A 71,359-nucleotide genomic window follows, 5' to 3' on the forward strand; every position below is an offset into this window, starting at 1 on the left:
TGTTCATTTTTAATTTGTCTAGAAATGTTGTCAGCATATACAGACATATATATTCCATATCCTATTTTTAAACACGGAAATCAGATGGTATACAATTTTGTACCTTTTCATCAAACAATATTTCACAAAGATCATTTAATAGAAGTCCATCCATGAATACTGTTTCATGCTTTCTTACTGGCTGCATAGTATAGCATTGCACAGCTAGATCCTATAGAAAAATAAGTATTCAGGGCCGCCTGGGTGGCTCAGTCAATTGAGTGTCTGAATTTGGCTCAGGTCATGATCTCACAGTTCATGAGTTTTGAGCCCCACATCGGGCTGTCTGTCAGCACAGAGCCCGCTTCAGATCCTCTGTTCCCCCTCTGCCTCTCCCCTGCTGGTGCATGCTCTCTCTCTCTCTCTCTCTCTCTCTCGAAAACAAATAAACATTTACAAAAAGAAAGAAAAATAGGTGTTTAGATTATCTCCAGGTTTGGGCTAATATAAACATGTCACAACAAACGCTTTCATAGATAGGTCTTTGGTATTTCCATCAGATAAAATCCTAGAAGTGAAATTTCTAGCTCAAAAGACAGATACATTTTTTTTTTTTTTAGATTTTTTTTTTTTTCTGTTTAGAATAATATTGACAAGTTGTTTTTTGGAGCAGTTGAACCAATTCACTCCCCAGTCACACCCCCTAGCTGACCCTGATAGCACCCTCTTCACAATGTCAACACAAGGCGTTGTCCAAATGATTCTTCACCAATTTCATGACACCTGACAATTTGTATGCATTAAGTGTAAGCCCACCTTCACTGGCGTAATGGATGTTTTCACTTGCATTCTGTCAATCAGAGAGCTCAGTTCACTGGCCTCAGGACAAAGCCAGTGTTCCTGTACTGCTTTGAACCACAGAGAGGCCAGAGACCGTAGCCAGGAATAGTATAGGCAGAGCCAGCAGCGAGGAAGCAGGGGCCAGGTAAAGCTGTTGTTGCCTCCACAGACACTCAGGCTCTGGCAATCAAGATCGGGGAAGGAAACACACAAGTCAGAAGCCAAGAGACCAGTCAATGGTCAGGTCTATAAACCCACGGCTTCTTCTGCACTCCTGCCTGGGCCAGCCTGAGGCCCGGATGTGGGTGTCACTGAGCCATATTAGGGCCATGGGAAGTAGGTCACTTGCTGGAGGACTAGGGAATTTAGGGGCAGAGATAAGAGTGGATGTTGACATGTGGGACTAAAGTGCCAAGTTTCCTTTGTTCCCACTATGAACAGATTGGTGGCTGTAAAGCAGGAAAATGCAGGCTCCATTAAAATTGAGAGAGAGAGAGAGAAAGAGAGAGAGAGAGAGAGAGTGTGCTCTTTGTCAATAAACCGCAGTAGCCAAATGAACCTAAGTTTAGCATCTCTCAGCCTGTTTAGGAGCCTCTTGACTGCCAACTCTTCTAATGGGCTCCACTTCCGTGAACTCCAAGGTAATGGAATCAGCTTCAGCAAAAACAATGCGCTAAATAAAGAAATGCAATCAGAGCTGCTGACCTTCAACAGAAAACTCTTTTGGCAGGTCTTGGACTTGAAGTGAGGAATGGATGCTTGGAGAAGGCATGTGTGTGTACACGCTCACACGTGTGTGTGAAGATTAAGCATTTCAGGTGTGGCTGAAAACGAGGAGAAAGTTCTACCATATTCTTAACACTTGCCTATGGAAAAAAAAAGTTTTTAAGAAAAAAGAGTAAGGAGGGCAAGGAAAACTGACTGCTGTGAAATGGACATTAGGGCCCATCTGGATGTAGGGGGTATTTATTATTCATAGATAGACTCCCCAAGGGGGTGGGTTTTCAAAGTCCTCTCCCAGGCTCACGGCACATGCCTGCACAGGCATATGAAATGCTCCCTCCGGAATGCTCTAAGGTGCTTATGCCAGGCATGAGTTTCCCCAGAGCAGGCCCATACTGGAAGTTTGTGTCTAGAAAGAGCTTGAGCACTGAAGGTCAGAATCAGACAATCATGAAGGCCTCTGAGGAGGTCCCAGGGCCCGGAGAAGCCCAGAGTGCAATCTGTGCTCAGCACCGACCATCTGAGATACCGGGGTTGCCAGTTTTTCACCTTTCTGGATGAAGATGGTCTCTACGTCTCTAACCTTCTGATAGTCCGTCTTTCAGGTCACCTACCCATCCACTCCACTGTCTCAGGCAACAAGCAAATGAACCATTTTTGATCCTACAAATCTGAAACCCTTGTAGGTACCGTGGGGGATACAGAAGTAGGGCACCAAGGTGGTGGGGTGTTGGCAGTGGGGCCTCTTACACAGGTGTTGGGGAGGAAAAGTAGGTACAGTTACTTTAGAAAATAATTTGGAACTACCTTGTATGGTTGAACTTGCACACGCCAATAACCCAGCGATGAATTCCTCTCCTAGGTACATACCCTGAGAACTCTCGCACCTGTGTGAAAGACATGTGCAAAGATGTTCAAAGAGGCATTGTTTAGGGGCGCCTGGGTGGCTCAGACGGTTAAGGGTCCGACCGTGGCTCAGGTCATGAACTCACAGTTTGTGGGTTCGAGCCCCATGTTGGGCTCCGTGTTGACAGCTCAGAGCCTGGAGCCTGCTTCGGATTCTGTGTCTCCCTCTCTCTCTCTGCCCCTCCCTGACTTGTGCTTTGTCTCTCTCTGTCTCTCAAAAATAAATAAACGTTAAAAAAATTAAAAAAAAAAAGAGGCATTGTTTTAATAGTAAACTTATGAAAAAGCCAGATATCCATTTCCAGGAGAAGGAAAACATTTGTGAATTATGGTCCACTCCCACAATGTACTATTACACAGCAGTGAAAAGAAATGAGCTATAGTTACGTGCAAGAAGATGGATGAATCTTAGAAAGAAATGGTGTGTAAAAAAAGCGAGTTGCAGAAGACTACGTACACTAAACCATTTCTTCTAAAGTAGAAAATTAATCAAAGCTAAATAACTTTCCTAAGGAGATCATACAAATGTGTCTTAAAATTGTTTTTAGAGCAAGAGAATACTAAGCATAAAATTTAGGATAGTTGTTACCCCTGGGGGCAGACAGGTTACAGATGGGGAGCAGCCCACAGCCAGGGTCACATCTCAGTCATGTTCTAGTTCTTAGACCACATAGCAGGTTGCGAGTGCTCATTTTATTATCATGCTTTATTTGTTACATATGTTCTTTAAAAAAAAAATTTTTTTTTTTATTTGAAAGAGAGATTGTGCATGTGATGGGAAGAGAGGGGCAGAGGGAGAGAGAAAGAGAATCTTAAGCAGACTCCACACTCAGCACAGAGCCCTACCTGGGGTTCCGTCCCACAACCCAGGGGTCATGACCTGAGCCGAAACCAAGAGTTGGACTCTCGACCAACTGCACCATCCAGGCACCCCGCATAGTCCTTTTTTATCAAAAATATACAATAAACATGTTTAAAGAAAGAAATAACACCTGCTCTGAAGGAGATTACCATCTACATGAGAAGACAGAAGCATAGACCCCAAAAAAGGCATTTTGTATGTGATAGTATCAGGCCTTATGAATGACTGTACTTGTTTGGACTTTTGGTTGCAAGTGCCAGAAACCAAATTCAACCTAGTTCAAGCAAAAGTAAGTAGTAAGTAAATAATAAGCAAATAAGTAAATCCAGCTCATTAAATGAGGTGGGGCCAGTTCCAGGAACTCTAAAAATAATGAGCAACTCATATCTTCACTCTCTCTGCTTCTCTCTGTGTGTTGGCCTCGTTTTCTCCCACTACAGACAGGTAGCTTCCATCTTGTAAGGGGAGAAGGGATGCACGTAGATAATACCAGCGTGGCTTGCATCATGCCAGTTTAGCAAACCCAAAGGAAAGAGAGACGTTTTTCTCCCCATGTTCCTTGTACAAAAATCCCAGGCAAGGATTCTGATTGGCCTGGTTTGGGTCACATGCCCATCCCTGGGCCAATCTCCATGGCCAGGAGAAAGGCCATTATGTGTGTAGAGGCCTACACATCTAATCTCAGGGAGTGGTGGAGGGGTGGCTCCCTAGAGAAGAGGGAGTGCTGTCATCAGAGGAAGGAGCAGAAAAGATGACAGACAGACAAACACCACAGATGTCCAGTCCCAGGGCTCGGACGGCAAGGAGAATAGGAGCTCAGGAAGTGGAGACAGCAGTGAGGCTCTTTGGAAGAGAAGGTCCTAATGGTGGAGGCTGAAGAAGGAGGAGAACTGGAGACCTTGGGTCGGGAGGCAAGGAAGCTCCTGCCAGACCCAGGAGACAGATTGTGTAATGAAGGAATGGCTCCAGGTCACCCTGGGGGAGCCATTTTAATTGTTCTGTGACTGGTCAGCCCCAGGGTGTAAAAACAAACCCTAATGGGAGGGATTCCCTGGAAATGGAAAATAGGTACGCAGAAAGCAGAACACAGGATGTTGCAGAAGCCCAGCGGACGCCCCCACACAGGCCTCAGGCTGACTCAAGCGGACGTCTGGGGCCATGGAGGGGGCAGGCTGGGAAGAGAACACAGCTCTGGGCCAGGAACTCTTCCTTCTAGAAGGAGTTGCCTAGAAGGATCGTTTCCAGCCAGCTGATCTGGCTTACCACCGCCAGACCATAGCCCTCAGCTAGTTATGTGCCAGAGGGGCAGCTCTCAATATGGGGACCAGTGCCCAGAAGGCTCTGGGGACCATTTTAATGGCCTAAGGAGAGGTAGGGACCACTAGACCTAAGAGTTCCTGCTTTAGAGAGGGGGTGGAGTGAGGTACCAAATTACATCAAATCAAAAACGCCGCACGTCCATTATGAGTCCGGGGCTATAGAGTTTGTCCGGGATTCGAATCCCCATTCTTCCACTTGACAAGGAAGTGACCTGAACAACTTGCTTTGGAGTCTGAGTCTCAAATAGGTAAAATGCCCAAAATACAGTAGTTGTTTATACCTCCCTGAGGAGATTGTGAGGCTCAGATGAGAAACCCCTGGCATGAGGGGTTTATGCCTGGCATGAGGGTCTCCATCAGTGTTTGCCATAGGTACGGCCATGACTTAATAACTTAAGAGATGAGAGTTGTGAGCCCTTGGACAGTACACACAGCCATTCAGAGGCCAAATGACCCCTTGCTGAGGACACTGTAGAGGACACTGTGTGTTACATTTGAAGTACTTTCCCAGCTCAGGGCCTTTGCATTTGCTGTCTCCTACACTTGAATATGCTTCCCTTGGACTCTGCATGGCTGGCTCCCCATCACCTGGGCTTAGGATATATGTCACCTCTTCAGAGAAGCCTTCTCTGATCGCCCTATCTAAAAAAGCCCTCTGTGCTATTACTCTCTTTTATGGTCTTCCTACCATTATTACCCTCTGATTTTAATTTATATATTTTACTTGCTTATTATCTAATTCCCCTCCAGAATATAACTTCACCAAGGACAGACACTTATTTCACTCCATGTCTCTAGCCTAGCATGGCAGATGACAGGGGCGTAAATATTTACAAAATGAATAAATGAAGAATCCCCTGGTAACGCTCAGACCCTGCATTTCAACCGAGGCTCAGAGAGGTTCACGCACATCTCCATGGACTTATTTGCATCTGGCTTCCCAAGGTTCCCGGCTGTGAGGTCCTGGTTCAAGTCAAGCAATGGAGACACCAGAGCTGGGCTCCTACCTCCTGGACCCCCATACCAACCTGGCCCTCCCTGGAGTTCATATGGTGCATCCAGAACCTCTGTGTGGGGTTTAGGCTAGCCAGCTGGGGCTTAGCTGGAAAATCCATTCATGCACATTTTGCAAAGTGCCTCAGTATCTGCCCTTGGGGAGTGTCCTAGGCTGATCTGGGGAGACAGGGCCTGTTGGATATCCTCCTTGGCCACTGTCCTGAAGCCGTCTGCATAGCACCTACTGGGTGGTATTATGTCTAAATGTCTAACTCTGAATGACAATTTACGGTTTGACACTGATAAATGTCACTGTGGTGCAGACCTGACACTCCAGTTTGCTAATCGGCTTGACCTTATTTCCCTGAAAGCCACTGTTGTTGTTGTCGTTTAAGTTTATTTATTTATTTTGAGAGAGAAAGAGAAAGAGAGCATGAACACGGGAGGGGCAGAAAGAGAGGGAGAGAGAGAGTCCCAAGAAGGCTCTGTGCTGGCAGCGGGGCTTGATCTCATGACACGGAGATCATGACCTGAGCCAAAATCAAGAGTCAGACACTCAACCTACCAGGCACCCCAAAGCCACTGCTCTTTAAGGCATAGTCCATGGGCCATCTACAATAAATCCTGAGATGTTTGTAGAAAACAAAACAAAACAAAACAAAACAAAACATACAGATTCTTGACCAGTCTGGACCTGCTAGATCAGAATCTCTGCAGTGGGTTTTAAAAGCTGCATTTTTCTCAAGATTAAATAACTGGGCAAGATCACGCAACTGGCGAGTGGTAGAGGAGGATTCACGCTCAAACAGTTGGGTTCTAGAGCCCGTGCTCCTAACTTATGCCCAGTGGTGGTTCTCCACTCCCTGCAGCCACCTGCCCCACCAGGGACTCCGTAACAAGTGTGTCCCTAACTTTCACCCTTACCCTTCCCCTTCCCCTTCCAAAAAGCAGGTCTAGTCCCCTTGCTCATGGCGACCTTCCCTCTCTGGTTGCATGCAGTGAAACCTATTGGGAGTCTATGGGTCTGTCTGTTTCCCCTGTAGACTCAGAGGGCACTATGGGTCACTTCTGCATCCCTGGAAGCCAGGACAGGGCCTGGTCCGGACCAACTCCGGGGTCTGTGGGTGGCTAGAAGGATATAGTCAGCCAACCAGTATTCTTCTGTCTACCATGTGCCAGGTCCTTTTTAGGCGCTTAGGATTCAGCAGTATAAAACCAAATACAAATCTCTTTCCCTCAAGGAGCTTACATGCTATGGGTGAAATGTACCTGGGAAATGACACTGGCTTCCGCAAAGCCTGCTGAGAAGTAAACGAAATGAACTGTAGGGGCGCCTGGGTGGCTTAGTAAATTAAGTGTCCAACTTCAGCTCAGGTCATGATCTCATGGTCAGTGAGTTTGAGCCTCACGTTGGGCTCTGTGCTGACAGCTCAGAGCCTGGAGCCCACGTTGGATTCTGTGTCTCCCTCTCTCTCTGCCCCTCCTCCACTCAAGCTCTGTGTCTCTCCCTCTCTCTCTCTCAAAAATGAATAAACATTAAAAAAAATTTTTTAATGAACTGTAAGTGTGGAGAGAAAGGTAGAGCTCTGTGGGCTGAAGAAATCCAGGAGGACTTCTTGCAAGAGGCTTCACTGGCACCACTTTCCTTGCTGTTGAAATCACCTAAGACAAGCTCTCTTGAAGACTTCGGTTTTCTCCCTAGACCCTCACTCCCAGAGGCCAATGCTAAGGCCCAGGTATATCAGGCACTGTTCCTATAGTTCACAGCACCTTGCCAGGGTCTTCAGGAAAGGTGTAGCATACACGGGTAGAGGGGCAGAGGGACAGTTGTCAGTGATAATGTTACTTCAAGTTAAATCATTTTTGGAATCCAAACCTGACCTGCTCCTCTTGGGTTGTTTTAGGATTAAATGCCTAACTCAGGCAAAGGAGGAGAGTCAATTAATGGAAAGCATATTGTTGCTGTCTTGGGTAGAAAATAGTCTCTAATAGTCTCAGGTCATCTCTTACCTTAGTGGTCAAGAGAGAGAGGTAGGAGATAATCTGGGAGCCTCCCGGATTATGCGGGACCTTGCAAACCGCATAGTGAGAAGACTGGATTTAATTGTGAGATGGAAAGCATTGGAGGGTTTTAAGCAGGGTGACGGTGAAAGATCACTAGCTGCTGTGAGAATGGACTATAGGGAGGATAGAGCAGAAGCAGAGATCAGTTAGAAGGTCAGGTCCAGATGGGGTACGGTGGTAGCTTGGACCAACAGCAGGAGAGGAAGCTGAGAGAAGCGGACAGACACGACTTTTGGATGCACTGGATATGTCAGGGGTGGGACACAAGGGAAGGAGGAATCAAGGATGTCCCTCGGGTTTGGGTAGATAAAGGCAGGTGCCATGTTCTGAGATAGGGAAGGTGGAGGAAGAGCGGGTTTAGGGGGCAAAATCAAGAGTCCCGTTGTGCTCACGTGGGTGGTGGTAAGCTGAATAATGCCCCTTTAAAGATGGAGCCTGGAAACATGGAATTAATGGCAAAAGGAATTTTGCAGATATGATTAAGTCAAGAATTTTGAGATGAGGAGATTATCCTAAATCCAATGCCAACACAAGGAGCCTTATAAGTGAAAGAGGGAGGCCAGAGTCAGAGCTATTCAGTGTAAGAAGGACTCAGCCCCCCATTGCTGGCTTTGAAGATGGAGGAAGGAAGCCATGAATCAAGGAAGGCAGACAGACTCTAGGAGCTGGAGAAGGTGAGGAAATGGCTTCTCTCCTAGAGCTTCCAGAGGGAACACAGTCCTGCTGACAATTTACTTTTAGCCCAGTAAGACAAAACCCATTTTGAACTTCCAGACAAGTTCTGTTCTGCCTCCCTCTCTTGCCCACGGATCTCCAGCCATAGCAGCAACAGTGAATACTCACTCAAACAGGCCGCATCGGTCCTGGCCTTGGGACCTGGAGTGTTCACGCCCTGATTCATGCATGGCCGGCTCATTTGATCATTCCATCATCAGCTCAAATGATGGCTCCTCAGAAAGGCCCGTTTGGCTTCTGCTTTGATTGCTCTCCCTTCTCCATAACCCCTGCCACAGAGGCTGGCTCTGCTGAGTTTGTGTATCGTCTGTATTCCCTACTACAGGAAGGTCCATGACAGCAGGGAACTCATTTATCTTGTTTACTAATGAATTCCTAGTACCTGAGCCAGTGCCTAGAATATGGTAGGTGCTCAATAAATTAAGCAAAAACAAATGTGATTTAGTGGTGCCTGGGTGGCTCAGTCAGTTAAGAATCTGACTCTTGATTTCAGCTCAGGTCATGATCTCACAGTTCGTGAGATCGAGCCCTGCATTGGGCTCTGCGGTGACCGTGTGGAGCCCTCTCTCTCTCTACCTCTCCCCTCCCTCTCTCTCTCAAAATAAATAGATAAACTTTAAAAAAAAAAAAGTGATTTAAAGAAGAAGGGGCACCTGGCTGGTTCAGTAGGTAGAACATGTAACTCTTAACCTTGGGATTGTGAGTTTGAGTCCCGCGTTGGGTGTAGAGATTACGTATAAATAAAATCTTTAAAAAAAATAAAAATGAAGAAGGAGGAGGTAGAGGAGAAGACGGAGAGGGGGGAGGAAGGGGAGAAGGGGGAGGGGGAGAAGAGGAGGAGGAGTAGGAAAGACAGTCCTTGGTTTATGTCTCCAGAAATCTAGAATCTGAATGCTTTCAATCAGCTCCCCTTGAATTCCCTGAGCCTACTCTGTGCTGCTGTTTCTGGGAAAGATGGGCAGAAGCCGGCCTCGCTACTTCCAGGAGCTCACAGCCCAGGAGGAACACATCACAAGGAAAGGAAGACTGAGAACTCAGATCCAAGACCCTTCTGGCAAGTGCTGCAGAGCAGAGGAGCTCAGGCCCTGGGAGCCCAGAGAGGGCTGACTCCGCCTGGGAAGAGAAAGGAGGAGATGCTATTTGAGGAGGCTTGAGGCCCGTGGGCTGGGAGGAAGGTCCAGAGAAAGCTCTCTTAGCTCCTTCCGAAATCCTTGGTAATTTAAGAAAATTCTGAGGAATACAAGCAGCCTAAGATCCAACTTTTGCCCTGAGTAGTTTGCAACCTAGCTGTGGAGCCAGGGCAACAGAAGCTTCCCAGCAGAGCATAGGGAGGGAGGAGGTGCAGGGGACTTGAGAGCTCGGGTTTGGGCTCGGGCGTGTCTACGCGACATCCTCTCCCACTTCGTCTCTGACTGCTGTGCCTCTGTTTCTTATGAGAATTTTACCTCCTCCACTGGGTTCTTGTAAGACTTGGAGGAAGATAATAAATGTAAAGTGCCCAGCACAGAGCCCTGTGCTTCGAAAGTACTCAATAAAAGGCAATCACTGTTATTAAAAGTACATGGGACACTGTGTGGGACTCTCTTCATGTTTTTGAGATTCAGGGGTAAGAGAGGAGGGCTACGGCGGCCGAGAGATGAATGTCTGGGTTTCAGATACTGTGCTGGCCTTCGTATCTCGAGGTGGGGACCACTCTAAGAGACTGAGGCAAAGGGTCTGTGACAGGATCCAGAAATCTGCAGTTTCACAAGCTCCCCCGTACCCCCCCACCCATCAGTGACGCTTAGGCTGCTTGAGGCTGGGGACCCTTGCCCTCAATGTGGCCGCGCTCAGCAGGCCAGACGCTTCTGGTTTTGCCCTTCAAAGCAGCAGCAATTGGATGCCTTTCTCTTGGAGGTCGGATACCTTAACTCTGCCTTTCAAAGTGCAGTCGTGGGAGAAACACCTGATTCACAGCTCCCTGGGCGCTGTGTAAAACGCACGCTGTGGGACCTGAGCCTCAGGAGACCCGAATAAGAATCTTCAAGGATGAGCCCCAGAAATCTGCACAGAACGGGGTTCCTGAAAACACTGGCTCACCCTGCCCTCTGCTTGGGGCGCCTGTCCCCCATAATTCCTCCTCCTGGGCTCCTTGGTCTTCCAAGGCCTAAACGCCACCTGTCCTGTGCCACTCACACACACCCAGGGTTGAGCCCAGTCCTCCGGCCAGTGCCCACGCTCACCTGTGACTGTTGCAGGGTGCGGGTACATCATCCCCTGGCCCAAACTCCCTCCCCCCCCCCCACAGGCTCCTTCACCCCCCTCATTTCTGCTCCCTGCAAGCGGTGAGCACTCAGCAGGGCCTTCATGAATCTTCCAGGTGTCAACCCGGGGGCGGGGGCGGGGGGGGGGTGTTAATCTTTCTCCCTTCCCCCCATACCTCAGCACATGAAAGATTTTAGAAGGTAGGTTTACATCCCAACAGCGGCCTTGCACACTAGCCGCAGGAAGGCTCACTTCCTTCTCAGGGTTCCTAGCAACTAAGGCTGGGCTATTCTCTTATAATCAAGATTAACAACTTCCTAGCAAAACCAGGTTTTTACATGCTGATCAAGTCTCCCTTAATGACAGGAGATTACCTGTCTTCCGCTTTCTAGCCCCTGAGGTGTGGCCACACGGAGGAAGCCAAAGGGAACAAGCACCTGGAACGAAGATCAACGACCACTGGCTACATGTTGTCATTATGTTTAAGCTACAACCAATGGCTTCCCATCTGGCTCAGTCAAGTCTTTATATGCCTGTAGGGCTCTAGGTGATCTCGTCCCCACCACCATCCTCTGATCCTTTGCTTCTTATTTCTCGGACAGGATCTCCTGCAACTTGTCTAGACCAGCATTTCTCATAGTTGGCACTAGCGATGTTGGGGTTGGATAATTCTTGGGGGGGGGGGGCGGCAGGGGAGGCTGTCGCCTGCACTGTAGGATGCCAGACAGCATCCGGGGACACTAGTAGTGCCCAAACACAAGCTGTGACAATAAATAACATCTTCAGAACTGCCAACTGTCCCCTGGGGGCAACTTGGGGGGGGGGCAAAAATCCCCCACCCCCTGAGGCCCGCTGGTCTCAACTATTGCATTCCAGCCCCATAACCCTCCTTGCTGTTCTCCTGGGTCCCAGCTCAAGGTCTTTGAATTTGCTCTTCTCTGCCTGGATAGTTTCAGGGCTCTCTCTTGCACTTCCCGATCTTGACTCAAAATTTATCTGCTCATCTGAGATCTTCTCTATCTAAAATTGCAACCATCCCAATAAACCCTAAAGCCCTTCTTGGCTAAATTTTTTCCATGGCATTTATCACTATCCCACATACCACAGGTCTTACTTATTTTGCTTAGTTATCTACCACCTACCTCCAGGAGAATGCAGCCCTCAGATTATGAGATTTCCTTTGTCTGTTTGCTGTTGTGTTTGGGTCTTCTCTGGCCACTGTTGTATCCTTGGTGTTAGGGCTGTGACTGTCACATAGCAAGCCCCCACTAAATAGCCATTGCATGAATGAATGAATTGGACAGCTCCGATTCCTTCCTGTCCCAGAAGCTCCTAGGTCAAGAGACAGGACAAATCCAGGTCACTTGTCCAGCTCTCTCACCATCTAACCCCCGGGCCAATGTTAGGATGGGGGTGGGCTCTGCGCTGGGCCTGTTAACATTTTACCTTCTCCCACATCAGCGTTTCCTTTAACTGCCCTACTTTTGAAGATACAGAAGATCACATGGGACAAGGGCTTTCAGAGCTGGCTGTTAACAAGCAGACATTCCCTTTTCTTTTCTCACTTCCGTTTTTATGGCTGTATATGTCACAGGAATGCATGTGCAGCCTCACAGTACCCCTGCCCTTGGGCCCAAGCCATACCATATATAGATAAATATTTACGGTATATACATAGGATACCCATACACACACGTTATCCAAGTAATAATAACAGCCAACCTTTTCTGAGTGCTTCCTGAATGCCAGGCATCATGCCAGACATATGCATCTCCTTGTTTAACCCTCTGAACATCTCTGTGAGTCGGTTTTGTGATTCTTGCCATCCTGCTTTCACAGATGAACCGAACTGAGTATGAAGCCAAACAAGACGGTCTGACTCCAGTGTCCCCTCATTTCTAACCGCTACAACAACTGCCTCTCTCAAAAGATGCACTCATTGTCAGAAAGGCAAACAGTAAGCAGGGAGAGCCCGCTGTGTTCCCCAGAAGGAACTGCTCTTAGCTGATAACTTCTGTTAGCTGATAATCTTTTGTACCAGCACAATGTACAGAAGTATATAAAAAGGTCTATAGTATATAAACACACACACCAGGGGCGCTTGGGTGGCTCAGTCGGTTAAGCGTCCGACTTCAGCTCAGGTCACGATCTCACAGTCCGTGAGTTCGAGCCCCGCGTCAGGCTCTGGGCTGATGGCTCAGAGCCTGGAGCCTGTTTCCAATTCTGTGTCTCCCTCTCTCTCTGCCCCTCCCCCATTCATGCTCTGTCTCTCTCTGTCTCAAAAATAAATAAACTTAAAAAAAAAAAAATTAAACACACACACCAGTCTCGGTAAGTGGGTTTTTCCTTTTCCTACAGTATTAGTGCCAGACTTTTTGTTCCACTTAGTTTTTTTACTCTCTAATAAAACATTTCAGACCAGACTTTTTTTTTTTTTTTCAGTTATTTATTTATGAGGGGGAGAGAGAGAGAGGGAGACCACAGCGGGGGGAGGGCAGAGAGAGAAGGAGACACAGAATCTGAAGCAGGCTCCAGGCCCTGAGCTGTCACACAGAGCCCGACACAGGGCTCCAACTCACGGACCGTGAGATCGTGACCTGAGCCGAAGTCGGATGCTTAATCGACCGAGCCACCCAGGCACCTGGGACCAGATCTTTAAACCTCTCCTCTCATGAGCTTTAGGTTGATGTGCTAGCTGCTAGGCTAAGGATGAAGTGATGTAGTGAAGCCAACTCAAAGACGAAGGAAGAGGTGGTATATTAATAACTGCTCGCCGGACAGCATCTATAGGGGTTTGGACTCTTAACTAGTCTCAGAGATGCCTTTAGAAACGGTTTGGTTGTTATTGCTCTTGCTCTCAGCTTAAGTGGCTCAGGGTACCACCACATTCGCCGAGGAATGACGAGGCTTCCCTGCCCGGACCAGAGGTTCTCAAAGACCAGCTCTCCTAAGCAGCCCCAGGTAACCCCCTGGGGTTGGGGCTAAAGGGTGCCAAGGGTTTCTTCCATCCTTCGGATCCTTAAGGATTAGAAGCATGACTCACTGCTCAGCTGCCAGGCGTAGCTACTGTGCTTGCTAGGTGCCAAACACATGGCAGTTAGTTCATTTAATCTGCACGATCCTATTGGGTAGGTCTCGCCACCGCCATCTTAAAGATGAGAAACTAACGCTCAGGGAAGCTAATAATTCACCCAGGAACACACAGCTAGTAGGATGCAGTACTGTGTCTGTACTGCAGACACAGGCCTCAAAGAATCACAGCAGAACGCTGGAGTTGTTTGAAATCTCCGAACTCCAGCCCCCCCCCCCCCCCCTTCCTTAATGCAGGAATGAAGCACACAGCCCGGGGCCCTGACAAAGCCGGCTGCAGGCTCCACAGCCAGTAAAAGGAATTGGCTAAGGTTTCCGTTTTTCAAACTACATTTGCTGTAAAAACCCTCCAGGGAAGTTGGTGGAATTGAATGAAAGAATCAGTTCTGCATCCTGGTGGCCCACAGGCACTGGAATAACTGACTTCCTAAAGAGGATTTGCCCAAAGCTAAACAGAATTCCCTTCCTGTCAATATGAATCAAGGGTGGGGGTGGGGGTGGGGATCCTAATCTGTAACTTCCCCCAAAGAGAAAAGCCCTGCACCTGCCAAGGAGGGTCAGCTGATAGAGCTGTCCCTGCGGGAGCGTGGGGTGTAGGGATATTATTTCCGGAAACTTAAGACTCCAGAGAAACTGATCCTTCAAATATACCCACTCACTCCAGCAGGCCACTTACCAACAAGGACAGTCCTTGAATCTGGATCAGGAACGCCAATCTGCCAAAACCACACATGTAGCCACTTGGACATACTTCTTTTTTTCAACCCATTCTTCTCTGTTACAAACACACGCAACCCTCTGTACAAAGGGCTGCAGGGAAAGATGTCCTTCAATAGGAGACCCAGGTAAATAAACCATGCTAAATCTGTACCGTGAAATCATCTGAGCCCACCCCTTGCCCCCGCCAAAGAATAAAGGACAAAATGACAAGATCATGACTTGTAAAATGGGGGAAATGACTGGCAAATGGGGGGAAAAATGAGTTGCAGAATCATGAGCAGAATAAATATCTGAAAATTAGGAAGAGATACAAAAAGAGTATCACAACGTCGCAAGGAAAAATTTGGAAAACACAAAAGTAGGGGCGATCACCCCTCCCCTGCCTCTCACCCTGAAAAAGAACAGTTGTAACGTTTGATAAATTTCGCCCCAGTCTCCTTGCCAGATGTGGTTGCATCATATAAGGTGGTGGTCAGCAGGCACTGGAGTGGGACCAGGGCTCGGATCCCAGAGCTTCCACCCCCTACCTGGGTGAGCCTCAGTCTCCAAATCTATTCCAAGGGAGTAACCTCACCCACTCAGGGTTGTTTTACTGATTAAATGAGGCTGAATAGGAAAGCACCTAGGAACTAGCTTTAGGAAATAGCACTCAATAAAGGCAGCTATTGTTATTATGTGTCACCTGCCATTTCCCTTAACATTTAAACATAATTGATTCTGAATGTTATTCAGAGGCTTTGAAAACATCACATTTAATGGCTGCTGGATATACCAATTTCTTCGCCATTCTCATGAGAGATGTTTTGGCTGCTTCCATTTTTACCTTCTTATAAATAGCTCCGCGATGAACACTGTTGTGAATATAGCTTTACCTCCCACGGATTTTGGAGATTTTCCTTAAGATCATTTCCCAGAAGTGGCGTTACTAGGTCAAAGGGTAATAAACATTTCAGACTCTATATACATAATGCCCGATTGCTTGAAGCAGGTGTGATTTCCTAGACCTGACCTCCCCCACCTTCTCTCGGGTCCCACCCAGAACCTCCCTGCCCCCCACGGGGGTGATCTCTCTGGAGATCTCTGCCTCCTTATCCCACTCCTGTGCTGCCTCCCATTCTGTCTCCCTCAGCCACAGAGCCTTTCTCCCCTCTGCCTGAGTAAATCCTCCCCTGTTTTCCCTTCTTACACCTTTCCTTGGCCTGCTCTGACTGCTTGGGCCCTCGACCATCTCCCCTCCCTCTGATTTCACCTGCCCCTTGAATCTATAACCAAGCCCAGCCTCACTTGTGGACTGTCTTTCTCTTTCATGGGTCAGGTCCATAACGACTGACGTCAGTAAGCTCCTAACTTCAGGAATGAAGTCTTGAGCTTCTCCTACCTTCCCCACTCAGCAGTAGGGTGCTAGGACCACACCTCATTTCACGTATTCATTGGGCAAAGTGTCCTGCTAGGGTTGGCTAAGGAACAGGCTAGGGACTATGGCTGCAAGGGCCTTAGGGGCTGACTCCTTCTTGGTCAGAGCGAGAGAGAGACCTAAATAATCAAGTGTAACCATGAAGGACAGGGGCTCTGATGCAAGTTTGTAACAGAGGAAAGAGAAGGGAGGGGTCAGCTCAACCTGATGGGCTTTGCTCAGGGGATGATACTTGAATGCCTTGCTGGGTGACCTTAAACAAGTTATTTACCCTCTCTGAACCAGGGTGCTCCTATCTGTATTCTCCTTCACTAGGATGTAATGCACAGGTTAAATAAGTTATTCAGGTGAACTTGCCTAGCCAGAGGCATGCAGCAGATGCTCAATAGATGTTTTCTCAGAGCGAGGTCTCAGCACAGATTGTGGGCTGTCTGGGGCAGCACTGGCAAGGTGCTTGAGGCCATGGATTCATGCATGTTGGCTGGCCTGTTCTCACTAGGGGACTAGGTTGCTGGGTGCCCATTTCTTCCACCAAGAAGCAAGTTTCTTGCAGGGTCTAGCTGCCTGGGTCTCAAGTCCAGAGTCTGGAGGGACATTTGTAAGGGCTGGCATCTGCCAGGTGTGATATATGTTTACAAGGAGTTTGGCCGTGAATCATCTTTGCCTCTAGTGCGGTGAAGCAGTGGGATAAAATGTCAAAAATGCCTCCTTTTACATCCTTTTTCTGGGCACACAGCAAACTCGTTCCCACTTAGGCTGCAAATCATTCCTGCCTAATAGAACTTCAGACGAGCCAGCTGAGGAATGGAGGTTTCCGGGGGGTGATGTCACCCAAGGCTCGAGGAACGCCAAGGGCACCAGGCTTAGCTCTTTAGTTGTTCATCTTCCTTGTAATCAAGGCAAGCTCAGAGCAGGCCCATCCCTGCCACACAGGCAGCTCAAGGTTATGGCCAAAGTCAGGCCTGTTAGCAGTGTCTTTTGGTGGTGGGGTAGAGAAGGGATTACTGGTCTCACATTTTGATTGAAAGCTAAGAGAATCCTTAGACACCATCTAATTCAACTCCCCTTCCCTTTTGTGGAGGGGAAAACCAAGGCTCAGAAAGGTCAAGAGATTTGCCAAAACTCACACAGCTATGGCAGGAGTTATAAGCTAGGACTCGAACCTGGGTCTCCTGACTCCTGGTACCTTGCTCTTTCCAAACCCCACAGATGCAAGAAGACTCATCATTCTCTGCTCTATCTGGGGTTGCCTCTCAACCCACCCCACCCCCCATATACACTAATCACTATAATATTGACAATAGCTATTGGAGAAGTTCTATCTATTGGAGAAGTTCCTGAAGTAAGCACCAGGCTAAATGGTTAGGATGTATTGTCTAATTTAAGCCGTTCAACACCTCTAAGGGGTAAGAAGTATAGCACTTTACTACTCAAAGTGTGGTCTGTGGACCAGTAGCACCAGCATCCCCTGGGAGCTGGTTGGAAATGCAGAATCTCAGGCCCTACAATGATAATTTGCATTTCAACAGACTCTTGTGGTTTTATGCACTTTAGGTTTGAGAAGAGCTGCCAAAACTAATCCCGCTTTGGAGGCCAGGAAACAGATGCACAGAGAGGGAAAGTGGCTCTCTCGGTGTCCCACAGTAGGTCAGGTGGCAGAGCTCAGGTAGAACCTTGGATAAAGGCCTCGCTCTGAATGCTTAAGGTGTGGGAATGTTTTCCACTAGTTCTGGGCCAGGGGAGATAGGATTCCTGACCCCACTTCTCCCAAGAGCAAGGAAATTACTGATGAAAAGGAACATCCGAAGCCCTTTACAAGGCACTTTCATGTCTATTATTTTGTTTCTACTTTGCGACTTATTAATTATCCCAACTTGACTCAAGAAGATACTGTAGCTCAGAATTTCCCACCATGTGTTCAAGGCTCCATGGTGGCCATTTCCAGAGCCTAGGCCTGATGCTGGTTGAGAACCCAATCACTGTTTCCCCAAGCACCGGGCAAGAGAGGTGCATGACTGCAGGCAGCACACAGATGAGAACCTCCCATTTGAATTGTCATATATTTGGGGGCGCCTGGGTGGCTCAGTCGGTTAAGTGTCTGACTTTGGCTCAGGTCATGATCTCACAGTCCTTGGGTTCGAGACCTGCGTCAGGTTCTGTGCTGACAGCTCAGAGCCTGGAGCCTGCTTCAGATTCTCTCTCTCTCTCTCTCTCTCTCTCTCTGCCCCTCCCCCCACTCATGCTCTGTCTCTGTCTCTCAAAAATGAATAAACGTTAAAAAAGTTTTGAATTGTTATATATTTTTATTTCTACTACAAAAATAGAATTAGATTATTAAACTCCAGATCCTCTTAAGACAGAATAAGGTGGTTTTTGTTTCGTTTTGTTTGGGTTCGGTTTTTAATGAGTCTCTGTAAAGTCAATTTCAGGAACGACAGAGGAGGTAGTATTCAGATATTACAAAATCCATGAAGGTGGAAAAAGACTGGAGTCTGGGAAACGTCTTTAAACACCTCACCACACAAACACAGGGAGGGGGGAAAGGGAGAGGGAGGGAGAGAGAGGAGGGGGAACCAGGAGCCAAGCAGAACTCTACACAGAAGCCGTTAACATTTCAAGTAAGGGTGGTTTCTCCCATCCTGCTTGCCCCCAGGGTCTTACTGTGGAGGTAAAATAAGCCTCACTCTTGGGCACACACTCTCCACTAGGAAAAAAAAAATTCCAAAACCAAAAACCAGTTTGCAGCAGCCATTTATCTTTCTGTCTAGAATCTCTAGAGTGAAGCTGGGGAGACCATAAACTTGCTCCTTCTAACCTCTTCCCACCCCATCCCACTTCCTATAGCATTCAAAAATGCCCCCACATTATCAAGACCAGACATGAACAGCAGAATAGGAAGTGGGGTAAGGCTGGACCTGGGGGATAAAATCCCTCTCCCACCCCTCAGGCATAGCCTATGTCTCCTCAGTGGAGGGGGAACAACTTCTTCTCTTTGCTTTTAGGTGTTTGCTCTCACCTCTTCCCTTCTCTAATTATGTCCAGGGATTTTTTTTTTTTTTTTTTTTTTTTTTAGAACCCAGGAACTTTGAGTAAATGGATGTTCTCTGCTGAATCCTGGTGTCATTCAGGGATCACAAGTAAAGAGTTTTGGCAAATAAACAAAAAGTCTTCTAGGAGTCTGGAAAACAGTTATTGTGAGGAATGAGGACTGTTGTCTTAGAAAAGAGATGGTGGGGAAAGGACAAGATGATTTTCTTCAAATATTTCAAACTTATACCGTGTACTTCTCCAGAAGCAAAGGACGGAAGATACAGGGAAGTCGGCTTCAGCCATGCGACCTGGGTCAACTGTAAAATGGAGGCAATGGAGCTTACATCATAGGGTGGTTGTAAGAATAAGTGAAGTGCTCAGGACATCCCTGGCATCTCATAAGATCCCAGAATATGCTTATTTCCTTTTTTAGCCTCATTCAAAAATATCTCCTGAGGCAGTAAGCTCCCTTTCTGGAAAATTTCAAGGTAGAATAATTCCTTACTGCCAAGATTCTGTGCCTCCGTGCTGCTCCTCATTTTTCATAAAGAAAAATAATGGCTCACATGGAGCCCTCACCATGCTCCAGGCAGGCCGAGATGGGCTTTTTGTAGATACTTTATTTAATCTTCTCATCAGCCCTATGAGGTAGGTACTATTATTACCCCCCCAACACGCCGCTTTTATTTTTTTTCCTGAATAAGAGAATTGTGGCCTAGAGGGTGAAGTAACTTGCCCAAAGTCACACAACTAGTAAGAGGCAGACTGGGACTTGAACTTCAGGGTGTCACTCCAAAGTCCTTGCTCTTAGAATTGGAGGGGTTATTTTATCATATCTAAACTCTCCTAGGCTCACCTGCTCTAATACTCCAGGCTTTAGTGACCTCTTTCTGTAAAATGTCTTCATCTCTCAGCATCAAAACCACCCAGGGGTGCCTGGGAGGTTCGGTGGGTTAAGCATCCAACTCTTGGTTTCGGCTCAGGTCATGACCTCACAGTTCATGGATTCGAGCCCCACGTTGGGCTCCACACTGACAATGCAGAGCCTGCTTGGGATTCTCTCTCTCTCCCTCTCATTCTCTGCCCTTCCTGTGCACTCATTTTCTCTCTCTCTCTCTCTCTCTCTCTCTCTCTCTCTCTCTCTCTCTCCTCTCTCAAAATAAATAAGCTTTAAAAAAAAAAAACCAGAAACCACCCAATTTCACACTTATTATTATGTGGACAGCTTCTGGTCTCTCCTACCTTACTGTAAGTGGGCCTGGGGATTTTTACTCTTAAATATCTCCCTGGACTCAGTAGACTTTCAGAAGAACAAGTTCATAGGTTTCTTTGATTGCCAGCTGAATCAGATAGCAAGTCACTACCTCTTCCCTGCCATGCTTACCCCCATCTTTTTTTCCTGTGCCGTTAGAAAAGTCTTTTCTTGGCTGGAACAAATACTACAGTCTGTTCAACTAGCTACTATTTGTGGAGTTCTCAATAGGTACCAGGAACTGTTCTAAATACTTTACATGTATTAACTCACTGAATCCTGACAGTAACCTATGAGCTAAGTCCCATCTTCACTCCCATTTTATGGAAGAGGAAACTGAAGGTACCAGTGCATCAGAATTTGACCAAGTAATTGAGCAAATGTTTTGTTGATGGATATTATTAGCAACAACAGCCGTAGAAATATCTTATGCTTGCATCATGCAATACAGCTTTATGTACATTGTATCATCATCAGTCACCATTAGCAAATAGACACTAATGTCTCTATGTCCCTATTTTATAGAAGAGGAAACCATGGCTCTAAGGGTGAGTGATTCTCAACAGTCACACAGCAATGCTGTCTGTACCCATGAGGAAGCATCATATTTACTCCATTCCAAGACCCTGGGGGCAAGGGCGGTAGAGGGCCATGGGGAGAAAAACACCTGTACACACGAAAGGCATTCGACAAATATTAACTCAAGAATAAAAGCTGGTCACAAAAGAGATTGGATGGGAATCCAGATCTTTGACTCCTAGTCCAGTGCTCTTTCCTTTATCCAAGATGGTGGGAAGCAAGTCTAAGGTCCAGACCTGGCTAGCAGCCTTGATTTGGGATCATAAGCCTGAGAAAGCAGTGTTCTTATTAAGAAGGAAAAAAAGGGGTGCCTGGGTGGCTCAGTCAGTTAAGCATCAGACTCTTGATTTCAGCTCTGGTCATGACCTCCTGGTCATGGGATCAAGCCTCAAATCAAGCTCTGCATGGAACATCCATGTGGGGCACGAAGCCTGCTTGAGAGTTTCTCTCTCTCCACCCCTACACACACTCTCTCTCTACAAATGAATAAACATTAAAAAGAAAGAAGGAAAAAAGCACATCGATTTTCCACAATGAGCATGTGCTTGCTACCTGCATAATCAGAAACAAATAAATGAAAAGGGGGGCAAAATTCATCCTTCTGAGAGGTCCCTTGGGCTGGCCTTAGGGTTGCCCTGGGCCCCTCCCTGGCATTTTTGGGCATTCTCTGATCCATCCCTAGAGGCCATCTGGCTCCACCTTACGATGGGGAAGCAGGGCTGGGGAGGAATCCCAGAAGCCCCCACTGAGGCTGTGGTGAGCAGAGACAGACACAGGAGTTCCCAAGTCCATGAAACTCCCTGACGTTGGAAGCTGAATGCTGTAGGCCCACAACTTTTTTAAAAGGGGCATCCAGGACCCTCCAAAGGGTAAGAATCCCAGATCACAATGACAAACCAGGGCCTGAGGGTTAGGATGACTGACTGGTCAAACGAGCATCAAGAAACCTAAAAAACCTTCTGTCTTCCTCTGAGTATAACTGGCAGGGGGAAGAGAATTAGGAATGGAATAAGGTCCCAACTCATGGATTCACAATGTTAATTTAAATTTTGCTTTTTTTCCCTGAACCCATCACCCCCATTCGAAGCAGCAGGGGGACAGGCATGATTATTTGCACAATTCCAATCTCAGTGGCACCTGGGTGGCTTAGTTGGTTAAGCGTCTGACTCTTGGTTTCGGCTCAGGTCATGATCTTACAGTTTTGTGAGTTCGAGCCCTTGTGTCAGGCTATGCACTGCCAGTGCAGAGCCTGGGTGGGACTCTCCCTCTCCCTCTCTCTGCCCCTCCCCCACTCCTGCCGTCTCTGACTCGCTCAAAATAAATAAATAAACTTAAAAAAAAAAAAAAAGAATTCCAATCTCAGACACCCTCTTCTTCCTCCTAGGCCTGTGGCCGATGAAATCCAGTTCCTGATCCTAGTGACTGTGTGTCCACAGCTTCGTACCTCGCCTCCTTACCTAGAGTCTAAAGCTGTGATGTATATACTGTGGCCAACTTTCTTCCCAGGTGCCTCCTAAAAAGCTAGCTGCAAGTTTCAGCAAGCACTAAATTCCATTCTGCCACATTGATCGAGCTCCTCCATGTGCTGGATGTTATGATGGAGTCATAGATGGTGGGATAAATCCTGAGTGTGGTCTGGGAGGCCGCAGGTTAATGGTGGGACAGAAAACACTCACGTATCAGGTTAGGGGAGGGAGAAACCACACAAAGGTGAGAACCCCCAGGAGGGCAACTGATTAACAGGCTGGGGATTAAGGGGTAGTTTCTTAGAGGTGCAACCATAGCTTTGGAGCTGTGCATGAAGGTGAAAGATTCCTATACAAAGGAACGGAGGCATCGCAGTCCTGTAGAAAGGGTGGAGGCAGTAAAATGCTGGGCAAGTTTAGGAAACGGGCAGCAACTAGAGCCTGGGTGGGGGGAGGGAGTGGAAAGGAAGGAGAGAAACAAGGTTAGAGGTGGGTTATGGCCAATTGGCCAGAAACGAGGAGGATCTCGGTGTTCCACTAAGGAATTTGGACTTTATCAGTGTGTAGGTGTCATCGAGGGTTTTTGAGCAGAGCAGGTGGGCTCTGTGCTCAGATCTAGGCTTAAAGAGATCACATTGCAGAGGATGAGAGAGTAAGGAGAGGGCTTGGAGATTGGGAAACAGGATACTGTTAAAAGGCCCACTATGGGGGATAACAGGGCCCTTTAACTACAGCGATGGGCAGGACCAGCTGCATAATGTATGGGACCCGGTACAAAAATAAAATGCAGAATTCCCTGTCCGAAAATTATTCAGAATTTCAAGAGAGTGACAGCAGAGCATTCAACCAGGCATGGGGCCCTGTGTAGCTGTACAGGGGAGACACCCATGAAGCCAGCCTGGCCCCAGGACCAGAAAGGTCAGAAGAGAAATCTGGAAGGCGGAGAGAGTCCTGGGACTTGGTCATCTGTTGGACCTGGAAAGTGAGGGTGGGAGACTTTCCTGCACTGATTGCCAGGCCACCCCACTGCTTACTGGGTACCCCCTTGAGCAGTCCATGATCACCTCTAACCTATTAATCTCTCTGAACTTCATCCCCTCCTTCTTCTGCTGCTGCTCACCCAGACCTGTTCCTGTAGGTTCCCTATCTAAAGGCGTCACCATTCACCCAACCACCCCAGTTAAAAACCTTGGCATCACCCTCTACTGTCTCCCCATCCCATCCCTTCCGGCCATTTACTTCCTAAATGTTTCTCCCATCTGTGTGGCCTCTTCAATTGCCGCTATCACTGCCAAGTTCCGGCAGGCCCTTATCAGCTCAGGCCTGGATTACCCACAAAAGCCTCCTATCTATCTCCCTGACTCCAGTCTGGACCCCTACCCCCTCTCTCAAATAAAACATCCATCCTCCACCGTGCTGCCGCGTGAAGTTCCCAAAGGTCACCTGACCAGGTCACGGAGTAAGACCCTTCGTCCAGGGCTGCTCCAGCCAAAGGATAAGATCCAAATGCCTTAAATGGCACACAAGACCCTCCATCAGCTGACCCTGCTTGATTTTCTAGTAAATGCCAGAAGTGCCTTAGTCTTCAGCACATACCATGCCAGCATTTTGTTTTGTTTTGTTTTTTTCTTTACCTCTAGCAGATCCCTCTGCCTGGAATGCCTTCCACCCTCCCCTTCCGTGGCCTGGCTAACTTCAGTTCATCCTTTGGAACTCCCTTTGACTCTCCTCTGCCCTGGGAGGTCCTCTCCGAGTCCCCATTCCCCACACTGTGGATGCTCTTCCATACTGACTACAGGACCTTAAAGAGGCCTGTGGCTGGGCCGAGCCTTCTCTCTGGGCTGGGGAAAACCAGGGAGAGCAAGTCACGTCACTTTGGTGTCCAGCCCCCAATACAGAGCCTGGCCATGTGGGTGCTCCAGACACGTGTGGCTCTGGGCTGAAACGTCTGGTGGTGACCCTGGAGGAGGAGCAAATTACCGGGAAGGCTGGTATGAATAACCCCAGAGAAAACCCCCACATCACATTTTCCTTGGCAGGGCCAGGACGGCGCCTCTGACTGAATGCAGCTGTGACCCGATAACCAACTATCTGGCGTCTGGTTTGATTGCATTTGATTTCAGAATTTGATTTCTGCTTCCTTCTAAAAACCTCATTCTCCTATGTCTGTGGTAACCAAGAACCTCTCTAGTGGAGGCAGGCTGTTCTCCACGGAGCAGCCCCCACCCGCCTCCTCAGGGCAACAATAAAATGGTTGGTCATGAGCTGGAGGGTAGAGGCGTGTTTCCCCTACACCTGCCCCTGCAGCTTGCAGAGCCCCTGGCGAGAAGCTGGCCCTCCAGAATACTTGCTGAATGGGTGAATGCGTCCAGTTCACCAAGATTGGGGACGGGAAGCCTGAAGCTGCTGGGGACCAGTGGGGGCAGACAGCCTGGGATTAGACTTGATCCACAGATAATCCCCCAAATCCAGAAGCCACCTGGACAGCAGCCTGGGACTGAGCTCCATCAACGGATGCATGTTGATGCCGCAGCTGATTCCGTGACAGGATTTTCCAGGGGCCACAAAACGGCTCCTCAGAAAACAACTATTCTAATTATTATTGGAGTGCGACAGAGAAAAGGCTTGTCAATCCTTTAAGGGCAGAATCCATATGGGGAGATTAACAGCTGGCTCTCTTCTCCATTTTTACTTTTCAGCACTTTTATTACGGAAATTTTCAAGCAAAGAGAAGAGTGGAGAACACAGTAAAAAGGACCCCCCCCACCCCGTACCCATCCCTGAATTTTAACGATTACCAACACAAACCCAATCCCGAGTCATCGGTATAGTCCACCCCTTGTGAAGCAAATCCCAGCTATCATCTCATGTGCCGCCGTCAAGGCTTGGGTGAAGACCAATGCTCATTTCCGATTCATGGGGGGGCACCGGCCGCGGGCTCCCGTAGCCCTGCCTAGCTCGGTGTCTGGCACAGCCCCCAGCAGGTTCTGAACCTACGTCTCTGAAACTCGAAGCCGGACTGATTATGCGGCGCCGGGCCCTGCCTCCTCCGCTTCCTCCTCTTCCCGCACAGCGTGGGTCACCTCGGCCTCGTAACGCTCCTGACACCCCACCGGCAGCCCCCGGTGATGCGCGAGTGAGTGTCTCCGCGCAATGCCACAGAAAGCAGAGGGAGGCGCCTGTCACTTCCTCTTTCTCCGGCTGACTAACGCAGGGCGCCCGCCCCGCGCCTCCGGCTCCCCGGGGGTGTGGTCACAGCCCGAAGGGGGCGGGGAAATACCCATATTTGGCCTTATATGGGCAGCCACGTCACAGGCCGCACACTCATTCACATAAAACGCCGCGCTGCCGGCGGAATCCCCGGCTTCTGGGGCGGCGAGTGGCCCGGCCGGGTGCCGAGCGTTCGGGGCGGGAAAGAAGAGTTGAGCGGCCGCTCCGGCGCCGGGCTCGGTCGGCCGGCCGCAGCCTCGCGGGCCGCCCTCCCGTGCCTCGCCAGCGGGCACCCTGGCCGTGGGCACCTGCGGGGCGCGCGGCGCGCGACCGCTGGGCGGCGGCGGCATGAAGGTCACGTCGCTCGACGGGCGCCAGCTGCGCAAGATGCTCCGCAAGGAGGCGGCGGCGCGCTGCGTGGTGCTCGACTGCCGGCCCTACCTGGCCTTCGCCGCCTCGAGCGTGCGCGGCTCGCTCAACGTCAACCTCAACTCGGTGGTGCTGCGGCGGGCCCGCGGCGGCGCGGTGTCTGCGCGCTACGTGCTGCCCGACGAGGCGGCGCGCGCGCGGCTGCTGCAGGAGGGCGGCGGCGGCGTGGCGGCCGTGGTCGTGCTCGACCAGGGCAGCCGCCACTGGCAGAAGCTGCGCGAGGAGAGCGCCGCGCGGGTCGTGCTCACCTCGCTGCTCGCTTGCCTGCCCGCCGGCCCGCGGGTCTACTTCCTCAAAGGTGAGCGCATCGGGGCCGCCGATTCCCTGTCACCAACCACCAATCTGCCACCGCGCCGGAGAGTCCGGGGCTCTGGGGGTCCCCTCCTTGTGCGGGGCGCCGTCTTCGACCCCGGACCCGGTAGTCTCCACTTGCCGGAGCCTGCACGCTGGGGCTTGACGTGCGCTGGGGAGGGCACCGCCACTGTCAGCGCTCAGAACTTCCCCCTCCCCACTCGAGTTCCTCGAAAGCTCCCGGCGGCAGGTCCGCCGGGGTGGGTGCGGTTGGTTACGCTGCCGGGGGCGCCCCTTCTCGGAGGCAGGGGCCGTCGGCCAGGACTGGCGCGGGTCCCCGTTTCCCCGCGCCGGCTTAGCCGCCCTCGCTGGGGCCTGGGCTCTGAGTCTTTCTGATAGACAGATCTGGCGGGATCAGCAGGTCGCCACCCCCCGGAGCGTGGCGCCGCGGTGTCCCCTTTCCTCCCGCCTGGAAAATAAGCGTACGTTGGGTTGTCTTCACCGACCCCTCTTGCCTTTTTGACCCTGGCGAGTCCCTCCCCTTCCTTTCCATTTTATTTTACTGCTTTTTATTGTTTTCTTCCGGCCTTCCTTTCTCCCCTCCCAGACCTTTTTCTCTAGCTCAATTTGGAGCTGACAGCCTTCCCACCCTTTTCACCCCTTCGCTCTACCGCCCAGAGAAAACCCCCGCAGGGCTGGCCTCCTGCTGTCTCCCCGGGGTGAGGGGCGGTTGGCAGTCGTGCCAGGACTCCGGAGAGGTGCAGCCAGGACTCAGGACCTTAGCGGTGGAGGGGATTCCGTCGCCTTTGGTTTGGGATGCCCCAGAAGCTGCCCCACCAGTCAGCCCATTACACCTGCTGGAGAAAGGACTTGGACTTCCTGGTGGTGTGGTGGGTGATTGACAAACTACAGAGCAATGATTCTTGGGCCAACTCCTGTGACTTTTCCCGCCTTGTATTTGAGTCCTTTGTAACCTCGAATGTTTAAAAGACCTAGCCCACAGTGCAGAGATGAGGCTTCAGCCCAAGCTGTGCCCCAAGGCCCTGCCAACCCTGTTGCAGACGCCTTGAGATACAACAGTGATGTGGTTCAGAACTCGGGGGCAGTGAATGGAGGGTGAAGTCCTTGTTTTAAAACCATGCAATTTGGGGAATTTCACACAGTCCAGGCCAGGAGATCACATGGGCAGCCCCCCCCCTCCCCTCGTATTAGCACTTCTTGTAGACTGTCCCTGGTTGATTCCTCTTAAGGAGGAGACAGGCAGAAGATGCTCTTCCTTGTCCATCATCCTCAGCCCTCAGGGGATGGAGGGATGCCCTCCAAGCTCTGCAGAAGTTTCACACTTAGCCCCGGATTTTTTTTCTCTTCCTGATGTGGTTTTTGTCTCCTGTTCTTAGCAATGAATACAGGAAAAGCTACCGCCTCCCCAAGTATCATGAAAGATATGTTCCAGGAAACTCCTCCTGGTACTACCTCGGCTCCCCACCCCTCTTCAGCACTGGGTGGGAGGAGGGGGGGCATGCTGATGGTTTAGAAGTTACTGCCACAGGAAGTAAGCAGCTCTGTAGACTCACATCTCCGGAAAATTCATGTTTAAAAAATTTTTTTTTTTTTTTTTTTTAATGAGAGTAACATACACAAGTAAAATTTTTAAAGCACAAAGGCTCTACAATGAAAAGTGGGTTTTCTGCACCCCCTAGAACCTACTTCCACTCTCCGGAGACAGTCACCCACTATTTCTCTTGTTCGTCTTTAGGCAAGTTAATTTGCCATGAGTATCTTTAAAACATAGAATGGTTTTGTGTATTTTCTATTCATGCCTCTTCCACTTAACTCGATCTTGGGATATTTGTCCATATCAGAGCATACATGTCCACTTTACTTTTTTTTAAATTTTTTAAAATGTTTTTATTTTGAGAGACAGAGCACAAGTGGGGGAGGGGCAGAGAGAGAGGGAGACACAGGATCTGAAGCAGGCTTCAGGCTCTGAGCTGTCAGCACAGAGTCCGATTTGGGGCCCAAACCTGCGAACCATGAGATCATGACCTGAGCTGAAGTTGGACATTTAACCAACTGAGCCACCCAGGAGCCCCAATTTTACTTTTTAAACAAATCCCCTGGTGGCAGCTGGCTGGTTACTTTCAGCCTCACTATTTGAGGCAGTGTGGTAAAGTAGATCTTTGTCCAGATGCTTTGCATGTGCACTATCTTTCAGTAAAATTGCCAGGTTGATATTGTGTGTGTTTTAATTTTCAGTATAAGTTGCTTGATACTTACGTTATAACATTACTAAAATCTTAAGTTGTTGCCAAAGAAAATTTTTTTTCCTTATCTAACTCATGTCCAGATGTGAGTTCAGGTTTTATTTATTTATTTTTTTAAGCTTATTTATCTTGAGAGAGAGTGCACACAAATGGGGGAATGGCAGAGAGAGAGGGGGAGAGAGAGAATCCCAAACAGGCTCCATGCTGTCAGTGCAGAGTTGGATGTGGGGCTCCAGCTCACAAACTGTGAGATCATGACCTGAACCAAACTCAGGAGCCGGACACTTAACTGACTGAGCCACCCAGGCACGCCTGAATTCAGGTTTTAATCTAGTGGCATTTCAGATCTTGGGAGCAATGCCTTTTACGCTTCCCTTAATCCTCCTCTCACCCCCCCCCCCAAAAAAAAAACCCCGCTAAAATGAGGTGATGACCTAATGGCATTGTCAGTGTGTATTTATACGCAGTGTGCATGCACCTTCTCTGCTCCCCTGGTAATGCAATGGTGATCAAAAGCAGAATCACTCTGAAGAGGGTTGAGGCAGCCAAAAGAATTGCCTCGGCTCTTGCAACTCAAGTGAGGCACCAGAGAAGAATGTTCTGTCTCTCCATGCCTCTGAAAGGAGTGGGTGAAAGACAGAGACCCTCTAATCTGAAGGACTCCTGACCCCAGCTTGAAGAGACAGGACGCTGTTTATCTGGCCCTCAGAGCTACGCTGAGAATCTGTGTTGCTTGCCTTATTTTGTCAGTGGGCAGGCAGGACCCAACCCACACCCGCACCTCCTGTCTGTCCTCCTAACAGCCAACTCTTAAGTGCGCTATTTACAGACAAGAGATGGGGTGGCCTGAAGGCTTGCTTCTCTTTCCCAAGCCTCATTCTTGGGAAAGCTTGGGAACGCCTGGGCCACTCTTACTCCAGATTCCTGTTCCGTATCACTCAGTTTGTCTCCTGGAACCCAAAATGTTGGAGGCCCAGGCACAGGAAGTGATTTACTAGCTAGGGACACCTCTTACAGCGAAGCTGTGTGTCTGTGTGTCCGTGTAAGTCTGACATTCTTTCTGCCTCCTAGGAGGGCAAGGGCCTAGGGGCTATGGTTGGGAGGAAGGGGAAACTAAACCACAAACACCGCCACCTTCCACCTCCATTGCTCTCTGGCGTGGTCTTTTGTCCTGACTGACCTAGAGGTCCAGAAGCTCATCTGGGGAGGCCCAATGGGCTTTTTGTTAAAGTGACCACAGAGGAGATTTGAGTGTACTCACTGGGGGCGGGGGCAGTTCCAGCAAGCTGGGAGGAAGCAGTAATGGCAAGATGACTCATTCTAGGAATTGGCTGCAGCTTCTGGGAGGGAGCTGGAGACCGCCATGGTATCCATTAACCATTTGTCTACTGCAGGGGGTTAGAACCACCACATGCTTCACTGTGGAGCTGTAATAACACCAAGAGACAGAAGAAAGAGGGGACTTTGTAGAAAATACATGGCCTCTACAATGTGTATTTAATTGATGATTTGACCCCAAGTGAATTTTCTGGGTCAGAAAAAAATTAGAAGCAGGTTTTCTGGAGGCTCTTGGAAGGGCCTTAAGTCCTCTTGGATTGGGAGCAAGGATGTCCCCAAGTAAAGCTGGCCTATTCATTGAGGCTTCTGAGGCCAGTTTTTCATTTGGTTCTTAACCACTGAGTGCTGGGCCTTAGCCTTTTTTTTTTTTTTTTTTTTTTTTTTTTTGCATTAAAAAAATTTTTTTATGAATATAACTTGTTGTCAAATTGGCTTACATACATCACCCAGGGCCCATCCCAACAAGTGCCCTCCTCGATGCCCATCACCCATTTTCCCCTCTCCCTCAATCCCCCATCCACCCTCAGTTTGTTCTCTGTATGTAGTAGCTGAGACTTCTTTGTATACCCAAGTTTCTATGACTTGGTCACAGATAGGTTTTACCTTAAGTGACCCATCTGGAGAAGTTTATCATTTGAGGATATGTAGTCGTGGAGAAAGGTCAGGGAGGTGAGGTGATCTTCAAGGGGAGAGAGACAGTTCTTACTTACTGGGACTGAGAATTAAGTTCCAAAGGCCTTGGGTCTCCAGTTTGGTTTGGAAGTTAATTAACTAGATTGATTACTCAAAATCGGACCTATAGAGAGGATTGTCAGCAGTGTTCTGAGCACCTTGGGAGTGCGAAAGGGCAGGGTTGTTTTATTGCACTGTGTTTAAACCTCATATTGGCCCCCATTCCCTTATGAATAGAGAGGGTTCCGTCTATAATTCAGTTCAGAGCTAATGGGCTAGGGATGAAGCAAACCAATTTAGGAGTCTCTTCTTGCAAATGAATGAAATTCTGTATAATCACACCTGCATTTTAGACAAACAAGTGAAAATAGCTTTTGTTTTCTGGAGGGATTTGGTTAATATTTGCCAGATGTCGGATACATTTCCTTTCACAGTTTAAGCTGCTTCTGATAGATGCAAAAAGTTAATCATTGCCTCTCTGAACTGTAGCTTGTTAGAAGAGAGGGGAAAAAAGTGTGTGTGTGTGTGTGTCGGGGGGGGGGCGGGGAGAGGGGGGTGTAGCCCATTTCTATTCCAAAGCTATTAGTTGGCTTGGTTCAATTTTTCTGTAAGACCGGAATCTGTGTTAGCATAATATTCTTGACTCTTCCACACTTGGGGTATTGACTAATTGGGGGCATTTTCTGAAAGCCTGAGAAATCAATGCTAACATCTCTCTTCCTTTTTTGTTTTCCTTGCAGGAGGATATGACAACTTCTACTCGGAATATCCTGAGTGTTGCGTGGATGTACAACCCATTTCACAAGAGAAGGTTGAAACCGAGAAAGCCCTCATGAACCAGTGTGGGAAACCAGTGCTCAGCATCAGCTACAGGCCGGCTTATGACCAGGTACGTGGTGTGGTCTTGGCTGCTGACTCTGTTCCTTCCTCGGCACCCCAGCTCTTCCTCTCCCCGCTCAGCAGCACCGGTTCGTTCTTTTGTGGATCAGGGTTTTGGGCAGAGCCCTCGAGCTTCAGAGAGCTGTTACTTGCCAACTTGAGTTTCCATCCAAGAGTAAATGGGCTTCTTTCCAGCAAACAAGCTGACAAGAGCAAACGAGCCACAGGATGCTTGACAGCTTCTGGAGAAAAGGGGAAGTGAAAGATACATTATTATTAGCTGGCCTAGGGAGTGCAGAGAAGCTTCAAAATATCGGTTTAGGTTTCCTGAAGGTGTTTCAGAGCCGACTTTCAGGCTTCCTGTGTTGATCTTTCCTGATCTTTTCCTGAATTGTTCATGCTCTGCAGTTTCTACAAACCAGCCTAGTACCTGTCAAAGTGTGTCTTGTTATTTTTAACTGAAATGGGGCTGGGGGAGAGGTTGAGGGAGGGTCGTGGAGAAACAACCCTTGGGATGGCTAAGCAGTCTCTAAGGGTTTGTGGTGCTTACAATTCCATAAATTCAGAAACCAGAGCAGATCAAGAGATATTATAGAGGATTTAACACTCATTCAAAAGGGGGGGGGGTAGTTTCCTTCAAAGAATTTATACCTTCTGACAACTCACTAAAGGATGAAAATGTGGAAGGCTCAGTCTTCCACAGGGGTTACCTACAATGTTGGAGGATGGGCAAAAGGTGGGCAAGGTCCCAAATCTGGCAGAAACCAGAGATCAAAGCCCACCTTCCCCTTTTACAGAGGGAAAAAACTTGTCTCACAGCTGGTGAAATGAGCTATCTGCAAAGAATCCTGGCAACAGTAGGCCCAAACCTCCTCCCTTCTCTCAACTCTGGTTCTTTGCGAGACCTTGTTCTGTTTTCTACATGCCTTCTTTTAGAAAGGGGCCATCCTAGCCACCTGACCTGGTATGAGGAGCTTCTCAAGGTTTTCCCACAAAATAAGAATATATCCAGATCATAAAAAGGAAGACGTCTGACTGTTGTTTAAAGTGCCAGCTGCCTAGCATGAGCAGAGCTTTGCCCCTGCGAATAAACTTCCCAGTAAAGCCAAGTGACTTCCCTTGAATGGGATCCTGGGTCAGGGAGCCCATTAGCTTGGCAAGGTGCCACGGTTATTATTTTGTTTTTCTTTATTGAAAATACAGCCTATGATGAACCCTCAAGCTTTCAAGCCATGGGCATGCGGCTTAGCTGGATTCCTATTTTTGTTTGTTTGGGTGGTGTTTTCCCCTCACTTCTCAGAAAGTGAAAGAGAAACAAGAATTGGCAGGATATCATGAAAGCACAACAGACCTTTGGCCGAGAGGACTGGGGAGGCCCTGATGTGTCTCCAGGGTTCATCTGGGGAACCCCCTCGTGCTATTTCTTAGAAGCGCTTCTGCCTTGAGAGAAGCCAAGCCAAGTTCGTGTTAACCTTTGGGGTTTCTTCCTCTTGAGTCTAAACGGGATTCAGAAAAACAAAGAAACGTGGTTTCAGGAGTATGTTGATCTAGGCTATATAAGTAACTGGATGAGATCCCAGGCCTGGTTTGTCAGTGTTTTCCAGGCACTAAAAGGAGAGAGAGATCTATGTAGGTGCGTATAAAGTATTAAGTCCAGGGCCAGCTATTGTAGGTGCTAATAAAATAACTAGTTGTTACTTTTACTATCCTTTGTAAAATCCTCCATAACTTTCTTCTGATTAGCCAAACTGACCTTTGCCCAAACACTTGATTTCTCTGGAAAGAAAAAGCACACACTGCATGATGGGTAATTTGAGAATTGCCTGCTGCTGTCCCTCATCCTATGCCTCTTTCCCTACTGTGGATCTGGCTGAGTTTCCATTCTACTTTATTCCAGGACAGGAAGTGGAAACACGGGAAGCAGATGGATGATATGGGAGAGGCTCCCAAAGACGCAGCCACTGTCCCCCCTCAAGCACAGTGTTTCCCTCTAAATCGGGGAGGGGGGGCTCCCATTGTTCCAGTTTTGACTGGCTTGTCTTGCCACCCTGGAGTGCTAAGACTGCCACAGTCTAGCTGTTCCTTTTAACTGTGCCTCAGGGGAGATGGTCTCTGGTTCTAACTGGGATCCTCCTTAACGGGAATCCTGGTGTGTGGGTGGCCTTCCAAAAGGCTGATGTAAGCATCTTTCACAAACCCTCAGCGCTACCTGACAAAGATCAGGTGTGGGAGAAGCCCCTCTGCCCATGGCTTAACAGCTTTTCTTTAAGGATCCTGGGTAAACAGTGGTTGTTTTCACTTCTAAGAAGCATCCTTTTGGGGGCACATTTTAACATCGCTAAAACCACATGCACCTTAGGATCAGTGTCCTAGGTTTGATAAGATACACTATAGAATATCAGGACTGCAAAGCAGGGTTCTCATCTTGTTGAGTTTTATCTGCTTCCCTGAGAGAAAAAACAGGGCTTGCCCCAAGGTTAAAAGGCTTGCCCTGGTTCTGTCAGGGCAGCTAGAACTTGGGACATTAGCCTCTCGATTCTTCCCATTACTTCTCGTCCCCATCAGCACAGGGAAGCTGCTAGCATTTCCTGCCTCCTCAATCAATATGTGTAAGAAAACGAAAATCTTCACCGCGTGGGCTTTGCCGTCACTGAGTCACAAGGTAGCAATGTAGGGTAGAGAGTTGGCCGGGGTGGTGGCTCCACCCACACTGCTGGTTGAACTACCCTGGCTCTGAACTCTCTACCTGGAAACCAGAAAGGGAACCTCCCACCCTACAAGTAGGTCAGGCTTGTTTTGTTTCCTCTCCTAAATGAGCAAGCTAATCCGATATTCCCTGGCTATCCTTTGCCCCTGCTTCCAGGGCGGCCCAGTTGAAATCCTCCCTTTCCTCTACCTTGGAAGTGCCTACCATGCATCCAAGTGCGAGCTCCTCGCCAGCCTGCACATCACGGCCCTGCTGAATGTCTCACGGCGGATTTCCGAGTCCTGCACGACCCACCTACACTACAAATGGATCCCCGTGGAAGACAGCCACACAGCTGACATTAGCTCCCACTTTCAAGAAGCAATAGACTTCATTGGTAGGTTCAGTCATTCGCCCTCCGTTGTTTGGGGAGCCACCTAGGGCACCTGTTCTGGTTCTGACGTACTGATGGAGGCTACCTTTGCCAAGAAGAAAAACAAGCGTCTTGTCTGTGCAACCACCAGGAGTTGGAGCCGGGAAGGTTTGCAGCCACCAAAGACGCAGAGGGGAGGATTGGAGTTGCTATTAATAGGAGCTTTAATTTGCAAGATAAATGAATTAATATTTTATGGCAGTACTCACTGCCGCTCGTGTTATTTTTTCAAGCTGGGTGGGATGCGGTGTGTCCGTGCGTAATGCCCCACAGCAGGGAAGCAAGGGAAGGATAGAACCATCCCAACTGTGCTCCTACGTAGGTTGGGGTATTTTTAAAAAGCAAACAGAAGGATTGAGAGAGCACTGCTTAACACGCTGAGCCCCGAGGGCCCTGGCAGCTTTTCATGGTTTTTGGCAGACTGCTTTAGGGGCAATTTGTTTTGCATTTTCAGCTAATTTTGGATTAAAGATAGCATTTGATCAAGCTTCATGCTTTGCGCACAGAAAAGTTGTCATCTTTTGTACGTTGTGTTAGGCAGTTATCATTTCCTCCCCTGTGCAGGCCTGGAAGCCTCTGGCCCCTCTGCCCGGAGAGGGCTTTGGGCCCTGGGTCCCCACCTCTTCAGCATAACCTTGATTTTTCTCTCATTTGACATCTTCCCTTTCCCCCATCCCTCTTCCTCGGCTGCAAGGCTGACTTTTTGCTGTCTCAGACTTGCAAACACCACTCCCCAACCTCGTTGTTTTGCCTTCTTTCCCAGAGTCCTTCTTTCCCTTGAATATGCATAGCTGTTGAAGCTGAGATGTGATTTTCCTTATCTTGTTTGGAGGGCTTTTGGAGGGGGAAAGGCAGATGTTGGCCACAGCAATAACTACTTAGTGCGGGTAGCAATTAAAGCCCCCCCACCCCCCACCCCGCCTAGCTTTGGCCACCTGGTGCGCCCAGTGCTCATCGCACATGGTTTCTCCTCTACAGGAAACCCACTGGAAAACTCACCAGAGGCAAAAAGACCATGTCCTGGTCCCCTGAGCCTCTGGGCTGAGATGATTCCTTTGGCTCTCTGAGAGGCAGCCCAAATGATGGGTTGCGAGTGGGAAACCCTTGGCTTTGTCTCCCTGACCCTGGGAATGCCTTGCCCTTCTCTGCCAGTTATTTAATTACCTAGATAGCTACTCGGTGAGGTCATGAAACCCGCCCCCGTCCATTTCTCAGAACCCTCCTTCTCCATCCTGTGTGTTGTGTACATAACCACACAAACCGACAGCATTTTGAAAGCACAGGATGCTTTTCCCCAGACTTCTTGCCCTCCTGGTAAAAGGAGGGACTGAGGCCATACCCTGTGTTGACCTCCTTCCCAGGGGAAGGCCCTGGGAAGGTCACATGGAACATCAGCCCTGAGGGGTAGAGCGGAAGCAACACGCTCTAAGCCCTTTGTTTTCTTGGATACGGCACCGGTCAACTAAAAGCTAGCCTACAAGGAGCAAAAGAAAATCAGGAGTCATGACCCTGCAATCCTAGGGGTTGGGGTCCCCTTTGAACTAACTTACCGGGGCTTTATTTCTTTTGAGTCAGACTAAATTGGGGGTACCTCCAATGAGCTACACTGAGCGCGTCCTTTGGGATTTTCGTTCTGCTGGGAAAACTCCAGGGTTCCTCCCTGCCTCCTCAGAAACTTGATGTTTTAGATCTTGCGGATTCATTTACAAACGTCTCCAACTTGAGGAGGGAGGCGGGTAAGGGAGCTGACTTGATTTTCCCTTCAAAACCTTCAGTGTTTTTGTGTACTGTGGCCTTACATAGTGCCAGGTACATCATCGAACTTCCCGTGTCGTAATGTAATCATTTCCTCATTAGCAAGAGAGGGAATTGGAACGGCTGTTTTTCGTGGTTTTTAATTGGTGTGTGTATGTGCGTAACCTTTTGCCCCTCATTTTTAACTATCGTAGTTCTTTGGGGGAGAGGAGTGGAACAGGAAAGGAGGGCACCCCCTAGTCATATTGAGCTAAAGAATGCTGACTGATGGTGGTAGCTTTATGGCAGTGACTCCCATTGTTGTGCAAGATGGAGTTTGCGAAAGCCATTTATATCCTCCGGTCTAGTAAGCGTCACTTAGCCAGGGCTATAATTAGTGGCTGTGCACTACTTATTGTATGTTTGGTGGTGGGAACCCTGGGAGCTGAGCCAAGCATCCCGCCCCTGGCACAGCCAGAGACGGTGCCCAGCGAGGCTGACAAGCCTCTAGCAAGAGAGGACTACTGGGTCATCACCATAAGACTCAGATCCTGAGAGACAGGAATTGCTTTTCCAAGTCAGTCTTTGTACCTGGGACCCTCTCAGAAAAATGCGCCTACCCAATAAATTTGCACGCAATGTCAAGGATTTCCCAATGCCCTCTCGAAACCCATCCACGGGACCCGAGTTAAGATGGCATCTCCAGGAAGGGATGTGAGACTGCTGCACTCCAGGTCTGGCCTGCTCAGGGGCAGAATCTATGCAAGTATCCTGGCGAACAAGGAGGCACCTCTAAGGATAGAAAGGTCCTAAGTGGGGATAGACCTTGGTGGGACCCCAAAAGCTCCGTCCTCGCCAAGGGGCATCAGAGACTGTGTAGGAACCTCAGCTGTCGAACAGACGTGATGTTTTGATAACCAGGTCACTTTTGTGTTTAATGCTTGTATCTTGGCATTGCCTTTTGGGTTCCGGTCCCAACTCATCCTCACTGTCTTTTCTTCCTTCCAGACTGTGTCAGGGAAAAGGGAGGCAAGGTCCTGGTCCACTGTGAGGCTGGGATCTCCCGCTCGCCCACCATCTGCATGGCTTACCTCATGAAAACCAAGCAGTTCCGCCTGAAGGATGCCTTCGATTACATCAAGCAGCGGAGGAGTGTGGTCTCGCCCAACTTCGGCTTCATGGGCCAGCTCCTGCAGTATGAGTCTGAGATCCTGCCTTCCACGCCACAGGCTCCCTCCTGCCAAGGGGAGGCAGCCAGCTCTTCATTCATAGCCCATTTGCAGACATTGAGCCCTGACATGCAAGGTTCCTACTGCACATTCCCTACCTCGGTGCTGGTGCCAGTGCCCACCCACTCAACAGTCTCAGAGCTCAGCAGGAGCCCCGTGGCCACGGCCACATCCTGCTAAAACCGGGATGGGGAAACAGCCCAGTCCCAAGAACAACTGTGATTCTGCTTTCTAAACTCGTGGACATTTCATACCTGTGCAATACCGAAGACCTCACTCTGTCCCACTGCCCCACTGGGAGAGTGAGCACCAGGCTTGCAAAGGAACTTCACACTGACATCGGGGATAGGTTTTCGGGACCGAAGGAAGGCCAAGCCATCATGAGAGCACAGCGCGTGCCAACTACTGTACTTCCAGACCCCGTGCCCTCTCAGGACCGCCCAGTCCCTGTACCTCCAAGTTTGCCTTCTCATTTCAAGCGTAAGGCAATAAATCCCTGCAGCAGCATGGGAGAAAGCAGTTGCTAGACCGGGAGAAAAGGCAGTTACGAAGCCAATTCGTTTTGAAGGAAGCACAATTTCCACCTTACTTTTTTAACTTTGGCAGTCTCAGTATCTGTCTCTGTTGCTTCAGGGCATAAGCTGATCACCACCCAGTCGGGAAAGTAACCCTGCAGGGTTTGGAGGGACACGATCTGTGTGCTGCTTTGAACCCTCAGATGTTTTTGAGGCTCCCTCTTGGGGCCAGTAGAGACAAGCGGTTGAAGTAGGGAGACACTGACCTATCTGGGTGTCCTCTCCACTGTGGGTTCTTCCTGACTTCGGACTTCGCATGATTCTTACTCATACTTGAACCTTTCTCATTGCACCTCTCCTCAAAGCAACTCTTCTTCAGACCTTAGACCAAAAATCACCCCTTCGAGGTGGTAGCAGTGGGTGCCAAGGGAAATAGGGCACCCGCTGTCTGGGTCAGTGGCATTGAAATGGTCGTTTTCCCCAGTTTGCCGTCCTTCGTGTGTGCTTGTCTCGTCTCCGGTGACACACGTCTTCATCCCTGCCCCTGGGGGTTGTCTTCAAGCTGTGGACTTCTGGGGTTTACAGATTTTGTAATGTGGTACTTCTTTTTTGTCTGTAGGTTCTTTCTCCAGGGGAAAAGGCAATAATTTCCTAAAATCCATGTGAATGTGAAGAAAAGCAGTATGTTACTGGTTGTTGTTGTTGTTGTTGTTGTTCATATTGTTGTTTTTTTATAGTGCAAAATAAAAAGAGTAAAAAGAAAAAAAAACACTTGTTCGTCGTTGGTGAGTTGGGGTAAGGTAGGAATACATTTAGGTGGGGACCCAGCCTGTCTCCCTGGATCCAAACGAGTGCTATTTCCAAATGAGCACCAGGCCAGTGGTGATGCATGTGCTGCTGGAGGCGTGAGGCTGTGCGTCCGCCCATGAGCTGGTGATCTTAACGATACAGAATATTGCTTTCCGACCGAGAAGCTTCCCTGAGCTCACTTGCAAGTCCTTAGGTGAAAGCCACATGGAGAGGAGGTCAGAGCATTCATCCACTCAGGGCTCTTCACTCCCGTGAGTCCAGGCAAAGACTTCGCCTTGAACCTCAGATGCTTCATCAATGAAATGAGCGAACCGAGCTAGATGATCCTGAAGGTCCCTTAAAGCTCAAGGGCCCTTGGTTGCAGCAAACCAAGGCCAAGCTTGTGGTCAGCCTCCTAGTGTCTGGTACATGGGACACACTCAGAAAAGGTTGAAAAAATGGCCAAGTGAATTAGGTGACTGTTCACCATAAGTGCCTACTCCCCTTTTTTACCCTTGGAACTAAATCTTCCAGGTAATTCCTTCAATAAGTAGGTTTACAGCCAAGGCTGGATTGCCTTGCCTGTTGAGTTATTTCCTCTGTTGGTGGAGGAAGGAAGGAGCAATAGTGACTTCTCCCCACGCCTGAGAAGGCTTCTGCCCCAGCCTAACTCTTCGGGCCTGTTTCCTAGCCAGCACCTGAGATAGAAATTCCCCTGGTACTTAGTGGGAGTTCCAAACATACCCCTCAGGGGCACAAAGAGGCCACCAGCTCCCCCCTCAGGCACCATGTCTACAAATAGCGAGATGGCAGCCTAGCCCGGGGTAGCCCAGCCCAGCTCTTTGTAAACGTCTCAATTCAAAGGCTTTGCTTGAGGCCTTGCTCTCCACAAGCCTTTCCTTTTCCAGACTCCCTCTCCACAGTTTCCTTGGAAAGTCCTCAGGTAGGAATGCCACCCAGACTAGAGAGACTGCATTTCTTTCCTTCACCCCATGCCCCTCATCTGCATAATCCAAGCACGGCTTCCACACAAAGAAAGCAGAGTGAAGAACATTGGACAGGGAAGGGGTGGGGGGGGGGGGGGGCCTGGCTCTCACCCCGCCCCTAACTCCAGCACTGTGGAGCTAATCTCCAGCAATCTCGCTGGACCAAACTTGTCCAGGGCTTGGTCTAGTTGATGCCTGAGTTCCTTCCCAGGCTTCAAATCCCTGAGGTTCTGCTCAACCTTGGAACGTGACCCAGAAGCCTGCCCATCGTGCAGGCCTGTCAAGGTGCTGAGTGGCTGAAGGGTCTCAGGCAGGGAGCGCGGGGGGCCGGGAAGCTGGGTGCAGGCTAGGGTGGTGCGCTAAGCTGCATCGAACTTGCTGACATTTGCTTTATTGCACTAAAGTCTTTCTCTGAAGGTTAAGTCCTCCAAATCAGGCATATGAGGATTGCGCCTAAGCTAATGAGTCACCGGAGGGTAAGCCAAGTGAAGCCCCACAGCTGGGGATGGCTTTTGACTCTCACTCCCTTAATAATCTCATTAATTACACCTCCATTTGTGTCAAAACCAACTTCACACTGGTTTCCAGGGCCGGGTGGGGAATTAACGCTGCTGGTGTCCGGTTCCTTCATCCCCAGAGTTTGAAGAAACACCCTTCTTGGTCTCTAGCAATGGTCCAGGTAGAGATGTGTCTGGGAGGATAGAGACGTTAGTTCTCCCCTATTCTGTTCCCCAGCTGGGTCTGTGGGTAAGCCTCCTGAGTCCACTCTGGCTCCTGAGCTGGGCCTGATGGGGGCAGAAAACGTGTGAGCAGTCGCACACCAGTGTGCTGGCAGAAGCCCCGTGTCCCCACGGGTCTCCTTTGTGTGGCGACCCCGGGGAACACGCTGCCCAGGTTTCAATACCCTCAAAGGCTTTCTCTCTCTGAACTGCGGTGGTTTATCTTCGGAACACCGTAAATGAGCCCATCACCGCCCCGTTTCCCTCCTTGCTTAGGCCACTAGGCGGCTCAGAACAAATTATACAATTTGTACAATTATACAATTGTCTACAACAACTTTATGGCGTGCCTTTTGGGTATTGCCTCCACCCTGTTTCCTGGAAATAAAAATTTCCCAACATTCTTTTTCTTTTACTTCCATTTCCACAGTGGCTTAACAAGCAAACAAAAACAACCGCTGGGTAGGAAAGATTAAACATCCCACAATGCATGTACAGAATGAGGTGGTCAGTTGATACGTGTGAAGAGAAGCCTGTGTATCTCCAGGGCTCTGCCCCCATCTCCTTCTGAGGATTCATCCACGGGACTGGGATCCCTTGCCTTTTCAGTAACCCTGCCCAGTTCTATACTCTTTCTGGAATCAGTCCTGTCCAGAACCCAAGCCCGATGGCTAGGCCCCTCATTCCTTGTCTCTGCCTCTCTGGCACTGCCCTCCACTTTAGCCCTGTATGCTGCTGCTGGTAACTTCTTATGGGAAGAACCCTGGAACAGATGGACAGATTGCTCAAAGCCACAATACAGCCCCTCCTGACCTCCTCACACCGGAGGTGAGGGATGTGACTCCAAGCCTAGATAACCATCATTGGTCCATCCACTTAACACTGAGCACCTGTTCTAGCGAACCTGGGATTCAGTGGAGGAACGAGAGCCGAGCGGCCCCACCCTCATGGAGTTCACGAGTACTAATGACTTTCACTGGACTTTCTGTCCCAGACTGGAGCTGGCCTCTGAAGTTGGACCGATGTCTCCGGCCCCACACGATCCCCTTGCCCAGCTCCCCTCTTCTGGGCTCCAGCTTTATCTTCTCCCATCTGGCCCCAGCATACTCCATGCCCAAGCTCCCTGGATATGGCATCCTGTACACCTGGCTGTGTTGACCCGTGCTAATAACGGAGCCCTGCCTCGGTGCATCCCTTAGTTTCTCTTGTATTGTTTAACTTGTTTTGAACACTGCATTCGTCTTGGCCCCACCTCCACCCTCACTGGAGTAAAAAAAAGAAGAGAGTTTTTAAATTAACAGATATTTAAATATTTAAATATGGGGGTGCCTGGGTGGCTTAGTTGGTTAAGCGTCTGACTCTTCAGATGGCTCAGGTCATGATCTCGGGGTTTTGTGAGTTTGAGCCCCGCATGGGCTCTCCACTGACAATCACAGAGCCGGCTTGAGATTCTCCCTCTTTCTCTGCTCCTCCCCCACTTGCACTCTCTGTCTCAAGATAAATAAATAAACTTTGGGGAAAAAAAAAAAAAAAAGAAGAAGAAGAATAGAGTTTCTATTGAGCCCTAGTCCTTTCTCAGTGATTTGGCTAATAGCAGAGGTATGTAGTAAGCACCTACTATGCACCACAAACCAAGCGAGGCGGGCACACAGGCATCATCAAATGTAATCCTCACTGCAGCTCTGGACAAATGTTTTTTGTTATCTTCATTTCCAGTTGCACAAACTGAGCCTCAGGTATTAGGTCACACAGCTGATAAATGGTAGAGCGAAGATGAAGCTATTTCACTGCTCTTGTACCCCTCTGCGCACCTGGAATATGCAGGAGATGCTTTTATCCATTGGGCTTTTGTTTGCAAGGAAAGGTCCCTTCAGGCCACATTAAGGAAAAGTGTTTGTGGATAGATGTAAATAGCATCTACCTGCTCTTGACACACTGGCTTTCTGACGGTCACTAAACACGCCACATTCCCTCCTGCCTCAGGACCTTTACACATGCTGTTCACCCTTCCTGGAACACATTTCTCCCCTAAATTCACCCTTCAACTAAATAACTCCCACTGGTCTTCATGTCTCAGCACAACGTTCTCCTTCCCAGGGAGGGTCTCTCAGGCTCCCAGACTAGGTCAGATGTCTCTGTTCATGTCTCCTGGCTCCCTATCTATATTTTTTCTTCATATTTCACCAAAGTTTAAAAATTATTCATTTATCTGTGATTATTCTATTAATGGCTCTCTTCTCCAGACTAGAAGCACCGGGAGAGCAAAGATTATCTTTCATTTCAAGAGGGACCCAGCAAGGGCCTGATTTATAGTGGATATTCAGTAAGTACTGGTTGAATGAAGCGGTGAATAAACAGAAAACCGGGAAGGAAAAGCCCTTAGAACCCGAAGCTGGGCTCTCCATTTCCCTCAAAGGCTGTGCTATCCTCTACACATAAGCTCCTTGACCCCATGCCATTTGCCAAATCCTCCCCAGACCTAGAGGAAACAAGTTTCCTACATTCAATGACTGCTACCCTATTGGTCAGAGTTTATGTCACCACATCACCCCAGTGGTCACTGCTCAGTTACTCTAGGGTCAGGTGCCCATCCTGGGACCAATCAGTTTCCTCTACGTTCAGAAACCTGTCTAGACCAGACTCCCTGAGTTGGGCTGTAGATAGGGCAGTTTTGGCTAGAAGGGGCAGGGATCCTGCCATGCACTTGGCTAACTTGCCATGTAAAGTACTCAATTAATGCCAGTAGACTGAGTATTGCATAAGAAGACTGCCATATAGCTTGGGCACAATGAAATTCAACCCTACCGGTCTTGTCTGACTGCCAGTGAGCACCCCAAGGTGATCAATTATGATACCTAAATTTTATACTATGGTAGTATTTATTTATAGTGGTAAATCAAATCACTTCCCACCTACATACTTACCACCATTCACTTATAAAGTTTACAGAAACTGAGAAGCCACTAGGTGGGAGTTCAAAATAGACCCTTGAAGCATCTGTACAGTTTTCATTCTGGGCTTCTCCGGCAGCCAAAAGAAAATGTACTGCTTGAGAGGAAAAACCTCTAAGATAGCAAAGCCTCGAATATATCTCTATGATAGGACGATGAAAAAAATGTATTTCCAGCCTATGAGTAAAAGGACAATAGACTTAGAATCAGGAAGCTAGCTGCCAGATCCAGGGAACCTAACTACCCAGAACCTTTAAAAAGATCTTTGAAGGGCACCTGGGTGACTCGGTTGCTTAAGCACCTGACTTGGGCTCAGATCATCATCTCAGGGTTCGTGAGTTCTCATCAGGCCTCGCACTGGCAGTTTGGAGCCTGCTTAAGATTCTCTCTCTCTCTCTCTCTCTCTCTCTCTCTCTCTCCTCTCTGCCCCTCCCCTGCTCACTCTTTCTCTCTTTCAGAACAAATAAATAAAAATATTTTTGAAAAAGCACTTACAATTGGCAGGCTGCATGCTGGGTATTTTGGGTACTTTCTCTCTCCAAAAGGCCACAAGACCCCAGCAGAGTAGACTTTGTTAGCCCTGTGTACAGATGATAAAACGGAGAGATCACAAACCCAGCCTAAGGTTACATAGAGCCCGTGGATGTCAGAGCCAGGATACCCAACCTGCATTGGGCCCCCAAAGCCATACTCTTTCCTCTGCACTGCTCTGTGCTCCAGAAAAGGAAATTCAAAAGCATCTCAGTTGTGTGTCCATATCTATGTACCTTAAACGTGGTCATGAAATCCGTTTGTTCTTGAGCACAGGGTTTCTAGAGATCTCATTGTAAGAGCTCATTCACTTGACAACCCTCTCTTCCAACATCACTGAACTGTTAGATTTGGGAGTTGAATTTCAGGAAGGACGTGGACAAACTGGTGTGTTAACAGATAACGGACAATGAAGGGATTGGAAACTGTGTTATATGAAGAAGAGTAAGGAAAGGTAGTGATGCGTGACCTGCAGAGGGGAGCCAATGAATTGTCTCACTGAAGCTGTATAGAGTGGTGTCTGGGAACTCAGGGGCTGGAGTGTCATAAGCCTGGATGTGAATTCCGGCTCTGGCATTTGCTAAATGTGTGGACATGGACAAGTTACCTCATGGCTCTAAGTCTTGAAGTTCTTATCCATAAAAGGGGTGGACTAATTGAGTCTACCTTGTGGGTACAGTTTGAAAGAGTAAATGCGATGAGGAATAATTGTCTACTATGAAGTCAAAGACACAGTAAATCTTCAATGAATAGTGGTCATGGTTATTAATTACAATAATTACAGCATTGAACTACCCACTGGTGTGAAGGCTGGGCAAGCAGAAGTGGGATTTCTGTTGGACAGGTTGCCATGAGACGATTCAAGACTCAGGGCCTTTGCACATGTTCCTTCCTCTGCTTCCTTCCTTTCCTTCTTCACCTACTCATTTATGAATCTCTGCAGTGCATGATTTCATTTTTTCAGGGAAATCTACCCAGATTTCAGGATTCTGTATTAAATGTTCCCCTGGTATCTATACCTTCCCTTCAGAGTGCTATCACAATGGGAATTAAATAAGGATGTTCATTCTTTTTAAGTTTATTTTATTTTGAGAGAGAAAGAGAGCATGTGTGCAAGAGGGAGGTGGGGGGAGCAGGGAGAGGGAGAGAGAGAATCCCAAGGAGACTCCAATGTGGGACTCGAACCCATGAACCATGACCTGAGCTAAAATCAGGAGTTAGATGCTTAACTGCCTGAGCCACCCAAGCACCCTTGATGTTCATTATTTTTAAAAATCAACTTTATTAAGGTATAATTTACATAGTATGAAATTCTCTCATTTAAATGTTATAATTAAATGACTCTTGACAACTGTATATATACAGCAATGTTAACACCACTGCAATCAAGATATAGGCTATTTTCTTCACCTCCAAAATTTCCTTGTGCCCCTTTGTATTTACTCCTTTTTCCCTACCCCAGCCTCTAGCAATTACTAGTATTTTCCTTCACTATAACTGTGCCTTTTCTAGAATTTCATATAAATGGGATCAGATAGGATGCAGGTTTTTGAGTCTGCATTATTAACCTGAGCATAATGCATTTAAGGTTCATCTATGTTATCATGACTACTAATAATTCATTTCCTGGGGTGCCTGGGTGGCTCAGTCAGTTTAGCTCCCAACTCTTGATTTCAGCTCAGATCATGATCCCAGGATCATGGGATCCAGCCCTGCATTGGGCTCCACACAGAGTGTGAAGCCTGCTTGGGAATCTCTCTCTCTCCTTCTGCCTCTGCTTGTGTACTTTCTTGCTCTTTAAAATAAAAAAATAAATAAAAATAAAAAGATATATAAGTATCAAAAAATAATTCATTTCTTTTTGTGCTTTAATAGTGTTATATGGTATAGATATGCCAACATTTATTTATCAATTCACCTACTGATGGACATTTGTGTTGTTTCCAGCTTTGGGCTGTTATGGATAAAGCTGCTATGGACATTTGTGGACATGTTTCTGGTTATGTGGTAAGTTGCATTCCTACCATTAATGAATGAGAGTTCCAGTTGCTCTATATTCTAGCTTATAGTTGGTATTGTCAGTTTTGTTGAGTTTAGCCATTCTGGTAGTACGTAGTAGGTAGTGGTACCTCACTGGATTTTTTTAGTTTATATTTCTTTCTTTTTCTTTTCTTTCTTTCTTTTTTTTTTTTTTTTTTGGTATTCAGGCATTTTATTAAGGAAGGTATGTAAAAATATAGTGAGCTATGGAAATTTTTATAAAGTGATCATAAATTCAAAGACAGCAATTCACCAAATGACAATTTTCAAACACTTAAAAAATACAGTTTATGTACCTATTTAGAAATATACCTCAGAGTTTTCACATAAAAGCATGACTAATAATTTTCAAAAATAATATTTTTATCGTGATTTTTCTCCACTAGTGGGAAATTAAAATGGTGACAGAAAAGTTTATTATATCACAATAATTTCTTTCTTTTTTCCTTTATCTTTTATATAAAATTAGCAATTTTCAAATTACCTTTTCTCTATGTATATTCTTATAGAAATAATACTAGAGGAGCTTTTAAGTCAGCCATAGCTAAAATGCTATGCCTCTGTGACCAATTATAATATAGAGTTTTATAGTTACCATTTCATAATAGCTCTTTATTGGAATTGACTGACTAAAAGAATACAGTTCTAAATGTCCAATTTTAGTTTATGTAAATTTCAACAAATTTTTAACAGTTCTTTTTACCTAATGACATTTCAGCTTTGGAAGATACAATGGGTTAAGAATTGTACTTTTTTGTTACATACATATGAATATTGACTCGTATATATATGTGTATATATGTATATATATATGTATATGTATATGTATATATACATACATACATACAGTTTCACCCAGTAATTTATGCAATCAAAAAAACCAAAACTCATTGGCAACATTTTTGACTACGTTTTCAAAATCTTTAATAATTTAAAGAACGGGGAAAAAAAGCACTTCTAGAACTGTACTTACAGAAAAAGAAATGCAGAAGAGAAATGTGCACTGTAAAATTTCATAATATTTATTTTCTGATTTAGTTTCGAGTTTGCAATGAGTTTAACTAAATAGAAAAATGTTAGAAAATTAAAGGTATCAAAAGGCTTAAGTCAAACTGAACAAATTTATAAACTCACTAACCCAAAGCATGCACTGCTCCTCTAAGCCTGCTGGAGTTCTTGATTTGTTTTAATCACACGGACAGCACTTTCTTTGAACTGCAGCTCACAAAAATTTTTGAGAAACTTTGCCATTTCTTCTGCAACAGTATCCAGGAAAGTTTCTTTAATGAATTTCACTGTTGAGGTGGGAGCCAAAACTTCATGTAGTGTGTTAAAATCCTCTTTTATCATTGAGTATAACTTAAGCATTGTACTTTGGTATCCATGAGCCATTATGTCTAAATTCGATTCTCTGCTATAAGCAGGAAAACAGTTCTGCAGGAGCTCAGCCAACAGTTTATTCTGTATGCTTTGGTACTTGATTATAACTTCCGATTCTGGATAAAGAAATAACAGTTGTTGAATGCACTGCATTTTCAACCAAATTTTGTGCTGTGAATTGATGATTTCATTATGGCTTTGTAATTTCTTCACTGAGAAGCGTCAAAGATGCAGTCTTATGTTATCCCAGATGGACTGTGCATCCGTGGAGGAATCATCTTCAACAGAATGAAGAGAAGTCCCAGAGAGGAAATGGAAAGATGCTCCACTTAGAGTTGCCGGGAATGAAGTGCTGCTCTGGCAGGAGAGATCCCAAAGTGAATCCAGGATCACTTCTTCTTGATTTAGTTCACTCTTCAACGAATCTTGCAGTGTTTTGAGGAATTTCATCAAATCTCCATGGGGAATGGAAGGTGACTTGGATGAATTACAAAATTTTATTATATCTAGCCACTCAAAACAGTCAGTTGTCGTTTGCAGCTGCACCTCTGGACACTGCTTGTTAACTTCAGATTGTATTTCCTTAATGCAATGTTCTATGCTTGTAGCATTTTGTTCTATCTTTTCATCAATGTCACTGAGTGACAATGTCACTGACATTTCACAAATGTCACTGCTTAAACTCCAAGTCTCCAGGAAGAGTTCGTATTTCTATAATTACTAATGATGTTGAGAATTCATGTATTTACTGGCCATTCATAGATCTGCTTTAGTAAAGTATCTATTGAAAATTTTCTTTAAATGAGTTACATGTTTTATTATTGAGGTTTAAAAATTAGTTATATATTCCACTGACCTATATATCTATTCTTATACCAGTACCACACTCTCTTGATGACTTTCATTTTGAAGTACATTTTGAAATTGAGAAGAGTGAGTCTTTCAACTCTTTGTTCTTCTTTTTCAAGATTGTTTTAGTTATTCTGGATCTTTTGAATTTTTACATGAATTTTAGTAGTAGCTTGTCAGTCTCCGCCAAAAAATCTGCTAGGATTTTGATAGAGTGTGTGTTGAATGTGTAGGTCAATTTGGGGAGTATTACCATCATAACAATGTTAAGTCTTCTGGTCCATAAACGTTGGGCATGTTCCCATTTCTTTAGATCTTTTTTTATTTCAACGGTTTTGTAAGTTTTTAGTGTAAGTCTTGCACTTCTGTCATTAAATGTATCCATAAGTGTTTTTTATGCCATTGTAAATGGAGTTCTTAGCCTAATTTCATTTCGTGGATTGATTTTTTTTTAAGATTTTATTTACAGGGCGCCTGGGTGGCTCAGTTGGTTAAGCGTCTGACTTCAGCTCAGGTCATGAACTCGCAGTTTGTGGGTTTGAGCCCCGTGTTAGGCTCTGTGTTGACAGCTCAGAGCCTGGAGTCTGCTTTGGATTCTGTATCTCCCTCTTTCTCTGTTCCTCCCCCACTTGCACTCTGTCTCTCTCTCTCTCTAAAATATGAATAAAGATTTTTTTAATTAAAAAAAAAGATTTTTATTTAAATAATCTCTACACCTAACATGAGGCTTGAACTCAAGACCCCCAAGATCAGGAGTCACATGCTCCACCAACTGAGCTAGCCAGGCGCCCCTACATGGATAGATTTTTGAATGCTGATCAAACCTTGCATTTCTGGGATACACCCCACTTTACCATGACATGTTATCTTTCTTATATATTGCTGGGTTTGAGTAGCTACTATTTCATTATAGATTTTTGTACCTATGTCTATGAGGGAGGTATATAGTCTTATATTTGTCTAGTTTTTGTATCAGGATAATTCTGCTCTTGTAAAATGATTTAGGAAGAGTTCCTTCCTCTTTCAACTTCTGTAAGAGGTTGTATGTATAGAATTGGCATTATTTCTTCCTTAAATATTTGGTGGAACTTACCAGTGAAGTTATTGGAGACTGAGGTTTTCTTTTGTCTTTCCTTGTTTTTGTTTTTCCAGATAAGTCTGGTTAGAAATTTATCAATGTTATTCATATTTTCCAAATAACTAGCTTTTGGTGTTAATGATTTTTATGTATGATTTGTCCATTTTCTATTTCATTGTTTATCTCTCTTATATTTATTTTTCCCTCCTCTCATTTACTTTGGGTTCAATTTGCTCTTCCTTTTCTACTTTCTTAAGGTGATAATCTGTCATTGATTTTATACTTTCTTCTTTTCTAAAAAAAAAATTTTTTTTTTTTTTGAGAGAGAGACAGAGAGAGAGAGAGAGAGAGTTAGCAGAGGAGACAGGCAGATGGAAGAGAGAGAGAATCCCAAGCAGGCCCCATGCCCAGGGTGGAGCCCCATGTGGGGCTCAATCCTATGACTCTGGGATCATGACCTGAGCTGAAATCAAGAGTTGGATGCTAGGGGCTCCTGGATGGCTCAGGCAGTTAAGCGTCTGACTCTTGGTTTTGACTCAGGTCACGATCTCACCATTCATGAGTTTGAGGTTCACATTGACTCTGTGCTGCCATTGTGGAGCCTGCTTGGGAGTCTCTCTCTCTCTCCCTCTCTCTGTCCCTCCATTGCTTAGTGCTCTCTCTCTCTCTCTCTCTCTCGGGATAAATAAATAAACTTAAAAAAAATTTTTTTAAAGAGTTGGATGCTCAATTGACTGAGCCACTCAGGTGCCCCTGAACTTTCTTCTTTACTAATATAAGCATTTAAATCCATGGATTTTCCTGTAAACACCCTACAAATTTTGATAGGTTGTGGTTCCATTCTCATTCAGTTCAAACCATATTCTAATTTCTCTTATAATTACTTTTTTATCTATTTAGTTAATTTCCAAAATTTGGGAGAGTTTCTATATATCATTCCGTTGTTGATTTCTAGTTTTATTTTATTTTATTTACTTTTTATTTAAGAGAAAGAGCATGAGCTTGGGAGAGGGGCAGAGAGAGAATCCCAACCAGATCCCATGCCCACCTCAGAGCCCGACTTGAGGCTCAATCCCATGACCCCCAGATCACGACCTGAGCTGAAATCAGGAGTTGGATGCTCAACTGACTGGGTCACCCAGGTGCCCCTATTGATTTCTAGTTTAATTCTGTAGTGGTCTTGGAACATACTTTGCGTGATTTTGATTCCTTAATTTTTTTTTTTTAAGTAGGCTCCATGCCCAATGTGGGGCTTAAACTCACAACCCTGAGATCAAGAGTTGAGTGTTCTACCAACTGAGCCACCCAGGCACCCCTGAGCTTTTAAATTTATTAAGACTGATTTTAGGGCCCCAGATATGGTCCGCTCTCAGTGAATGTTTCACATGCACTTGGAAAACAAATGTGTGTTCTGCTGTTTGGGGGTGGTGTTATGAAAGGTCAGGCCGAGTTGATTAATAATGCGGTTCAAGTCCTCTCTCTCCTTACTAACAGTCTATCTACTCTTTTATCAGTTTCAGAAAAAAGAGTGTGAAGTCCTCACCTACAGTTGGAATTTACCTGCTTCCCCTTTTGGTTCCATCAGTTTTTGTTTCATGTTTTCTGAAGCTCCGTTAGGGTGTGGCAACACTCAGGTCCGGTGTATCCTTATCCCTGGTGATATTCTTTGTTCTGTAGTCTATATTGCCTGATATTAACATCGCTACTCCAGCTTTCTTTTGATTAGTGTTACCATGGTGCATCTTTTTATTTTACCTTTAACCTATCTGTATGTTTATATTTAGATTTGTTTTCTTGTACACAGCATAGAGTGGGGACTTGCTTTCTTTACCCAATCTATCTCTTTTAAATTACCTTTAAGGTAATTATTGATATGTTGAGCTTGAATATACCATTTTGCTATTAGCGTTTTATTTGTCCCCTCTGTTCTTTGTACCTGTTTTCCTCTTTTCCTGACTTCTTTTCAACAAATTGAGTATTTTCTATAACTTCACATTTTCTCTACTGTTGGCTTATGGATTATGCTTACTTGGTTGTTGTTAATGGTTGTGCTAAGGCTTAAAATATACACCTTTAATGTATCATTACCTTCAAAAGGTACTATTGCTTTGCATGTAGTGAAAGAACTTATAATAATTTATTTACATGTCCCCCTCCCTAGTCTTTCTACTCACGTAGTGATTTTAGTTCTATAAGTTGTAAGTCTTATAATAACTTGTGATTGTTTCCGCTTTAAACAGTTGCTTCTTTTTTAAATAAGGAAATGAGGAAAAAAATTTTAGATCCTTGATTTGTATACTTGGGTAGCCCAGGAAGTGTGAGGGTGGCCTTGCTGCTGTATCTTGAGGGTGACTTCCAGTGAAAATACCAGAAAGGCCCAGAGTCCCCAGCTGCCTACAGCTCTACTCCAGGCCACATGGCCTCCTTTGGAGGATGGTCTCTCTTGGTTACTGGTTACTGTCCTCATAGTGGACAGGGCTCACATAGCTCCATAGTTGAGCTTCTAAGTCCCTTTTCCCTACAGATGTCAATAGTCAAGGACAGCTGTGATATGCTGTGTTTACAGGGGGGCACCTGGGTGGCTCAGTCACTTGAGTGTTTGTTGATTTTGGCTCAGGTCGTGATCCCATGGTTCCTGGGATCAAGCCCCGCCCAAGGCTCTGCACTGACAGCACAGAGCCTCCTTGGGATTCTCTCTCTCCCTCTCTCTCTGCCCCTCCCCTGTTCATGCTCTCTAAATAAATAAATAAATGAATAAATAAACTTTTTAAAAAAATTTAAAATTTTCAGGGGCATTGACCTTAAATGCCAGAGCATTCATAATCATGATGGCTCACATTTGTTGAGCTTTTTCTATATGACAAACACTCTGCTAAATCCTTTGTGTGCATTACCTCTTCATTCTCACTGCAATTTGATGAGGTAGATACTGCTATTATTCCCTTAAAAAATTTTTGTTAATGTTTACTTATTTTTGAAGGAGAAGGAGAGACAGAGCATGAATAGGGGAGGGGCAGAGTGAGAGGGAGACACAGAATTGAAGCAGGCTCCAGGCTCCGGGCTGTCAGCACAGAGCCCGACACAGGGCTTGAACTCACGAGCTGTAAGATCATGACCAGAGCCGAAGAAAAGAGTTGGATGCTTAACCAGCTGAGCCACCCAGGCGCCCCAATGACTCTCCTTTTACAGATGAGAAAATGGAGGCAAGAAGGTTTAAGTAAATTGCCCAAAATCATACAGCAAGATCTATAACGGAACCAAGACTTATTTGGTGTCTTGGTGGGCAGACATCAGAGCCAACCACTCTTAAGTGCTGAGTTCCCTGCTTCCCCAGTGACCTGCCCAGGGACATTTTGCCACCCTCTTAACACACACAGTTCCCCTGATATTGTACACTTGGAAAACCTCTGGGTTTGGGGCCCCATGTCTCCCTGTTCCTTTCTGTACATCAGGGCCTGTGACTGAAGACCACATACCATGTTGATCGGTGTGGGTTAGTGGAGAGAGCACCGGACTGGGAGCCAGCACACTCTGTTCTCATTCCAGCTCCATGGCTCACCAGTCATAACATGTTAGTTAATGTCTCTGGGTTTGTAGTTTCTCAATACCTAAGTCAAGGGGATGGAATTAGATCATCTCAAAGGCTTCTTTAAGACCAACATCCTGTGAGTCTTTGAATTAGTGACCTTGCTGATAGAGAGCTAATAATTACCTAACTTGACAAGACATCTAAGATTTATTTGCTTTGGTAATATTTATCAAAACCACAGAGCTTAGCCACTCACTTTATGCTCATATCTCTTCTCTGGCTTCCTGTTTATCCCAGAGGTTATCTTTTCAAACTGCCCTTTGGGCTTATAAAATTTCCTTTGTGTTCACTACGTATTATTAAGTGAACAAAAAGCAGGTTACAAAACTGTATGTATCCCATTTTATAACAAAAACAAATGTGTGTGTCTACTTACATATATAGAATACATATACTGTATATTCAATATATACAATAAAATACATAAACATGTATAATACATTAGATTTATATTAAATAAATATATAAATATAAGTGTATGCACACACACATATATATATATATATATATATATTTTAATGTTTATTTATTATTTTGAGAGAGAGACAGAACGTGAGCAGAGGAGGGGCAGAGAGAAAGGGAGACACAGATTCCGAAGCAGGCTCCAGGCTCTGAGCTGTCAGCACAGAGCCCGATGCAGGGCTCAAACCCACAAACTGTGAGTTCATGACCTGAGCAGAAGTCGGACTCTTAACTGACTGAGCCACCCAGGTGTCCCATATGCATGTTAATTAATTAGTTTTATTTTTAATTTTATTAAAAAAATTTTAATGTTTATTTTTGAGAGAGAGACAGAGACAGAGACAGAGTGTGAGCAAGGGAGTGCAGAGAGAGAGGGAGACAGAGAATCTGAAGCAGGCTCCAGGCTCTGAGCTGTCAGCACAGAGCCCGGCTCAAACCCACGAGCTGCGAGATCATGACCTGAGCCAAAGTCAGCCGCCCAACCGACTGAGCCACCCAGGCACCCCTTAATTTTATTTGAGAGAGAGAGAGAGAGAGAGAGTCGGGAAGAGGAACAAAATCTTTTTTTTTTTAATATTTATTTATTGAGGGGAGGAAGGGCAGAAAGAGATATACGTATGTTTATATTAAGGTTTAAATTTTTATAGTTCAAAAGGATGTACATCAAAAGGTTAGAATGACTTCTTCTGGATGGCGGAAAAACCAGTGATTTCCATTGTATTTTTTCATTACGTGTTTTTGTCCTTTGCAATTTCTGTCCAGTGGAATTGCTTATACTTTTAACACTTATTGCTTATAAACACAGTAGCTCACAAACCAATGAATAATGTCTCCTTTGGATTCAGAATCTTCTCGTCCCTTTAACTTTGCCTCTGGTGTCTTCTCCTGTGTTGATTACATATCTTTCTGTCTTAAGTAACAAGACAAGGGGAATGAGGTACTTGATACACAGAGTAATCAAGGAATCAGCCTTCTCTAGACCCAGGTTTTTGGCTGTCCCCCGCACCGCACCCCCTTCATTCACTCTCCTTTTCTCTCATGTCCATATGGACTAACATTTTCCCCAAAAGGCCTTCCTACTTCCAGTTTCTCCTTCTACGATCAATCTTGGGCACTTCCAGCATTCACTCACTCATTCATTCATCAACAATTATGCATAATTAGTATAATAATGGAATAAGAGTGTAGTGTCGAGATAAGAACTGAGGTTCAAGTCCTAGGTATACTAGGATCATGTGAAAAGCCCTTGGAAAACTATAAAGTCTGGATCAGTGGGAACTGTCATTGCCCAGGTCCTGTACTGAGCACCATGGGGAAATAATAATGAAGAGACTCTGCCTTTAAGGAGCTTAAAATTGTTTAAGAGGATCAAGGTCTAAAATACAAAGGGGGAAGAAGAGGACAGGGAGAGATGCAGAGATAATATTCATAGACATGAGAACAAACAGCTGGGTTCTGCAGAGGAGGAAGTATGAGTCAAGAATCACCATGAGGTTTGGGACCAGCGTGGCTGGGAAAATGGTGGCACCATTTGTCCATTTATCAGCCTACAAATACACAAATACACATTGTTCATTTATTCCACAAATACACATTGAGCATCTGCCACCAGCCCAGTACGGTCCTAGGTGTTAAAGATGGAGCAGCAAACAAAATAGGTGACAATGCCCCACCTACCCCATTTTGCTTACATTCTATGGACAACTAGAGAAAAAGGAAGTAAACAAGTACATAAACAAGATCATTTCCAAAGGTGATAAGTGCTATGAAGAAAATAACACTGGGTGTGTATCAGAGAGCAACCAAGGGAGGTGACATTTGGGCTTACGTGTCATTAGCTGAAATAGAAGTAAGGGGCTGGACTGAGGAGGAAAATGGTGAATTTCATGGTAGCATTGCTGACTCAGAGATGTCAAAATTCGCCTCTCGATGAAAATATTTTAACCTCTTCTCAAATTCTGCATCATATCATTCTCTGCCTCAGAAACATTCAGTGGTTTTCATTGCCCTCTGGACAGAATCCCCATTCTTTAGCTGGGCATTCAAGGGCCTTCACAATCTCACCCAGCCAGCCCATCTGCCTGTCTCTCCCTTGTCCCCGTCCTCATGTGAACTTTCCATTCTGGCCTCAACGACCTCTTCACTGTCTCCATTGAGACTATGTGCCTTCACATCTTCCTACTTCAGTCCTAAGAAAGTCTCCTCTCCTAAATTCTCTAGTCTATAATGGTCCTACTCTTCTTGGAGCTCAGCCCTTTTCTCTGTCTGTCTGATCTTCTACATTGTTTAAATGTCTCATAAGTAAGCGAGGGTCCAACTCTCCAATAAGAATGCAGTCTCGGGGCGCCTGGGTGGCGCAGTCGGTTAAGCGTCCGACTTCAGCCAGGTCACGATCTCGCGGTCCGTGAGTTTGAGCCCCGCATCAGGCTCTGGGCTGATGGCTCGGAGCCTGGAGCCTGTTTCCAATTCTGTGTCTCCCTCTCTCTCTGCCCCTCCCCTGTTCATGCTCTGTCTCTCTCTGTCCCAAAAATAAATAAAAAACGTTGAAAAAAAAAAAAAAAAAGAATGCAGTCTCCCTGAGGGAGGGGCTCGCCCTTGCATGATCCTTTCTCCATTGGATTTGCTCTGGTAAACCTGCCCAGAAACACATTAAGTAGCTCTACGGATCAATTATCTTGCATAAACATGCAGAGGGAAAGACAGAATAAGAAGAATCCAGAAAAGCAAACAATTTCCCACCCAAGTTCCCAGAGCCAGAAGATGACAGGATTCACCGTAGTCAAGTGTTCAGAATCAATCAACAGGGAGTCATTCAGTTTGCTAGAAGAATTAGAAGTCGGAATCAAAGCCATCCAGGGATGAACCTACTTGGCACTGTCTGCCCTGAGCCAGAGAGTTCTCGAATTCCTCCCATCCCCCATCCATAAGACCGGCAGAGTCCTGGTTTCTAGGATAAAGTAATCCACCACCCCTCTCCAAGTCTTCTCACCTCACTGTCCTCAATTTTGTCATAATTTCCTCCTTTTAACCTACCGGGGATGGGGCTAAAAAGCAGGATGATGGGGAGCCAGCGGTCCCCCGCCCTTCCCTCTTCCCCTTCAGCAGCATTTGATATTGATGTTCAACTTCTGGTGCTTTGAGGATGTCGGTGCAGGGGGATGTTAGGAGCGGGACACGTAACTGTCAAGATGGATGTTTGGGATGAAAGTCCGTGCTGTAAACACGTATTCATCATGACACTCCTCTGTGTGTCTTTCATCTGGGCAATCTCAAAGCCCTGGACAAATGGTAATTAATTTTCACAGCAGCTCCACAGGGGGATGCAGGGCTGTCTGCCAAGGGCCGGAGGGGCATTTTCCCAGCACCGCTCTGCCACCCCTTACTGCTCACTCCCAGCTGCAGTCTACCCCCAAGGTGACCATGCCAGGTGGATAGGGTGCCTAGCTCTTAGACTCCCTCCCATGACTTCTCTGCCTAGAAGGCTGCAGAGGGGCAGATGGAGACTCCCAACCACCCTCCTGCCCCCACCTCTACCCTGCTTTCCCAGAGGGTGACTAAGAGTGAACGAGGGCAGGAGTGGGAGCATTTCCTGCTTCCACTGGCAGGCTGGGGCCAAACAACTAGTTAGTTGACTCAGCAGGAACCACAGGGCTCCAAAAATACAACTGCTTCTGCCCAGTTCCACGTTGGGCTCCCTTGGCCCTTTGGTCACAGTCACCTGCTCCTCCTCCCCCTCCTTCCTATCCCAGAGGAGTTATCAAAGTGACATTTGCCTTAATTCTGATTATAGAAGAGCTATAACCTCATCGTACAACACTTGGAAAATACAGAAAAATATAAAGGAGAAAATTGTCTTATTAATTCCATAATTCCACAGCTTCCCAAATAGCCACTGTTGAAATCTTGTTATATTCCCTTTTTTATTTTTTCTGTGTTTTGGGTTTTGGTTTACAGACTAATACATACTCATGGTAAATTCTTAATATATATCATAAGATTATATATTCTCTTTCTCTTTTTTTTATACGTATAAGATAGGACAGAAGGTTATAAAGTGAAAGTGAAAATCCAACCCAACTTTCTATTCCCACCCAAAAGGAAACTACTGTCAAGAGTTCTTGCATATCCTTCCTTCCAGAAATTGCCTCTTTCATGTACAAACATGCATAGACATGCTCATTTTCACATGGCTGAGGTCATACTGTAGAAATAATTTAGCCTTTTCTTCACTTCACATGCATGCCTGGGCATCTTCTGTTCCATTAAAAATTATTTGTTAAACAACATTTTTATTGACTGCCTAACATTTTTTCTTATTGGGATGCCACAGTTTGTTTAACCTGTCCCTTACTGTTGACTATTTATGCAGGTGAGGGATAGGAAGAAGGAAGTAAGTCAGAATAGGGTGTCGGGAGGAGGAAGCAAGCTAGGATCGATTGAGGTTTCTACTGTGTGCCAACCACTTTTTCTGTCTTCCCAATCACTTGGAGTGAGAGTTTAGATACTATCCCCATGCTGCAGATGAGGAAATGGAGGTTTCAAAGAGGTTAAGGAAGAATTTGCTTGTAAGTAAAAGAGCCACGGTTTGAAACAAGATTTGTCAATTCCAAAGCCTGTGGTGGTTCTATTTTGCCAAGATGCCTTGGAAAAGTTCCAGGGTTTAAGGTTTCCCACTGCATGGCATGGGGATGGGAAGAGTCCTTCATTCATTCATTCTCTCATTCATTCCAATAATACTGATGTGCCAGACTTGAGGGACTCAGGGGGAAAAGGTTCAGTGCTTGTCCTCTAGAAATTTACAGTGGACGTGTAAACAATCATGACCTGCCATGGGTCCCCTGGGGATCAAACCTGGGGTTCTTCTCCCAGATACCAAAGTTCAAAAGTTTCTGGGGGAGGAGACCCTATGCTGAGTCAGTTCTCTGGCATCAGTCAGGAAGTGCCGGTGAGGCCTGAAACGCCTCTGCTTCCTCTCCTCCCCAGATCCCATTGCACTGCGGTCACTGGAGCCCTGGGTTGACTCCTCCCTGACCTGGCCTTTGCCTTGAGCTTCCGGCCCTTCAAGGATGGCCTGCCAGGCTCCCATGGCAGTAAAGTGGGTGGTGGGTCCCTAATTTCTGAGAAAATTTTCAAAACGATGTTTCTGGTTTGTTTTCCAGAAGTTCAAGAAATGTTTGTCATACTCCGGGGAAGAGTGGGTAGCACAAAAGGATTGGTTAAGCTGCTTGGGCTCTGGGTGGACCGATGCGGATGGGAGCCCTGCTTCCACCATTTGCTCTGGAACTGCTGGAAAATCACTGAAAATCAGTTAGTGCTTTTGGTAACAAGCCACAGAAGCAGACCCTGACTATTTTAAACAAAGAAATGAATCAAATGCAACAGAATTGCATTTGGAGTTCAAGAGGGGCTCATCTTAGGAAAAGACAGAAAAGAAATGAAGTCCCCCCCCCCCCCCCCCGCTCAAGGCACAGAGGAGCAGGAAGCACAAAAAGGTCCGTTGGCCAAGAAATGTCTAATCAGGATGTTGAGGCCACTGCAACCAGGTATCACAGCAATTGGAGTACTGACCCTTCAGCACTCAGAGGCCCAGGGCCCAGGCCTCAGGCAGGAGCATCCAACTTGCTGCCCCCTTGGTCCTGCACCCAAACCTACTGCCAGCTTGAGGTAGGAGGATTTGCTCCTGGACCTCAGGGGTAAAAGCGGGGGGTGGGGGGGTGCTCCCTTCTTTCAAGCTAACACATAAGGGCAAGTCTTGTATGCTAGCCAGGGACCTTTGGATGTAGGACAGCCAAAAACTCAATGTCCAGGGCACCCCCTAATAGCTCAGAGCCTTTGTAAAATAGATACATTAATAATGTCCACTTCACAAGATTGCTATGAAGATCTTTTTTAAACATTTATTTATTTTTGAGAGACAGAGAGCATGAGCAGGTGACAGGCAGAGAGAGAGGGCCATAGAAGATCCCAAGCAGGCTCTGTGCTGACAGCAGAGACCCTGAGAGGGGCTCGAACTCATGAACCATGAGATCATGACCTGAGCCGAAGTCAGACACTTAACCAACTGAGCCACCCAGGCACCCCTGCTATGGGGATCTTTTTTAAAAAGCAAGTTAAGGGGCGCCTGGGTGGTGCAGTCGGTTAAGCGTCCGACTTCAGCCAGGTCATGATCTCGCAGTCCGTGGGTTCGAGCCCCACGTCGGGCTCTGGGCTGATGGCTCGGAGCCTGGAGCCTGTTTCTGTGTCTCCCTCTCTCTCTGCCCCTCCCCCGTTCATGCTCTGTCTCTCTCTGTCCCCAAAATAAATAAAAAACGTTGAAAAAAAAAATTTTTTTTTTTTAAATAAAAAAAATAAAAAGCAAGTTAAGTGCTTAGGACACTGCCTGATACCCAGGAAATGCTGGTTTACTATTATTGTTGTTGTTGCAATTATTATCATCTTCAACATCATCAGCATCCACTTTCTCTCTTTTAGAGTAGGGATAGTTTCTACTATAAAGTAATATAGGCCGTAGATAGAAAAGTTGAAAACTACTGAAAAGTGGAAGAAAAGGAAATCACCTACGACCCACAGAAAACCGCTGTCAACATTTTGGTGTTTCCTCCCAATCTGTTTTGTATATATTGGTTTGGGTTCTTTCGTTCTTTCTTCCCTTTTGCCCTTTCAAACAGCTGTGATCATCCCGTGTGCACGGTTGTGCCTCCGCCCTCATAGTATATGTATTTCCTTATGTTGTTAAAGACTTTCTGTAATCATCATTCGTAAGAATGGCAAAATAGCCTGCGGAGTGGATAGAATTATTCCCCAAATGTGGCTCCCACTGCTTGGGGAAGGGGGAGAAGAAGGGAGTGGCATGCATTTATAAATTATGAGTGTGTTTTCAAAAACCGCTTCTGATTCTGGGATGCTTCTCTGGAATACTAACTGATGCTTGACTGACATCAATTAAGCAATTTGCTCCAAGAAACTTAGGAGTCTGTCTCTCAAAATCCCCACCATTCTGATGCAGGTCAGGGGGTTCATGGCACCTCATTGTGTTTTGACCAGACATTTTCACTGCTACCAAGAGTATGAGTCCCACAGTCCCACTGTCACCTTGACACTGCTGGCCTGCCCACTGCTTTCTCACGTTCCCAATATGCTTAACCACTGATTAGATCAGGTAGTTAATCGTGCCTGTGAAATTACCTGCCATTAGTGTAGTGGAAAGTGCCCAAGCTCTGCCTCTTGCCACCTTGGGACTTGGGGCAATTTTCTTACATCTCTCAACCTCTTCTGAAAAATGAGGAGAATCATGTATAAATTTGCTTGGACAGTAAGTTTTTCTTCTTCCTTTCATCCTCCAGAGTTTCCTATTCTCCCTCTCTCCCATACTCACCGCCCCCCTCCTGCCGACTTCCAGGGCACTTGTACTGTGGGTCTCAGGCTGGGTTCCAGGAAGTGGCTCTCACCTAAGAAGCAGCTGGGGGTCATGTGGCCCATCTCCCCACCGGGGGTGACTAAAATGCCAATGATGCTGATAATTTGGACTTCCTGGGCAGGGCCTGGCACCCGCCAGTGGTGAGGCTTTGGAAGCAGCAGTAATTAATATTTTGCAGTGTGATTCTGATCGCCCTGTCAAGGAGGGGGTCCCACCCTGAGCTGGGAGCCCCATGGGAACTGCCCAGGCTGCATTCCCGGGGCTGCGGTTGCGCAATGGGCACCCAGCCAGGGCGGCTCCGGGGGTGGGGCGAGCAGAGGATGCGCCTGAGAGGAGCTGGGCTCCCCTTCGCCCAGAGGGGCAGGGGCGGAGCGCTTACCTTTACCGGCCAGTCTCCTAGGCCGGGACACCCACGTGCTCCTGAATCCATCCTGGGCCTGCCCAGGGCCCTACCCTGGGCTGCCAGGTAAGGCTGAGGCCGTGTGTGTGAGGGAAGGGAGCAGAAAGGTTATCTGAGAAGGGCAAAGGGGAACGAAATACTCGTCTTTCCCCTTCTTGCCTTTCCAAAGCACTATTCAAATCTCAAAGACGCAGGGGGCTTCGGTGGGTAGCTTGACCAACTCTCATTTCGTGCGGGAGGAAACTGAGGCCCAAGGCGAAGTGAATTGCTCTACCCCAAGATTCTCTAAGAAATGACCCAGCGAGGAAGAGTGGCCAGAGCTTTTGGAAGCACTATGCACGACATTGTTTATTGGATGTGCTGCTATCAATGACTCAGAAAAGCTCTCCCACCCCCAAAGTCTCCTCCTCCTCCCCAACACCTGAGATTTCACCTCACTTCCTTTTCTTTAAGGCTTCTGTGCCAATGAAAAGTTAAGCTTCCCCTGGCAGGGATCACTTCCCATGTCAGTAAAACGTAGTTTCTGTTCCTTTTTCTGACAGCAGGTGCAACGCAGGGAGAAAGGAGAACCTAAAACTTCACAGGGGCAGGAGAAGTCCACATATGGCTTCCAACTATGGTACTTGTCAGTTTTCAATGCACTCACAGTGGCAATCTCCAGTCGCTTTCCTGACAGTGCTGTGAGGTGGGAAAACCCTTGACTGTCATTCTCACTCATCAGATGAGGAAATGGAGGCCCTGTGAGGTCTAGTATCTTGCCCAAGGACACACAGTCAGTAAGTGGCCAGGTGGGATTGCAATCTTGGGGCTCAGCTGCTCCCTAGAGCCCAATATAAGGGTGTAATGTTAGTATTTGTGTTGACTGGTTTATAGAAAAGTGTGGGTTTGAGGTTTGAGAGGGTGTGGAGTAATACAATGCGGAATGCTTGTTTTCCCTTCTTTGAGCTTCCTAGGCAAATATCACTCCATTTTCCAGGGGGAAAACCTACTGCTCAGAGATTTACTAAATTCATTCAAGTGTGAGTACCTCCAGAGCAAGGAACTAGGCCATGTCCATCTCTTTATGTCTGATCCGTAATTTTATCTGTGAATATTTCTTGAGTGCAGAAAAAAATCCTGCAAGATCATCGAATACGATGTGTACGTTTTACAGTTGAGAAAACTGAGTTCTACAGAGTTGAGGGATATGCCCAGATCACATCATTTGTGGCCGAGCCTGGACCTCAAAGCTCTCAATTCCCAGTCTAGTAGCCTTTCCATTTCATTCACTCATTCATTCATCAAACCTCTAGGTAGTATTCTGGGGCTCTGGGAAACAAACAAACAAACCAGGGAATAGTGTGAGGAGACTGGGGCATTTGTTTTGAGTACAAAAACCTAAGAGGAAAAGAAAAAACCAAAAACCTAAGAGGATTCTGCCAAAAAATTCAGTGACCATGATAAATAATGTTTTTTTTAATGTGTATTTATTTATTTATTTTGAGAGAGGCAGAGAGAGAGAATGCAAGCCTCTGCACACAGGGGAAGGGGCAGAGAGAGAGGGAGAGAGGGAATCCCAAGCAGGTTCCGCCCTGTCAGCCCAGAGCCTGACTCAGGGGCTCAAACTAACAAACTGTGAGATCACGACCTGAGCCGAAGTAAAGAGTTGGACGCTTAACTGAGGGAGCCACCCAGGCACCCCAAGATAAATAATATTTTAATACAATATTTTAAAAAATCAAATCAGCAATCTGTGGCCCATAGACCTGAAGCCTATTTTTGTAAATAATTAAGACTGAATCCCAGTCTCTGTTTTGAGGAGTCCACAGTTTCGTCCAGGGAGACAGGCCCAAGTGGAATATTTATTTAATTCCCCAGGAATGTCCTCAGACAGCAAGCGGGGGATGAGGGAGGAGAGTTGGAGGCCGGGAAGGAAATGTGCAGCAGTCCAGATGTATAACACCACCGGGTTTATTGAGGAAAATTGCAACAAAGTGTGCTGGTCTAGGAGAGACAGGGTCAGGAGCCAGGGGAAGGAGTAGAGACTGACCAGGTCTGAAAGATTAGGGATAAAGGAGGCAGCGATTCTCCCACCAGGCTGAGAATGTAAAGAATCTTAGACTTTACACCCTAGACCTCGAGAGCTCCCTCCAGCCCAACCCTGAAACTGAGGGGATCAGACCCAAACCAGGCAAGGCAGGTCTCCTCTCAGAAACATGTTTAAAACCACAGTGAATGTGTTTGGTTGTCCCAGATGTACTGGGGTATTTGTTCCCCATCTAGTCCTTGTCCCCCATCCTGGTGCTCTGTGGCTTTCTCTGAGACTAGACCTCTCCTGACAGTGGAGGCTGCCCACGAGCTGCTACTGCCTTGGGTGAGCTGCCAAAAGCCAGGGAAAGCCCTGGAAGAATGGAAGCTGCTGAGTATTCCTCCTCGCTTGCTGGAATACTATAAGTGCATGTTTAAATGTATTCCCTGCAAGTCAGGTACGCCTGGGTAGCTCAGTCCGTTAAGCGTCTGACTCTCAATTTTGGCCCCAATCGTAGTCTCACGGTTCATGGGTTCGAGCTCTGAGTTGACAGTACGGAGCCTGCTTAGGATTCTCTCTCTCCCTCTGTCTCTGCCCCTCTCCCAGGCTCTCTCTCTCTGTCTCTCTCAATATAAAAAGAAATAAACTTAAAAAAAAAAAAGATATTCCCTGCAAATCACCCAGAAAAACAGCCTGGCATAAAATACTAAAAAAAAAAACAGGTGGCTGTTATTACTTTATGTTTATTATAAAAGTATTTTTTTTTATTTTATTATTTTTTTTTTTATAGAGAGAGTGAGCACAATATGGGAAAGGGCAGAGGGGAGAGAATCTTAAGTAGGCTCCACCCACAGCACAGAGCCCAACACGGGATCCCAATGACCCTGGGATCACGACCTGAGCCAAAATCCAGAATCAGATGTTCAACCAGCTGTGCCACCCAGACACCCTTAATATAAAACTATTTTTAATACTTTTTTTAGTTATGATTTGCAAGACCCCGCTTTGACCAACACTGTCCTCTTCCCCCGTATGTTTGTGTTGATTATTGGTGGTTGCAGAAATACTTGCTACATCATGCTGCCCACTAATCACTGAGAGGACACGGTGTCTAAGATGGACTAGAGTTCTGGGGGCGGTTTAATCCAGGAGGACTTCCTGGAAACAGGAGGGGTGAGGGCAGAGTTCTAAAGAAGTTGATGAAAAGATGGATAGAAGCATTCTGAATGACACGGTATCTGAAAGATGGATCAATTTTGCCTACCTTTTACGGGAATTAACTGATATCACATACATAAAATGGTTGATACAGTGACTGGTGTGATAACTGGGGGGAAGGGGGAAGAGAAAGAGACAAAGGGGCTGAGAAGCAGGAGACCTTGGCTCTAGGCACAGATATGCCCCAGCTTAGCTATGTGAGACCTCGGAGCCATCACTGCCCCTCTTGACACTTCAGGTTTCTTTTCTTTAAAATGGATTATTCAGGCTAAGATTTCCACCTCTGAGAGTCCCTGATTGTAATAAACACAAAGTAATAAAAGCTACTGTTTCTTACCACCTACCTTATGCCAACCTCTTCTAAGTGATAATCATGCAGCATCTTACTTGATTTTCGCAACAACCCTGTTAGTGGACTCCATTATTATTTCCATTATATTGATCAAGAAAGAGAAGTTGGGGCGCCTGGGTGGCGCAGTCGGTTAAGCGTCCGACTTCAGCCAGGTCACGATCTCGCGGTCCGTGAGTTCGAGCCCCGCGTCAGGCTCTGGGCTGATGGCTCGGAGCCTGGAGCCTGTTTCCGATTCTGTGTCTCCCTCTCTCTCTGCCCCTCCCCCGTTCATGCTCTGTCTCTCTCTGTCCCAAAAATAAATAAAAAAACGTTGAAAAAGATTAAAAAAAAAAAAAAAAAAAAAAAAAAAGAAAGAGAAGTAAAGTAACCTGTCCTAATGGCAGCTCTAGTAAGTTGAGACTCTAACTCCCGGAAGGCAGAGAGATGCTGCCTCCTGGGGACTGTCCCCCTCTACAGAGAAGCATTTTCCCACATGGCTGGGACCTGGCCTGGCCAGGAGATACCAATGCTGCAGGAGGCTGCCCTCCTTTCTGGTTTCACTGCCCAGTTTCTGTGGCAGCACCAGCCCATAACTTGAACATCCCCCCGCCCACCCACACCCCCACCTCAGCACAGTGACTTTCCCCAAAAGCTGTGTCACTCTTAACAGATGGCATTCAGGGAAAAACTCTGTGGTTGAATCACGGTGACCACTTCCTGTTCCATTCAGGGTCCCCTGTTCTCCAGAGCCATCTTTCTGCCATGTCCTGCTTAGTAATAAGAGCCATGATACTTACAACCTACCCCCCCCCCCCCAAGGTTGCTAGAGAGGCTTAGTCACCCCTTCCTATACCCTCCTCCTACCAGGCTGAGGGGCACCAACTCTCAACTTCAGCTTCATTCCATAGCCCTGCTATAGAGAGCCTCGTGGGAGAGCCTGGCTGTCCTGGGGCTGTGTAAGGAGGCGAAGGGATGATCCCCATCCCTCCAGACTGGTGATGTAAGCCTGTTGGGGACAGGTGGGTGGATGTTTAAGCTTCAGTCATGAAGTGAAGGAGTAGTCACTGACTCTGTGGGTGCTACATGGGCACCCACTCAGGGGGTATTGTTGTCTCCCTGTACAGGGGTCAGGACACCGAGTAAGACAAATACAGATGGGGTTGTGTGCCTTGGGGGAAACCCCAGTTCTCTCCCAGTTGCTCAGAAAGGGCTTCCTGGAGGCTGACAAACTACAATGAAGTTGAATGTGAGAGTTGAGGGAGTCATCAGATATTTGAAAGGCTATCAGAGGAGGAGACTTCCTTTGGGTAAATGCAAAGTATCTAGGACCATGGAGCCCTTTTAAGATCTTTAGATGTCTTAAACCTCTAAAGACTGGTATTTCTTGCCCACCCTTATCCCCATAGGTAATACAAAATAAAACAATGTAAATCCTAAAAACAAGTATAAGGAAGTCCAGTAAAGTTCTATGCTTTCCACCCCCCTTTTTTCTTTTTCTTTCCTTTTTTTTTTTTTTTTGATCCTATCAATAGTCAATATTCTTTGAAAAAAATTATTCTTTTTCAGGGGCTTCCACTTTGCTGATTCCATAAGCAGTGTTTGGTCTACCTGTTGGAAAACCCTGCAATGGGAACAGCGGATGGATGTCAATGGGCCACATGTGTCAGCTAATATAGGGAAGATCGTTCCAGGCATTTGTGTGGGGTGACCACTGAGTGAGCTGCCCCAGGGAGGGAGTATTTGTTCACTGGTTTGTTTCCACCTTCACCAAGGCCAGAAGACCCTATGATGGGGGTAGGATGTATGGGAGAGAGAGTCTGGAATGGCAGTGGGTCACTCTCTAAAGTCCCTTCCAATTCAATGGTGCTAGGGTGGGAATTCCAAGCACTTTGGAAGAAAAGTGTTCATGAGGCGTGGGGTCACCAGCTGTGGGAGTGGGTGTCTGGGGTCCTGTTGAGGATTTTGAAGAGAAGAATTTTCCTTTCCACTGGGAAGGCAAGCTGAGTACCACCCTGAAAGCCTTAGACTAGCCCTGTAACTACATCTGGGAAACCAGCCACTGCCACAAGATGGCACCAGTGATAGATGGTTCCAGACCAAATGTGTGGGACTAAGGGGGCATCTGGGCCACAAATCCAAGAGTTCTGTGTTCAGTCCTGTTTACACATAAGCTCCCCTCTGCTCTACTATGAGCTCTTTGAAAGTCACAACTGCTTTATTAGTCCTTGACCCCCTAATGCCCACCTTCAGTTGAATTACTTGAATTAAGAGAATCAGGAAAAATGGGATGGCATATTTCTTGTAGGCAGTACATAAATACATATTCTATAGATAATGCATAAAATGCCTTTGATTGCTTAGTGACTTTCCAAAAGGATACACAGTTAACTGGTCTGGAAAGGGAGAGCAAGGGACTAGGGCCTGAGGGTGGGAGGGAGATTATTTGTCACTTAATATCTTTTGGGGGGAGGGGAGGAAGGGTAAAGAGAGAGGGACTCCAGCACAGAGCCCAACGCGGGGCTTGATCTCACAAACGTGAGATCATAACTTGAGCAGAAATTAAGAGTTTGATGCTTAACCAACTGAGCCACCCAGGCACCCCAATATCATTTTTAACCATTTGTATTTATTAATTACATAAACTAAAATTAAAACGCTGCACTAAAAACCTTCCAAAGTGCTTTCAGCAGCCACAGTGTGTGATTTAAGTGGTGGAATAGAAGTATTAGATGTTATAAGTGCATGACGCTCTTTAGAAGAAACTCTCAAACCTTTTACTCAACTTTATTGGCTTTCAATTTACAATTTTCACAACACTGAAATGTTTATTTTCCAGTATGCACTCATTAAACACATCAGGTTAAAAGTGGGCTTGTGATAAGGGCAGGCAAACACACTTTCCCCAAGAGAGGAGTCAGAAAAAATGATTGTTTCATTTTGGGTATGTCAATTGACAGTCATGAATATGACCAGGAGTTTTTGGCAAAAGATTACCACGTATTCATATGTTTTTAAGAAAATGAGTCAGAATGTTTCATAATTAAAGTCAGCTATTCCAGACAAGATATATCCCTGGAGACTGGGCAGGTATCAGAGAGAGTAAACCACTGGACCCAACTAAATTCTAAATTCCTAGAAGGTTTCCTCAGTCTTCAGAGTAGACTTCACAGATACCAAGAAGTTTGTGACCATCCATGAAAGAGAAGGAATTTCCACTTTAAGGACCAATACTGGAATCAGAGCCCTTCCTTAGCCTCTCTCTCTGACTCCACAGAAAAATCCATATTTCCCTCTGCCATCTTTGTTAAGACCAGGCTGCTTGACCTTGGGGTGTCACTTAGACTCCCTGGACCTCAATTTCCTCAGCAGGAAATAAAAAATGGAAATAAAATTCTGACACTTTGTTCTGCATCCTGAATGTGATGCTAGATACGTGAAGCTGTGCTAAAATGCATAGAACATACAACAGAAGAAAAGAAGTCAATTTTACTGTATGATAATTTTTAAATATTTTTTTTAAATCCTGTGCTTCATGTAAGAAGCTCCTTACATATCCTCGTTTACCCATCTATTCTCTGTGGCATCCAATACAAGGCTTAGCTCATAGACATTCACAGGTGGTATATTTGTCGAATGAATGAATATTGGAAAGAGCAGAGTGCTGATCTCAGGCAGACACTCAAGAGTTGTTCGATTCTGTCACCCTCTCTTTAGTCATTTTATATAGTAGGACATAGTGGAGGTCTTCCGAAAATACTAGTGGCTTGCTCAGTTCTCTGACACTTGGACAATGTCTGACCTAAGGGGAGGAAAAAAGGCAGCTGCTGGCAGGGAGAGAGACCTGGCTGGTTTCCTACAGCCATGGACACATTCTGTAGTGACAGAGTGTCTTCTCCATGCCAAGCACTGTGCTAAGTGGTTGGGATACTGAGTCCATTCAGACACATCCCTCCCCAGGTTGACTTGCACAAAGGAAACTGAGCATTTATTTCAATGTCCTGGGTATGTGGGGGGGGGGGGGGGTGGGGGGAACGGCCCAACTTCTGGTATTTATAGAAGTCACAGCTTATTTCAAATGGCCCACTGGGAGCTAGAATGAAAGAGGCTGAGCAGGAGAGCAGCCAGGGTAGCAGAGCCTGCCAGCGTGGACCCTGGGCCTTGACCCACTGGTTTCCCCAGCCTTAATCAGGTCTGGAGGGACCAATTTACTCTAAGCCATAACAAGAGTAGGAATAATGAAACAGGAAATGAATGTATTCATTTATAAGGAAATTCCTTGAGTCCAACAGTGGCACTATTGTTCCCTCTCCTGAGAATAAGGCAAACCAAGGCTACTACATAAGCAGAAGTTTGCTCAGAGCATAGAAAGAGCACAGAGGGACCTGGCAATTCTTTACAGGAAAGCAAGTAGTGTCATAGAAAGAGGGCGGCTTTAGAGTCCGAAGGAGTTGATTTGAAATCATGGGTCCAGGACATATTAACTGTGTGCCATTGAACAAGTTGCTTAAAGTACTTGTGTCAGTTTTCCTGTAAGTAAAATGGGCACAATAACACCTAAGTCATGGTGTTTTAATGTATAAGTAAGATAACATATGGGGAGATCTAGGCACAAACTAGATATAACCAAGTGGTCACTTTAAATTTTTTATAGATAACTTTAATTTGCAAAGATAATACATGATCATTACTGAATATCGAAAATACTCTAAACTAAAAGTTAAAGTACTAAAACTTCCCATAATTCCTTCATCCAGAGGGAACTATCAGTAGTATTTTAGTATTTGTCCTTCCAGCCTTTGTTTTAAAAAAACAAAGATGGGGTGGGGGGGCGCCTGGGTGGCTCAGTCAGTTAAACATCCGACTCTTGGTTTCAGCTCAGGTCATGATCCCAGAGTTGTGGGATCAAGCCCCAAGTGGGGTTCCATGCTGAGCGTGGAGCCTGCTTAAGATATTCTCTCTCTTTCTCTATAATAAATAAAATGAAAAAAAAATTTTTTTAACAAATATGGGATCCTACTCCCATGCCATCTTACAATCCACTGTTTTCAATTATAGGTGTGTACTCACATGTCTTTTTTTAATGTTTATTTATTTTTAAGAGAGAGAGAGAGTGCAAGTGGGGGAGGGGCAGAGAGAGAGAAGGGACAGAGGATCTGAAGCTGGCTCTGTGGTGACAGCAGCAAGCCCAACGTAGGGCTTGAACTCACAAACTGTGAGATCATGACCTGAGCCGAAGTCGGACCCTTAACCTACGGAGCCACTCAGGCACCCCTAACATCTCATGTCTTTATTATTTAAAAGAAGAATTTTTAAATGTTTATTTATTTTTGAGAGAGAGAGGAGCAGAGAGAGGGAGACAGAGGATCTGAAGGAGGCTCTGTGCTGAAAGCAGAGAACCCGATGCGGGACTCGAACTCATAAACCAACCATGAGACCACAACCTGAGCTGAAGTCTGATGCTTATGGCTGAGCCATCCAGGCATCCCCATCTCATGTCTTTTAATGTTTGTTTGTTTGTGTTTTTTTAATATCTGGCATAGTGTCCTACTACATGGCCATACCATCATTTATTTAACCAATCCCATATTGTTCAGCATTTTCACCATTCTAAACAATGCTAAAATGAACATCTTAGCAGCTGAACGTCTTTTATCAACCCCCTATGATCAATTTCCTGCAGGAGAATTGTTGGTGCGTACTAACAAACAGCCTTCCAAACACTTCATGTCGGTTTATGTTCCCACCTACCAAGTCCAGTAGTGCCCATAAATTATCTTGATCACTGATGAACCCTTTTCTTCTCTCCAGCAGTGGTAGCTTAACTACTTTCTCTTCTCTGCTCCAGGGATGTTCTTGCCCAAATATATAAATCTGGTTTCCCAGCCTCAAAAGGCCTCCTCTGCCCTGTCCAGTTCTGGAGGCACCAAGCTCTATCGTCTCCTACCAATTTTCCATCCCCACCACCACATCTTTCTCACAGAGGACCCATGATCATTAGATGACTGCCTATCTGCTATTGGCTACACTTCTCAAATCTCATCAGTCTTGTTCACAAAGCTCATCTAGGGTGAGTTCTTTCTTGAAAAGATTTCCAGATAGCTAATATCACTCATTTCCTGTTGGCACTCCTAGTTTCCACTTCCAAGAGTAGAGCTCTGGCTTTGTCTCTAAAGGCAGGGGTGGTGAGGAGGGCACTTTATCAAAGCTGAAAGTAGCAAATTTGGTTTCTGGGACAATCAGCAGGAAATGAGGGCTCAGATCAATGGAAGGGCACCCATGGGGGAAAGGGGAGTGGGGAAAGCACACGTCCCTGTTCGCACATGCACAGGGTTCCTTGACTCATTGGCCCCACATCAATCCATCCTCTGCTTCTGTCATCACACCGACTTTGACTCTCCTGCTTCCTTCTTTCCCTTACAAGGACCCTTGTGATTACGTTGGGCCTACCCAGATAATCCAGGATAATCTCCCCAACTCAAAATCTTAAATTTAATCACACAAGCAAAGTCCCTTTTCCCATGTAAGGTCACATAATCATAGGTTCTGGGGATTAGGACTTGGACATATTTGGGGGCCATTATTCTGTTCACCTCATCTGACCTGCGTTTTCTCATCTGCAAACTGTGAGTCTTTGACAAAACGCTCTCCAAGGTCTCCGCCAGGTTTGGCTGGTGGGAATATTTTGAAATGTGAGATGTAGGGGGGCTGAAGT

General features: G+C 46.5%; 1 protein-coding gene and 1 pseudogene across 1 annotated transcript; one reads left to right on the forward strand and one right to left on the reverse strand.

Annotated features, from left to right (window-relative positions):
* Positions 1-25,569: 25,569 nt before the first annotated feature.
* DUSP5 (dual specificity phosphatase 5) lies at positions 25,570-38,668 on the forward strand. Its single transcript, XM_019459407.2, has 4 exons — positions 25,570-26,156; positions 31,164-31,312; positions 34,166-34,385; positions 37,164-38,668. Exons 1-4 carry the CDS (start codon positions 25,778-25,780, stop codon positions 37,562-37,564), a joined length of 1,149 nt encoding a protein of 382 aa, XP_019314952.1. The 5' UTR covers positions 25,570-25,777; the 3' UTR covers positions 37,565-38,668.
* An 8,380-nt stretch (positions 38,669-47,048) lies between these two features.
* LOC109272689 (uncharacterized protein KIAA0825-like) lies at positions 47,049-47,955 on the reverse strand (annotated as a pseudogene).
* Positions 47,956-71,359: the final 23,404 nt, after the last annotated feature.

The sequence above is a fragment of the Panthera pardus genome, unplaced genomic scaffold (genome assembly GCF_024362965.1).
Source record: "Panthera pardus isolate Hobbes unplaced genomic scaffold, ASM2436296v1 HiC_scaffold_22, whole genome shotgun sequence".
Classification (NCBI taxonomy): domain Eukaryota; kingdom Metazoa; phylum Chordata; class Mammalia; order Carnivora; family Felidae; genus Panthera; species Panthera pardus.

Excerpts from the sequence above, each read along its gene's own strand:
- DUSP5 (XM_019459407.2), top strand. The coding sequence starts at position 25,778 with ATGAAGGTCACGTCGCTCGACGGGCGCCAGCTGCGCAAGATGCTCCGC. Across the intron at positions 26,157-31,163 it reads GCGGGTCTACTTCCTCAAAG|GAGGATATGACAACTTCTAC; the intron begins GTGAGCGCATCG and ends TTTTCCTTGCAG. Across the intron at positions 31,313-34,165 it reads ACAGGCCGGCTTATGACCAG|GGCGGCCCAGTTGAAATCCT; the intron begins GTACGTGGTGTG and ends CCCTGCTTCCAG.